The sequence below is a fragment of the Dasypus novemcinctus genome, chromosome 20 (genome assembly GCF_030445035.2).
Source record: "Dasypus novemcinctus isolate mDasNov1 chromosome 20, mDasNov1.1.hap2, whole genome shotgun sequence".
NCBI classification, from domain to species: domain Eukaryota; kingdom Metazoa; phylum Chordata; class Mammalia; order Cingulata; family Dasypodidae; genus Dasypus; species Dasypus novemcinctus.
This window is the reverse complement of record NC_080692.1, coordinates 31,213,179-31,285,267: the sequence shown is the minus strand read 5'-3', so window position 1 is coordinate 31,285,267 and position 72,089 is coordinate 31,213,179. Positions and strand designations below refer to the sequence as shown.

The following is a 72,089-nucleotide window of genomic DNA, read 5'->3' as shown; positions in this document are numbered from 1 at the left end:
ATGAAGGATGCTTAGACTTTCCTCCCCAGAAACTCTAAGAATAATCTGATTTGTGAACTGCTTGACCACCTTTGTGTCACTATATCCTTTAGTAACTACTATAAAGATGTAACTTTGACCCTGGCAAACACTGTAAATGTTTTATGTAATTACTGTGGAAATGTTATTTTGCACTTCTGCCCCGCTGGGAAACACTGTGAATGTCCAGTCTTTGAGCACCACATTTTTTAATCGTACTCCCTTTCGCGTGTTCTCCCCACTGCACTTAGACATGTAGTATGACAACCCCTCTTGCTTTGGGGTAGTGCGGACTGGAGCCTCAGAAGAGCCACACTCTCCCTCTGCCATCAAGGATGAGGATTTAGGCCCCAACTAGCCTCAGACACTCCGAGAGAGAGAAGTCCCCTCTGGCCATCGAGGGTAAGACCCCACATAAGCCCCCTATTAAATGCTCTTTTGCTCACCAAGCTGGACTTGCCCGACTCCTTCTTTGGTCTGATATATCCCTGTCAGTTTGGTGGGAAGCTGTTTTATAATTCAAGGCTCCCTACTATACTCATAACATTGTGATATAAACAAAGAAAGAAAAGAAGTAAGGGAATTAGACAATCAAAAGGCAAAAGCATAAAACTGTAGGATATGTCCAAAAGTGAAGCAGAAAAACTTTTGGGATGACTTGGAACAATTAGTGAGGCCTAAGAAAGGGGTTCCATTTGACCTTTATGCTGGGAACCTTGTCCTTTGAGAGGCACCTTGGTGCTCAAGAGAAGGATTTCTATTCATGACCTTAGAGATAATCATTGTGCGATCATAAAATAATAAATAGGCAAACTTTTAAAATTCAAGCTCTTAATATAAATCAATTTCATGGTAAAATCATGAAATAATCATAGTTATGGAGCAATGCATACTTCAAATTTGACAATGCAAAAGTAGGTCAAATGATGGAGATTAAGAGAGAGTGAGATGGAGAGAACAGTGGAAGGAGAGTTTAGGGGAAGGAAGAGTGGTAGCAGTAATGTCCAAGTCCTGCAAAGTGAAGAACTTAGTCATGCACCTGTGGTTGTTTAAACAAGAAAGAGAGGTGCATAGGAAAGGACGAGGGAAGGGAAGTGACAGTGATCCTAAGCTAATTATCTCTCAAAGTAGGAAGTCAGTAGATAATTTCTGAGGCTAGTAAATATAGATGTTAATCTCATCTAGAAAATACACTGCATCATCTGGCATTAGAGCTATCATTTAGGGCTATTACTTGGTTGAGTTTTAGCTAATCCAGTATCCTTCTCCATGATCTTTCTGGTTTTATACATAGACCTAAATGCTGAAAATCAAATGGAGATAGATGAGGGATATTGTCCCAAAATGCAATGTTGTTTTTTGTTTGTTTTAGTTTTTTAAAGATTTATTTATTTATTTATTTATTTCTCTCTGCTCCCTCCTCCCACCCCCCCACCCCCCGTTGTCTGCTCTCTGTGTCTGTTCACTGGGTGTTCTTCTGTGTCTGCTTCTATTCTTGTCAGTGGCCTGGGAATCTGTCTCTTTTTGTTGCATCATCTTGCAGCATCAGCTCTCTGTGTGTGTGGTGCCACTCCTGGACAGGCTGGACTTTCTTTCATGCTGGGTGGCTCTCCTTACAGGGCACACTCCTTGCACGTGGGGCTCCCCGATGCAGGGGACACCCCTGCGTGGCACAGCACTCTTTGCGAGCATCAGCACTGCGCGTGGGCCAGCTCCACACGGGTCAAGGAGGCCCTGGGTTTGAACCACAAACCTCCCATGTGGTAGGCAGATGCTCTATCTATTGGGCCAAATCTGCTTCTCAATATTGCTTTTGATTTACTATCTTAGCTGGGTGGTGGGGAGAGGAGGAGTAGGAAGAGGATTGGGGTCAGAGACTATCGTATTGTCTTCTTTTCTGTGTTATTTCTTACCATACAGGCCAGGAAATGAATGTGGGGCTTATGCCAACTACAGAGCAAATGTATTCTAATTATACATCCAAGACTGAGGAAACAATTCCATGGGCATACACTGAGTTATAACTGGTCCAGCATTCTATTGAGTGCCTGCCTTATATGCTCCCCACTCTAACAGGAAAGCCATGATGATAAATTAGGATTCTGATTATCCATTTTAATTAGAATTATATGTCAAACAATTGTCAAAATGTTTAGTTAGTCTTCTTTACCCAGTGTATGATTACATGAATTCATGGCCAGAGGTCATTATGGGAAGAGACAGATGAATCATTTTGACTAGCTTTCTAGAGGTTCAGTGTACTATCATCAGCTTGGTTACCAGTTAACTCAGTTCTGTAATTGCTTCTGTTATTATCACTTCAATAGAGGTGACCATCTAACCAGCATTTGCATGATTGCTTTGGAAACTATTGCATTTGACTAAACTTCCCATGGAATATAGTCCTCTGCTGGGTTTAGAAAACATATCATCAATGACTATGCCCACTCCAATATTTCCATACTTTTCTTCCTTTATTCCCCCCCCCCCTTTTTTTTTGCCAAGGAAATTATGGTATTTTTTCTCATTTAGTATAGACCATTCATTTTTTCATGCTTCTAGAAGTAACCCTGTTAGTGTGTTTGCACCATATCTCAGATTCTTTGCCAGAATGTTACATACTCTACCCCAGAGGAATGCTTCAAAATCTGTAAACTCCCCCTTATCCAATGTCATGTTCCTGTCATTCTTGATCCAGCACCCAGAGAAGCTAGTGACATGTGTATTTTCTCAACTCCTGCTGGGACATATTACCCCCGTCCTGCTATTCCTTTCCTGCTTTATCAGGTCCAGCATATACCTGGCTAAGTTATCAGATACCTGTCTCATGGCCAGGAGAGGAGGGGAGAGTTGAGGTGAGAAGTTTCCACACTGTTTTAAGCAAGAATGCTAACCATTAATAAGGAGAAGCTGGTCACTTCTGCAGTCTTAGAGGGTTCAGAGTAATCTATGGACAAGTTTTGGGTAGGGGGGGAGAGTTCTGTGGGAAGATGAAGCAATAGGGAGCTCCTGGATTTAGCCCTTCCACCAGAACATCTTAGAAATAGGAAGAAACTCTCTGAAACAACTATTTTAAAATTCTGGAGGCCAGTAGAACTCTGTACAGAATCCAGAGAAGAGTGGGAGGAAATATGGTAAAGACCAATAAATTGCTCTCTTTGTGCAGCAGCTACTTGCACCCATCCCCCAGGCTGCCATGGGGTGAAAAAGCAATAATACACATGCTCTGACTAGCTTGCTGGTGAAAGGACATAAAAATCCTCTTTCCCAAGATGAGAGGTGGGCACGGGCATGGCTGATCACTGATCGCTTTTGATTAGTGACTTCAGACTGCTGGGGGCCCAGCTCTGAGTGTGGCCATTGTTCCAGCCTACCCCAGGCAGGGGTGGTGGCAGAGAAGACTAAAAGATAGTGAGCTTCCTCAGGAGTGCAAGGAAACAAGTTCAAAGGCTGCATTTGCTCTCAGGTCAAAAGGGCTGGCCTTTGGGAAACTCCCTCCCTGGTCCCAATCCCAGGGCACACTGGCGACCCACTATGACCATTTCAGGTTTCCTGGCCCTGTTTCAACCAGGAAAGACTAAATTGAGAAACTCTTCTTCAGCATGCCCCCCACTCTGAGAATTTGCCCTCCTGGAAAAAACAGCTTGAGGCCATGAGAGGAGTATAAGAAACTATAGAGGCAGACTACCTGGGGCAAAGACTTGCAGGCTTTAACACCCTCAAGAAGGAGGTCTGTGGCCTGGGAAATTAAGGGGGTATTCAAACTCCTGTATACAGGCACAAGTCCCAGACAAGCCCAGAAAAGACTGGAAGGATTCTGCATACTGCTTTTGCCTTGGGCAGACCTTCTGGATGGGAGAGCTGAAGTTCCCCAAAATCTCTGTCTTATCACCAACAGGTTAAAAAAAACAAGAAACAGACACCCCAGGGTATAAATATCAGAGTTAACACTCTAAAATAGTAAAATGTATAGTGTGGTATAAGAGTATGAGGAAAACGAAGGTACATGAGATGCTGGACCATCTAAAGGAAGAGTATAAAAATCCAGAAAACACCAAAGAAGAAGACCAGAAGCTGCACATACCAAAAATTTTATTTTAAATGATCTTAAAAATGTTAAATGAGATGAAGGAAAATATAGAGAAAGAATTAAAGGATATCAGGAAAACAATGTATAAGCCAAATGAGAAACTAAGTAAAGAGATAGAAATGTTAAAAAGGAACCAAATGGAACTACTATAGTTGGAGACCACAATAACTAAAATGAAAATTCCCAGAAGAATTTCAAAAGTTGATTGAAGCTAGCAGAAGAAAGAATCAATGAAGACAAGGCAACTGAAATGAGTCAGCCTGAGGAACAGAAAGTAAAAACAATTTAAAAAGCAAAAATAGCCTGAGACACCTCTGGGACACAATCAAACATACCAATATATATGTCCCAGGAGTCCTAGAAGGAAAAGAAAGAATGAAAGGTGCAAAGGAATATTCAAAGAAGTAATGACAGAGGACTTCTCAAACTTAGCAAAAGAAACAAATACGTATATCCAAGAAGCCCAGAGAAAACCAAGCAGAAAAAAATTGAAGAAAAATATACCCATCACACAGTGATCACACTATCGAGTGCAACAGACAATGTGAGAGTTCAGAAACCTGCAAGAGAAAAGAAATATGTTATGTACAAGGGAGTCCTAATAAGACTGAGTGCCAATTTCTCATCAGAAACCATGGAGGCAAGAAAGCAGGGGATTGAAATACTTAAAGTGCTGAAAGAAAAATTGCCAACTGTATTAGTCAGCCAAAGGGTTGCCAATGCAAAGTACCAGTACTGTAGGCTTTTATAAAGAATATTCATTTGGGGAAAAGCTTACAGTTAGAAGACCCTGAAGATATCAAATCAAGGTTGCCTTCTCACCAGTCAGTTGCCACAATGTTGAAGCAAGATGGTCACTGATCTCTGCCTGGTCTCTACTTTCCCTCTGGGTGTCCAGATCTCTCTCTCTCTCCTGGTTAGGGTCATCTCTCAGGGCTTCCTAAATTAGTGTCAGCTCTCTTCTCAAGGTCAGCTGTAGGCCATCAGGTAAATGGTCCATCTTTCCCCAGGGCCCCAGGATCAAACATGACAGAGCTCTCTCTCTTCCAGTGTGTCTTCCTGAGTGTTTGTCCATTTATATCAACCCACCAAGAAGGCGGGCACTCAACCTGAGTCACACCCTACTGATATGGTTGAATCAAAAGCTCTAAATTGATTTTATTAAGTAAACTTAAATGCTCTGTATTAAATACAAAAGGGTATCATATGCAAAATAATAGATTAGTTTACAAACATAAATTTTCTCTTTATGGGATTCATAAATAATCTCAAACTGACATACCAACTAAGATCAATTGCCAGCCAGGAATTTTATATACAGTGAAACTTCCTTTCAAAAATGAGGGAGGGATTATGACATTCCCAGATAAACAAAAGCTGAGGAAGTTCATCACCACTAGACCTGTCCTACAAGCAATGTCAAAGGGAGTTCTTTAGACTGAAAGGAAAGCATACTAGACAGTAGTTCAAAGCAGCATAAAGCAATGAATACCTACGGTAAAGTAACCATTTGGGTTATTATAAATGCCATTATTATTGTAATACATCGTTTGGTATGTACCTTCATTCTTACTTCCTACAAGTACTAAAATACAAAAGCATAAAATTATTGATAAATCTAGGTTTTAAACAAACAATGTACAAAGATATAAGTGGTAACAAGTATAAAGAAAGGTGGGGTGATGAAGTGTTATGGTAAAATCACATGTATGCTATTGAAGTGAAGCTGGTAGCAAACCAAATATGATTGTTAAATTTTAACCCCATGGAAAACACAAATAAAATACATGAAAAATACATCCAGATATAAAGAGAAAGCTCTCTTTATAGTACAATATAAAAAGTTGAATAAATGTAAAATGAGGCATTAACAAGAAAACTGAGGTACAAAAAAGGTATAAGATTTACAAAGCCTAAACGGAAAAATGGCAGAAGAAATCCTGACCCAAATGTAAATGAATTAAACTCTCCAGTTAAAAGTCACAGAATTGGCAGAATAGACTTAAAAAAGCATGCCCAAATATTTGCTGTCTGCAAGAGAATATATGGAAAAAAGTATACCATGCATGTAGTTACCAAAAGAGAGCTAGGATAGCTATACTAATCTAAGATAAAGTAGATTTTAAGTCAGTAACAGTTATGAGGGGCAAAGACAGTCATTATATACTGATAAAGGGTCAGTTCAACAAGAAAATGTAACAACTACAAATATATGTGTACCTAACAACAGAACCTTGAAATATAAGAAGCAAATACTGACAAATTTGAAGATCAAAACTGACAGTTCTGCATTAATAGTAGAAGACTTTAATAACCACTTTCAATCATGGAGGGAACATCTAGTTAGAAGATCAGTAAGGAAACACAAGGTTTTAGTGATACTCTAAACCAACTAGACCTATCAGACCTATATAGAACACTTCACCCAATAACAACCAAATACACATTCTTCTCAAATTCACATGGATCATTCTCCAGGAGAGACTATATCTTAGGTCACAAAACAAGTCTCAATAAATGTAAAATACTGAAATCAAACAAAGTATCACACAAGGTAATGAAGCTAGAAATTAATAACAGGAAGAAATGGAAAATTCACAAGTATTTGGAAAATAAACAGCAGTGAGTTTAAAGAGAAAATCACAAAGGAAATAAGGAAATATCTTGAGGCAAATAAAAATAAAAATACAACCTACCAAAACTTATGGGATATGGTAAAAGCCAGTGTTGAAAGGCAAATTTATATCTCTAAATGCTCACATTAGGAAAGAAGAAAGACTTAGAATCAGAGTTCTAACATTTAAATAGAAAGAACTAGGAAAAGAAGAGCAAGCTGAACCCAAAGCAAACAGAAAGATGGAAAAACAATGGTTAGAGTGGAGACAAATGAAAGAGAAAGAAAAAACAAAACAAAACAAAACAAAACTGTAGAATAAACCAAAAGTTAGTGCTTTGAAAAGATCAATAAATTTGACCATGCTTAGCTAGAATGACAAAGACAAAAAGAGAGAGGATACAAATAACAAAGATCAGAAATGAAAGAGTGGACATTACTACTGATCCTGCTGAAATAAAAAGACTATAAGAGGATATTAGGAAAAACTTGATGAAATGGACAAGTTCTTAGAAACACTTGATTAGATAAACTTGATGAAATGAACAAGTTCTTAGAAACACAAAACTACCTACAATGGCTCAAGAAGAAATAGAAGATATCAGCAAGCCAATTACTAGTAAAGAGATTGAATCAGTAATCAAAAACCTCCCAATAAAGAGAAGCACATGCCCAGATGGTTTCATAGGGAAATTTTACAAAGCAGTCTAAGAAGACTTAACTCCAATTCTGCTCAAACTCTTCTGAAAAACTGAAGAATAGGAAACCCTCTAATTCATTCTATGACACCAACATCACCCTCAAAGATATCACAAGAAAAGAAACTTACAGACCAATATGTCTTATGAATAAATATGTAAAAATTTTCAAAAAATTATTAGCAAACTGAATTCAAGAATTATACACCATGATCAAGCAGGATTTATCACTGTTATAGAAGGGTAGTACAACATAAGAAGATCAATGAATGTAATACATCACGTTAACATAATGAAGGTAAAACCCATGTAATCATCTCAATAGAGGCAGAAAAGGCATTTGACAAAATTCAACACCCATCCTTAATAAAAATGGCTAGACACTAGGAAGAGAAGGAAACTTCCTCAACATTATAAAGGGCATTTTTTTAAAAAGCTCACAGCTAACATCCTACTTAAAGCTGAAGACTAAAAACTACCTCTCTAAGATCAGAAACAAGACAAGGATGTCCACTGTCAACATTGTTATTCAACATTGTATTAGAAGTTCTTGCCGTATCAATTAGGAATAAAAAGAAATAAAGGGCATCCAAGTTGGAAAGAAAAGTAAAACATTCCCTATTTGCAGATGATATGATCCTATATACAAAAAATCTTAAAAACTCCACAACAAATTACTGAGTTTATAAATGAATTCAACAAAGTGGTGGGGCACAAGTTTTCTAAGGAAACAGAACATACAGGGGATATCTGTATATAACATGAAATTTTACAAAATTATCTCATGTAACCATGGGGATGCACGAGTCCAAATTCTGTAGGATAGGTTGCAAGCCAGGAACTCTATGAAGGTCCTTGAAGAGTTCTCCAGGATAGGCTGGCTGTCTGAAACAGAAATGGGAATTCTCTCTCTGAATGCTGAAATCACTGCTGTTCATGTCTCAAATGATTAGATGAGATGTAACTCCTTGCTGAAGACAATCTCCTCAGTTGATTGCAAATGTAACCAGACATAGACATAATCAACTCACTGATGATTAAAGTCTAGGAAACACCCTGGCATTGCATTTAGCTCTGTGCTTGTTTAACCAAATAGCTAGGCACATTACCCAGCCAATCTGACACATTAGCCGAAGCATCACAAAAATCAACACCAAAATATCTGTCGTGTTTCTATACATAAGTAATGAACATTTGGAAGAAGAAAGCTAGAAAAAAAATTCCATTCACAAAAGCAACTAACAGAAACAAATATCTGGAAATAAACCTAACCAAGGGTATAAAAATATTATACAGAGAAAACTACAAAACATTGCAAAAAGAAATAAAAAAGATCTAAATAAATGGAAGGACATTCCATGTTCTTGGATTGGGAAATTAAATATTGTTAAGGTATCAATCCTTCCTGAAGCAATTTATAGATTTGTGATCCCAATCTAAATGGCAACAACCTTTGCAAAAAGGAAAAGCCAATCATCATATTTATAGGGAATAGGAGGGGTACTGAAGAGCTAAAGCCATTTTGAAAAAGAAGAATGATCTTGGAGGGCTCACTCTTCCCAATCTTAAAATTTATTACAAAGCCACAGTAATCAAAACAGCACGGTACAGGCACAAGGACAGACAGGGACCAATGGGATTGAATTGAAAGCTCAGAAATCAACCTTCTCACTTACGGCCAACTGATTTTTGGCAACGTGGCAAAGACCACAAATTTGGCACAAGGTGGCAAATTGGGAAAGAATAGTCTCTTCAACAAATGGTGCTGGGAAAACTGGATCTCCATTTGCGCGCGCGCACACACACACACACACAAAGAATGAGCACCCCTATCTCATGCCACATACAGAAATTAACTCAAAGTGGACCAAAAACCTATATATCAGACTATCAAACTCCTAGAAAAAAACATAGAGAAACAGCTTCAGGGCATTCTGTTAGGGAATAATTTCTTAGACTTCATGCCCAAAGCATGAACAACCAAAGGAAAAACAAATAAGTAGGAAATTATCAGACTTAAAACATTTGCTCTTCAATAAACTTTGTCATGAAAGTAAAATGGCAATCTACACAGTTGAAGAAAATATTTGGCAACCACATATTTTATAAAAGTTTAATATCCAGAACATATAAAAAAAATCCTTCAAATTAAGAACAAAAATCAAACAACCCAATTTAAAAATGGCAAAAGACTTGAATAGACATCTCCCCAAAGAAGCTATAAAAAATGGTCAGAAAGCACATGAAAAGATGCTCTGCATCATTAGCCAAGAAGGAAATGCAAATCAAAGCCACAATGAGATACCACTTTACTATTAGATTGACTGTTATTAGAAACAAAACAAAACAAAACAGAAAATAAGAAGTGCTGTAGAAGATGTGGAGAAATAGGAACACTCACTCATTGCTGGTGGGAATTTAACATAGTGCATCCTCTGTGAAAGACAGTTTGGCAGTTCCTCAGAAAGCTAATGATTAAACTCTTACATGACAACGCAATTCCACTACTCGGTATATACTGAAAAGAATTGAAAGCAAAGTCTCAAACAGATATTTGCACACAGACATTCATAGCAGCATTGTTCACAATTATGAAAAGATGGAAGAAACCCAACTGTCCATCAACCAATGACTGGATACACAAAATGTGTGTACATGTAATGGAATAGTATTCAGCCATAAAAAAGAATGAAGTCCTGATACATGGAATAACATGTATGAACCTTGAAGACATCATGATGAGTGAAATCAGCTGACAGAAAAGGACAAATGTGGCGTGATCTCAGTGATTTAAAGCAATTTAATATGCAAACTCAGAGAGTCAGAATTTAGAATGCAGGTTACTGGGGGGTGGCGTAGAATAGGCTTTGATACTCTACAGAGTTCCTACTGGAAATGATGGAAAAGTTTTGGTAATAGATGGTGGTGACGGTAGCACAACATTATGAACTCTATTAACAGCATGGAAATATATACCTGAATTTAAATAAAAGGGGAAATGTTAGATTATATATATGGTAACAGAAAAAAAATTTTTAAATCAATATTGCAAAAATTCAGTATTATTCAACTGTAAAAGGGAATGAATTTTTGATATGTGAGACAACATGTTTGAACCTTGAAGACATCATGTTGAATGAAATAAGCCAGACACAAAAAGACAAATATTGTATGATCTCACAGACATGAAATAATTAGAATAAACAAATTCATAGGGTCAAAATCTAGAATATAGGTTACCATGGGATGGGATGGGAATAGAGAATGGGAAGTTGGTTTTTAAATGTACAGGGTTCCTAACTGGAACTATTAGAATGCTTTGCTAATGGATGGTGATGATGATAGCACAATATTGTGAACATAATTCATAGCATTGAAATATGTATCTGAATGTGACTAAATGGGGAAATGTTAGGTTGTGTATATTATAATAGAATAAAAATCTTTTTAAAAATCCATGGAGGGGGCTGATGTGGATCAAGCTATTGAATGCTTGCCTCTGACAACTCCTAAATAAAACAAACAACAAGCAATGAGCAAAAACAACAAGCAAACACTGAGCAAAAACAGTGACCAGACAAGCAAAAACAATATGCAAAATCAACAAGCAGACAATGAGCAAAAAAAACCCCAAGCAAACAAGTTTTAAAAAATGAGGAAAGGGAAACGGACTTTGGCCCAGTGGTTAGGGCGTCCGTCTACCATATGGGAGGTCCGCGGTTCAAACCCCGGGCCTCCTTGACCCATGTGGAGCTGGCCATGCGCAGTGCTGATGCGCGCAAGGAGTGCCGTGCCACACAAGGGTGTCCCCTGCGTAGGGGAGCCCCACTCGCAAGGAGTGCGCCCGTGAGGAGAGCCGCCCAGCGTGAAAAGAAAGAGCAGCCTGCCCAGGAATGGCGCCGCCCACACATCCCGTGCCGCTGACAACAGAAGCGGACAAAAGAAACAAGACGCAGCAAATAGACACCAAGAACAGACAACCAGGGGAGGGGGGGAAATTAAATAAATAAATAAATCTTTAAAAAAAAAAATGAGGAAAAACAACAAGCCAACAATGAGCAAAAACAACAAGAGAAAAAAAAAAGTCCATGAAACTAAACACATAAATAGTGAGGTCTAAGTTAAACCATGAGCTATAGTTCATAGTAGAATTATAAAAATGTGCTCTCATCAATTGTAACAAATATTCCACACCAATGTAATGTATTAATAATAGGTTGGTATGTGCAAATCTTCTACTTTATCTCTATACCAACGAGTTTTTAAATAAAAATATACATGCAAAGTAAAAAAAATAACAAAAATTACTTTGTGGGGCATCAACCAAGATGTCTCCATTTCATGCTTTCCCTACCATGGCCCTAATTTTGGCAGATTCTAGGCCTACATTAAATCTTTAACATTCGTTCAATCTCTGCTACTTTTATTATGTTATTAAGTATTTAACCTGGATCTCAGCTTTCTCTGCCATCTAAATGCATAAAATCTAAGTCCCTTTTATGGTACTGTGGCCACATTTACCCTTAGCTTATTCTCCCCCCTGGTTCCTCACTTTCAGTTTTCCTTTATGCTTTGCCAAAGTGTCAATTAAGTTTAACTATCACCCAATCTGCTACCTATCAGTTTCTACCTATCTCACATAATCCCCAAATACCTGATATATATCACTATCTAATGCACTCCCCTCTACTGGTTGACCATGCTAGTTAACAACTTATGAAAATTTATACAATTACTGTGCAACTTTTTGCCTGAGCAATCTTTTCTCCACTATCTCCAGTGATGGGGTCCTCATTGTGAGCTGGGCAGTGTGTGATGCAGACCACAAACCATGTCTTAGCATCAACTTTGTGGTACCATTCTTGTTACCCACTTTTGCTGGTTTGGTTACCTTGAAATATATAATAACCTATCTCCCCCAGTGTATCAGAGTTAGACTCACTTCTTATATTCCTATACCTGGTTCTGTCTCATTTATTTGAACCTATAATTAGCCCTATACCCATTAACTATAGGTCCCTGAGATTTAATCTTCCAGCTGTTCATTTGTTAGGTGAGCCCTGAATCTCAGCAGAGTTGCAGCCAATACCTACACTCCAGTTCATCAGACCAACCCAGGACAACTAACAAAAGGATGATGATGGGCAATGTCCATCAAGCTGCAGCAGAGAGTATTTGCAACTGCAAGCAAAACAGGTTCATCCATCTGCCCCGAAGTCCCCTCTCAATAGGAAGCAATTGTGGACATCAGCATCCCTGAATTCTCAAGATAGAGAAATAAACAAACATGAGGGAGTAATGAAACTACAGACAAAAGTGGACTTATCATTATTGTAGTAATGGAAAAACTAGTAACGTCAATATAAAGACAGTGGTCTTCAGAGGTTCTGAAAGGAGGGGGAGGAAAGAAGAGATGTAACATGGGGCATTTCTGAGATATTGGAATCGTTCTGCATGACATTGTAATGATGGATGCATCCCATTATACATTTTGTCAAAACCCATAAAATTGTGCAGTGCAAAGTGTAAAACATAAACTACAGACCAAGGTTACTAGCAATGCTTCAAAATATATTCAGCAATTGTAAAAAAAATGTACCATATTAATGAAAGATGTTGTTAATGGGGAAAATGTAGGGGATGGGGTGGGGTATGTGGGAATTCCCTATATTGTTGACGTAAAATTTATGTAATCTAAAGCTCCTTTTAAAATAAAGGGGAAAAGTGTTCATGTATTCTCACTGAGTCTCTGTCTCTGTCCCTTTCTCCAAAATATTAAATCAACTTTGTGTTACTGGAATAAAGCTCAGTTGGTCCTGATGTTTTAACCTTTCTATAGACCCTGGATTTAATTTTCTAGAAGGTTGGTATTTATCTTGATTATTTCTGGAAAAGCAGAGAAAATATAAGCTTCAAGTTACTGTCTTCTCTACGGAAGACACTGTGTTTATGATCAACATTATCTGAACTGTATCTGCATGATAAGATATGACTTTAGGTTCCCTTCACTCAACAAATGCATAGAAAAGGAGAAAATTAAGACATAAATTTTAAGAAAGAGGCAGAAATTATGTCTCATAGTATCTTTATTCCTTTTGTATGTCCAGGATGCATGCTTCCTAAAGTCGCCTTCAATTATAGGATATTGGCTGAGGCAAAATAACTAACTATACACTTTCCTCTGGAACTTTAATCATTAGGGTACTTTCAATCTTCACTGGATTGGCAGACTTCTCACATATAAATTTTTTCTGACCAGCACAGGTAGTAAAATAAAGATACACATTGTCTAAATATCCACAATATATCCCATTGCTTATGTAGTCTGTGTTTCTCATATCCCTGAAAAAAAAAAAGCAATTTGTCATCAGATATTTGAAATGCATCCACAGAAAAATTATTTTTCTAACATGACATTATTGCTTCTAGGTTCTGCATTGTCTAAAGTAAATTTGACTGAATGTTCAGAGTATCAAGGTTGGTGGCCACATTATTCATTATCAACAAATATGCAGTGTCAAACATTGCCTTATTTCTCTCTGCTGTCTTCACTTTCTTGCTGCCCTATACTTCTAGACCTAGCCACCATGCCCCCTCTACGCACATGTCTAATGTGATTTGCATCAGTAGTGCCATTTCATTAGATTCACTAGTCTAACCAGCCCAGTAGTATATCTTTGCCATTATTTCTTTGAATTTTCCTTCTACCTCTTTTCTCTTTCTCTCTCCCTCCCTCCCTCCCTCCCTCCCTCCCTCTCTCTCTCTCTCTTTCCCCCACCCCCCTCTTATTGTTACTGGTACCCTACAGATACATTAGCCTCTGTTCATATTTCCTTATTATTTTTTCTTTCTATTCTCAGCCTAAATGATTTCAATTGCCTTATCTTTAAGATCACTGATTCTTTCTTCTGTCAGCTCCAATCTGCTGTTGAAACTCTCCCGGTGATTTCTCATTTCAGTTACTGTGTTCTTCCACTCTGGTATTTCTGTTCTCTTCCTTTTTATAATTTCTATCTCTTTATTGAGATTCTCATATTGTTCATTCATTGTTTTCCTGATATCTATTAGTTCTTTCTCTCCTTTATCTCCTTGAGCATATTTAAGATTTTTTTTTTTTTAATCTTTGCCCCATATGGCCAAAGTCTGGCCCTATTCATTGACAGTTTCTGGATTTTTATCCTGGTGTGCTTGGATGGGCCATCATTTCCTGATTCTTCATTTACCTTGTAATTTTTTGTTGCCCTGTGCACAGTTTAATATTTTAAAGTGGCAATTCTGAGATTTAGTCCCTTAGCTATCTGTTCCTTAAAATTGCACCCAGCTAGTGATATGACAGATATTTCCTTCAGTGTCAGGAGCTAACACAAGCAAACAAACCTACACACCAAAAAACCACCTTTTATTGTCTTTGTAAATTGACTCTGCATTAGCTAGTGCTCTCCTTTAGAGTTTAGCCTTCCTATCAAGAAGATCAGTAAATGTCAGATCTATCTCTTCTGAACCTGTGTCCTGCACTGGGCATATGCTATGGCTTGATAAATTTCCCTGATTTCAGGAATTCAAATGCCCCCACTACTCCCTATTAAATAGACTCCCTCCTTCCTCCTGGGTGCTCTGTTGTACATCTTAAAGCAGGTACTCCTCTGCACCTGGTTGATTAGAGTTAATTGTTTCTTATGCTACTTTAGCGGTATGCAAGTTCTGGGAGGGCAAGTCAGTGATGAATTTCCTGGTTCAGTGTTTCAGGCTCCCACATGGTAGATTAGTACCCACATAAAGGCACCCCAATATGCACATAGGGGTTACTCTTTTCTCTCTGGAACAAGGCGAGGGACCCACAATGGGAATGTATTCTGGCTGCACATTTGCTAGGAAAGGTTAGCAGAGGGGTCAGCAAAGGTGCCTAGAGCTTTGCCTACCCCTTTCCTAGCTGCATTTTCTTGATTTGGCACCCTCCCAATGCTTTAACTTTTTTCTGAAGTTTTGAGGAAATTGACTGCCTGTTATTGCTAGTTGTTCAAACATTCTTTGGGGGAAACTAAGATGATTCTTACACCACCACCTTGGTTTACCAGACACTGGCAATATTAAATCTTTAACACTGTCCTCCTCAAGATTTTCACACAATCAAACCAGGAATTAACCTAATGTATGGCACCTTAAACTTAATGTAATCTCCAAGCAATGTTTTTTCCTAGCCATTTTTTTTTCAAAGATTTTACTCTGAAGTTCTGAATAATTACTAGCCCTTCATACTAAATTGGCTATCAGGAACTATGCATCAAATTTGTAAATTGAAAGTATTACCATTTGGAGAAATGTAGCATAAATACTTGGGTAAATAATAACGATTAAGACACAAGTGCATTAATTAAATATTTAAGCATAGATTTGCTAATTGTGGTGAAATACTACAGATGTCGCTGACCTTCCAGAAACAAGTCTAAAAATGACACTGAAACAAACAAGACAAAGAAATTCTATATATAAATGCATCTAACTCAGTAGCATAAAACAAGTGCCATGAAAACTGGAAAGCTGAGATAGAAGAAGATGCCTTTATTTACAGATCACAGATATGTCTTTAAGAAAAAAATTGCTAAAAAAGTTGCATGCTCTGGGAGATAAACAAATAACACAGCTGTTCTGATATAAGTAGAGTTGTTTCAGCAGCTTCCTATGATCCCTACCTGAGAACTAGAACTCAATGAAGAAAAATTGTTTTGAAATTAGCCAACTATCCATGTGGTAAGAAGGAGAAAAATATAGATAGCAAGTAGCCATAGCACTGGTAATCTGTATTAGTTGAAGTGAAGTGGATGCTAACTTATTCTCTCCGAAATACAAACAAAACAACAGATCAGATATTATATATATGGAGCTTTACAGAGTACTAGGAAGATGTTTTGAAATTCCTGAGCAGGCTAATAATGCTCAGGGGGAAAATATCCAGAAGAGATAAATCTAAAGTATAAGGACACAGAAAGGATAAATATAAACAGTTGAAATAAGCTATCATGCAAATAATGACCAAAAGATATCAGTATAGCTATATTAATATCAGAAAAAATAGACATTAAAATATAAATATATTAAGTTGAGAAATACAAAATAAAGTTCAAGTAAATAAGAAAAATTTTCAATGTAAATGTGTAAGTACTTAATAAAATAGTCTCAAAATAGATGAGATTTTATATACAATAAAACTAGAGAGAGAATAAAACTAAAACCACCATAATGGAAGAGTTCCATACAGTTCTCTGTTATTAATAAAGTAGCAGAAAATGAAAATACAGAAATGTAGAAAATATAAACCACATAATTAATAGTAGGATCAACATATATAATTACCCCATTCACTAATTAAAAAGTACATAATTTCCAAAACAATATATTTTTAAAAAATTATCCCATGGGAAGCGGCTGAGGCTCAATCAGCTGGGCTCCCGTCTGCATGCTGCAGAGAGCCACTGGCCTTGGCACCACTGAGTGCTGCTGGCCCACAAGTGCAGCGGATCTACCCAGCCCAAAAGTGCCCTGGAGAGCTGACAGAGCAAGGAGACGCAATAAAAAGGGAGACAAGTGGAAAAAAAAAAAACAAATGAAGAAGAAGAGCAAGCAGTGAATGGACACAGAGAACAGACAGCAAGCAAGCCACGGGGGGAGGAGATAAATAAAAGCAATAAAATACAGACACAGAAGAGCGCACAGCGAATAGAAACAGAGAGCAGAGAGCAAGCAAACAAACAAACAAAAAGCCTCAAGGGGGGAATAACAAAAAAAACTGAGCCTGTATTGGGCAATAAATCAATTCTCAACAATTTTAAAATAATATATGGGAAATGGAATGCTAGTTATCCACAGCATGTGGATACATCACCATTACTCAAGTTATCACTTGTAGTTAATTATGAAGAAATGACAAAGGAAACAAATGAATTCCCTTGAGCCCAAATAACTGTTGCATTTCTTATGGCAGTAATGCTGCCTCGAAGGACTATGGGATGGCATAGATTTTCCTGAGTGCACAGGAGCACTTACAGAGAGAAAATGATGAGCTCAGAATTTTTAGCTGTCAGCTCACATCATGGCACGAGAAGCAGTGAGCTTCCAAGTAAACTTAAAAAGCTTATAGTCACACCACTTTTACTCATGATAATCAAATGGAAAATTTAGCAGTGTGGGTTGCTGAATTATAATGTCAGTTGAATTCACTGCCTCACTAACTTCCTTGTATGACAGAATATTCATTTGGTAGCAATGTGATTATGAAACTTGGAATAATTTTCTAATTGCACGTAGATGATTAATATTGTTAAATTAATATTATAATATTAATTTATAATATTATAAATTTAATATTGTTTAACAATATTAAACTCCCTCATCGCGCTGAACTTCCTGTTTTAGTGGAAATAGCTTACTCTACTTTGTCCAAGGAGCCTAGTCTGCCTTTGCTTTAACAAACTAGCAATAATATCACCAAGGCTGGATTCCTTGCAAGAAAATGTTGTATGGAGCCTCTGGCAAGCAATAGGAGAATCACGGTGCAGACCATATTTTGGAAAAAATAACATATATTTTTATGTGAAAATAACTAATAACTTTTTGAGAAACAACTCTGATTTTGTAGTCACTGAATGCCTGAACATGTAGTATCAGGTGATTAAGTGGCCTGAGCTTTCCATGATGAACTGAATGTCATCTGACCCACCCAGCAATATGGTTGGTTGTGCCCATCAGTGATGTATGATCAAGTGGAAATTGTATATAATAGACTGAGGTCAGCCAGGTATGAAAAATAGGAGTAAGCTGAATGAAAAGGTAACAGACTCCTTCAAGATCAATGTCTTTTTCATCACCTTCTCTCTATCAGTCTGTTCTCATGGCCTTGGGAAGTTCCTTATGATCAAAATCTAATGAAGACAAACTCAAACTCATTATGCTGTATCACCTGAAACTGGCAGATACAGCATTATAGACCCACTTAGGGTTGAACTTGAAGAATAGTCATGAAGTAAATCTTCTGAGTAAGTAGAACTTCAAGCATAATATTTTGTTGTTCATTTTGCCTATAGTGAAATAGGGCAGAAATGTGGATCTAGATTCACAGGAAGTTATGAATGGTTTGTTGCTGGGTGGTTTAGAATGTTGAAAGTACTAGAAAATTTGTGACAAGGAAGCATGTGAAAGAGGTGTGTTGATGGACTTCTTTGAGTTGACACAGAGTTCACAAAAGAAAACCCATAACAAAAAATATTCCTTAGTGATTAGGTAGACAAAAAGACACTCAAAGATGTCAGTCAACCTCTTTCAGGGCTTGCTCAAGTTCCCATGAACAAGGTTCCATAGTGGTAGGATAGCAGGGATGTAGGGGAGCGGGTGGGCAATTTCAGGAATTTTTCTTTACCAAGACTAATTTGGCTACTGCTATGGCTGAGGGCCAGATTATCACAAGCGGAAACCAACATGAGTCCCTGATACGATAGCATTTACTAAGGAGATGATTGCAGGTTCACTACATTGATGATTCTCTTCCATAACTGAGTGGGCAGAGATTTATCCTCAACTGAATGGACAATATCTAAAATATGGATCCATTTTCCCTATGTGTAATGTTTTTGCTTGAACTACTATTGGAGATTTCACAGGATATTTTATTCACCATCACAGTATTCCATATATCCTTGCTTCTGCCCAGGAAACTAATTTCACAGAAAATAAAGTACAATAATGTGCCCATGAAATTAATTTATCTTATAATCTACCCCATCACTTAGAATAGGCTGGTCTACCTTTAAGATGAAATGGCTTACTAGATACTGAAACAGTGTTAATTAGGAAATAATAACCTAAAAGGATGGCATTCTATCCTTTATCATGCAATACATATTGTGATTCAGGCACTGTTATATGGTGACTATTATGTGGTGCTGCTTCCCAGAAACGTCAGCCAGAATATATGAACCAAAAATCAAGGGGTATAATTTGAAGTGGATTTTCTTACTATTATATTTAGTAACCCTCTTGCAGAATTTTTGCTTCCTGTCCCAAAAACTTAACTTTCGGTTGTTTGGATGTCTTATTCTCAAGGGTGGAATGGTTTTACCAGGTTAAATACAGTAGATAGTTCTTAGTGAATCTCACTGGCACCGCAGTGGGAAATCTTTCCAGCACCCCTGAAAATAGTTTCCTAGGGAGTTTCAGTGACACACCAGTGGGAAGTTTCCCGCTCATGAGTCCCAGCCTGTGTGACCTTAGTAAAAGTCTCTGCCATCCAGGGAACCACCGAAATACCCTTTCCAGTGGGGTTGGAATTGCAGCCTTGGATAGGGACCTTCTTCCAAGTTTGTTACTTCACTGGGTACTCTCCACTGGCCCACAGTAGTGGGTGCTCCATAAATATGTTATTCTTGTATTCTTTTGAGTTATCTTCACCTTTCTCTGTAGTCAGTCTCCATATTCCCTAAGTTATTTGTTTCCTTTCAAAATTCTGTAATGACCTCCTGACTTGACCATGACTCTTAAACATTATATAAAATAAAATGAGATGCAGCAAAAGTGGAGCTTTAGGAGAAACATAAAGTTCATTTTCATATTTAGAAGGAACACTGAATATTAATGAATACAATGTTTGCCTTTAGAAGTTAAAAAAGAAACCAAGATGAATCATGATAAAAGGAGGGAGATACTAAGCGCATAAACAGTAATCAATGAAATAGAAAACAGAAAAACTAAAGAGGGTATCAAGAAGCCTGAAGTCCTTATATTAAAAAAACAAACTTATTTTGAATGTGAACAAGAAAAGAAGAGAAAATCACAAATATATGATGGTATGTCTACAGAGGAGATCCAGCTCTAAATACGCCAGATTTTAAAATATAACAAGGGAACTCCATGATACTATTTATGCCCTGTAGTTTAGAATCTTTGACAAATATGAAAAGAAACTGTTTTAGTTTCCTAGGCTGCTCAAGCAAATACCCTAAAGTTGTTAGACTTAAACAATGGGAATTTATTTCCTCATGACTTTGAGGCTGAGAAAAGGTGCAATTCAAGGCACATCAAAGCGATGCTTTCTCCCTGAAGACTGCATTGCTCTGGGGCTGGCTGCCAGCAATCCTTGGCTCCTCCATCACACTGCAAGGCACATGGCAGCATCTTCTGGTCTCTCCGTTTTATTCCTGGATTCGTTGACTTCACCTTCTTACATCTTGTAACTTTCTATCTCTGTCTGAATTTCCTTCTCTTATAATGGACTCCAGTAATGGAATTAAGAGTCATCCTGATTGAAGAGGGTCACACCTTAACTGAAGTAACCTCATCAAAAGATTCTACTTACAACAGGAATGGATGAAATTTAAGAACATGTTTTTCTGGTTATGTAAAGCTTTCAAACTACCACATTCCACCCTCTGCACCCCAAAAGACATGTTCTTTCTATATACAAAATACACTCATTCTATCAAAATGTCACAAAAGCCTTAAGTCATTTCAGAAACAATGCTAAGTACAAAGTCTCACCATAATCATTTATTGGTGTGGTCTGTCCTGGGGTACAGAGCCTCTCTGCTTATGGACTTGGGAAACCTAGAGAATAAGTCACTTGCTTCCAATATACAGTGGAGGGATAGGCATAGGATAAACATTCTCATTCCCATAAGGAGAAATTGGAATGAAAACAGGCATCATGAGTCCAAACAATTGTGAAACCCAGCAGGGCATTCTCCATTAGATTTCAAGGTCTGAGACTTGCATCTATGGGATGATGTTTTGTCCTCTGGGCCTGATGAAGTGGCAGCTCCACCCCTTCCAAGTACTTGCTCAGCAGCCATGTACTCCTCAAACACTGCAGTAAACATTCTACCCTCTCCAAATTAGGATAGCAACCAGGCTCTCTGAGAAAGTCAGGCATGGGCTCCACTCACTCAGAACACTGGGCTAATGGCCAGGTTCGCCACAATCCCCAGGGCACAGGTTTTACCCTTTCTGAGCACTGGAATGGCAGCACTCTTCCTGAACAATGGGCTGGAAGACCCACCCTCTCCAAGCATAGGGGTAGACTTACCCTTTCCACACAAATGGGTGGGTCTGCTTCCTTGCTGAGAAGATGTCCTCAGTCTAGGCCTCAGCTTCAATGGTTCTGCCCTTGAAGTGACTTTTCCCTCAACCTGTCCAATTCTGTCCTTTTAGTCCAGGCTGGAAGGATTATGTTGATAGTTCTTTTGTCTGATGGTTAGGACCACTGTGTACTACAGGCAAAACTGACAAGTTTTTTGTGCAATTTTTATGAAAGAAGCCACTGCCAGCCTGAACTAGAAGGGACCTTTCTAGATAACTGCATTTCCAATTTTGACTTTCCCTGAAATAGCTAATTTGTTCCATGTTCAAGTCAACCCTCACATGGAGCACTATTCTCTGGGGACTAATTTTCTGGAGACCTCAAATTTTCCAAACCATCAATTTCTAGTTTCTTTATGCCCAGGAGTTAGTTCTCATCTCATTCATTTCCTCCTTCATTTTACTATAACCTGCAAGCACAAATTAGGTTGCACTTTTCACACTTAGCTTGGAAATCTCCTTAGCTAAATATCCAAGCTCATTTCTTTCAAGTTTAGCCTTCCATCCAACATCAGAACTCACTTTTGCCAAGTTCTCTGACATTTTCAAACAAGGATCGCCTTTCCTCCAGTTTCCAATAGCACATTTATCATTTCCTTTTAAGACTTCATTGGAAGTAACTTTAGCATCTATATTTCTGCCAACAGACTCTTCAAAGCAATTTAGGCCTTTTCTATGAATCCCCTCACTATTCATGCACCCTCTACCCATTACCCAATTCCACGGCTGTTTCCCCATTTTTGGTATTTACAATTTACAATAGTCTTGTAGGCTGCTCAAGCAAATACCATGGAATGGTTAATATTAAACAATGAGAGTTTATTTGCTCACAGTTTTGAGGCTGGCATAACGTCCAAATCAAGGCGCCATCAAGGCAATGCTTTCTCCCTGAAGACTGGCATTCTGAGGCTGGCTACCAGCAATCCTCCGCAATTCTGTCCCATAGCAAGGCACATGGCAACTTCAGCTTCTTACTTCCTGTGGCTTTCTCTGTCTAAATTTTATTCTCTTATAAAGGACTCCAGTGATAGGATTTAAAGATTCATCCTGATTTATATGGGACACATTTAACTGAAGTAACCTCATCAAAACATCCTCCTTACAATGGGTTTACAAGCACAGGAATGGACTAAATTTAAGAACATGTTTTTCCAGGCTGCCTACAGCTTGAAACACGCACAGAAATTATAAAAATTTTTATCAAAATGGAGACAAGAAAAAAACAGAAAGCCAAATGGTCATGTAATGATAAACAAAGGGAAGCATTAACTGATTGTTATCAAAAGTAAATACCACTCAAAATAAATTGACATCTTAGATGAAAGAGTCAATGAGTTTTGTTTGCAAATATTTTTAAGGTTATCATCATTTGTTTTGGGGATTAAATTGTGCTCCCCACAAAAGTCATGTTCAGGTCCCAATCCCTGGTCCTGTGAGTGTAAACTCACTTGCAAATAGGACCTTACAAGATGTTATTCACTAACATGCATGCATGTCTGTACATCCATGTAAGTGTATGTGAGTGTGTGCATGTGCTTGTTGCTTTCCTATCACCAGCTGCTTAAGGTCTAAGAAGCAATGCCAGTCCAGGAGCAAACAACACCTACATCTTGGTTTAGAAATATTTTTTGTCCACAGTCATACCATCCTAAAGGCAGCAGATCTCGTCTGATCTTGGAAAATAAGCAGGGTCGGGTGTGGTTAGCATTTGAATGGGAGAAAAATCATTTTTTACTAAAAGGCTTGACTCTTTGGACAAGTGGTTGAATGCAGGTTTGGAAATGGGAAAGTATAAGAAGACACTAAAAGATTTTGTTTCAGAAAGTAAGGAATCAGAATTATACAGACCTATCAAAGAGACACAAACATTTTGACTAGGCTTCCATTGAAGAATGGTCAATTTGAACATCATGAAAAGTAATGCTGGTAGCATATTAGAGTGCATTAAGAATCTGTAACTCCATTCTGATTTAGATGGATGGATGGATAGATAGGTAGGTAGGCAGATAGATAGATAGATAGATAGACAATTGATAGATAAGATAGAAAAACTTTTCCTCTCAGTTGTATGTCAGCTAATATAGTTAGAAGAAATCTAGAATTAAAAATAACCATTTGATAAGTAGTAGGTAAGGATAATCCGTGAATGGTAAAACTTGCAGGTAAGTGTTTGATGAAAAACAAGATGCCTTGTTGTCTCAATCTATCGCTGCACAAGATATTTAGTATTTAGAAAGTAAAAAATTCTTTACAGTGGAGAATTCTAGCAAACAATACCTTAATCAGGACATCAAAATTAACATCACTAGTAATTAGGCAAATTGATTTTGTATGACTCTTGACATGATATATTGAGAATACATTGCTTCTTGTTATATGTGTCCCAAAATGCATAACCTGAATCTAAATATTAAAGATGATCAGACAACTCAAAGGTGTGAGGGATATTCTACAAAATAAATGGTTTGTTTTCTTCAAAAATGCCAAGTTTATAAAAATGAAAACTAAGGGACTGTTTCAGATGAAGAGAAACTAATGAGAATCACAACTAAATGGATTGGTGATCCCAAATTATTTTGCTATAAAGGATATTAGTGAAACAATCGATAATATTTGAATGATATCTGTAGATTAGATAACAATAGTTTATCACTTTTAATTTCCTGATTTGATCATTGTATTTTTTAACTACTTAAGCATATGACTTTGTTTTTTAGGAAATACCAAAGAAATATTTAGGGTTAAAAAAGTGTGGAGGGACGGGGGGAAGGGCGGGGAGATGGAGAAAAAGAGAGAGAATGAGAATGACAAAGTAACTCAACATTTACAAAATCTGGGTGAAGGCATGAAATTATTTGACAAATCTCATTTTACTTTTATTTATAATCAGATGGAGGAAAACGTGAGAAATCATTTGCAATGTCTTTTTATTTTATGTCCTGTTTTTGAAGATTTTTCCATTCCAAGTTGTTATGTAATTCATATTTTCTCATAAAAATTCTAAACTTTTAACTTTTAGGGATATTAATATATCTGCGATATTGCCATTGTGTGTGATAGTGTGTGGTAGCCATATACCTTTTCCCCATAGACATAACTGATTGGTTTAATGATTTTTAAACCAGTCTGAAAGATTTTGTTTTAGAAAGTAAGGAATCAGTCTTACTTTCTGAATATCTCTGTCATTTGCTCACCAATATAAAATGCATATGGTTTCCCTTCAAATGTTTCTGTTCTCTTCCGCATCTCTAACAACTCTAATTTCTTATTTATAATTTTGTATGTTTTTAATCTATTATTTCTTAATCAGACTAAGGAGAAATTTGTCATTTTCACTGATCTTTTCAAATAACCAGCTTTTAGACAAACACATTCTTTCTCTTCCTTTTTATTTTTATTATTTTCAACTTTTATCTTAATTAAACTATTAATGTCCTCTTCTTACTTTTTTGCTTTATTTTGTTTTTCTCCTAACCTTTAAAGATATTTTCCTTTAGATTAGTCTTTCATTTTTAATAATGAACACATTTCAGGCTGTTCCTTTTCCTCTGAGAATTATTTCAGCTCTCTTCCAAAGTTTTGTTATGAAACACTTTCTAATAATTTTAAATTTCAGTTTAGATTTATTTTTTACCTAGAATTTATTTTGGTGAGCAATGTTTTAAAATAAAGCCCTGATTGCCTCTTTTTATTTATTTTTTAAATGTTATGCTATGATCATAAAGGATCTTATTATTTGGAATTTATTAAAGTTTCTTTTCTGGACAATTTTATGACTGATTTTTGACCATAAAAATATGGAGACTAGAAACATATTTATATGTACATAGCCATCTACCTATTAACTCATAGGATGAAAAGTTCCATTTATATTTAAGTAAGCAAGTATTTTCACAATATTACTAATCTCCAATTTTTAATCTGTGAAGTATGTCCTATTCTAAAAGAGGAATTAAAATGTTTTTTCTACACTTGCCTTTATATTAAGTTTCTGATTTTCTAATTAGTTTCATCCATGTAGAAGGTAGGCTGTTTGGTACATATGTGGAAAGACTACATTATTCCTTTCTCATAAATCAAGCCTTTTATCCTCACTTATCTTTGTCTTATTCTTAGCTTTTAACCTTAAATTCCTGCTACTGATATTAATATTACAACTCTTGATTCCTATTTGTTTGCATTTGTCTGATATGCATTTGCTGTTCTTTGTGTACTTTTTTGGACCTCTCTTTTTGATGTTATTTTATAACAGTTTAAGAAATGACTTACAAATTAATTTATTTATAAGAGGACTTGAAAGTCTTAGTATTTTTGCTAGAGGATCTAGCCCTTCACCTTCAGTTATATTGTCATATTGTAATTTTTCCTTTCATATTACTCCATTATTACTATTTATTTAACTTTGTATTTTCTTCATTTCATTTTTCTTATTTTTAGTGTTATAGTCAACTTTCTCTTTCAGTAAAACTGCTGGATAATCTGAAATATTTACTGTGCTTTCCATTCCTTTACAGATTACCTTTCCATAATTATGAATAAATACATATATATTCGACTTTCTTCAAACAATAGTCCATCTAAAATCTCCCCTGGGTACACACACTAGCTTTATGTGTAAGTCTTTCACTCTTAATGAGACTTTTAAAACATATCTCCCCCATCTATTTTTATTATTTTATTTCCCTTTCTGACCTGCCATTGCCAACCAACAAAGAAAGATGGGCCCACCTTGTCTTTCTGACCCACACTCCTGCAACCACTGTTTTTGTCTGAAGGAAAATCAAAACAAATAGCAACCAAAATTTCTATTTGCTGCCTTGTCCAACATGGGGAGTATACAGGAAAGGACTCTCAGTGCTCAGATTCAGTGTGTTTGCACTTCAAAACAGTTGTCCCTGAGCTCCCTTGTGTTTGATATGTCCTCACCAACTAGCAGGTATATGCTAACTGCTGGGTTTCCAAAAGTCTCCAGAAGTTTGGGGCACCAGTATCTTTTCCAAGTTTGATACTGTCTGCTTGCCTCCCAAATTTCATGGATTATAAAATACAAATTTTGGCATATTTTTATGTAAAGCCTTGGTTTTTATCCCCATCACAAGCAGGACAAATATAAGTCCATTTATAGTTTTATATATAAACATATTCCTCAACATAAAACACAACAGAATATTTTATATATACTATAAATACTATAAATATATACTATATATTATATATACTATAAATATATACTATATATTATATACTATAAATACATACTATATATTATATATACAATAAATGCTATAATACATACCTAAGTTCATTTTATTCTCTTGAATTGACCTAAAATGTTTTCTAGTCTACCTCTATTTTTTTTCATTCAAAAACACCTTCTTCAAATGTCAGTTATAGCACAAATTCCAAAGCTAAAATTTATTTTTCATTATTCTGTCTATTCTCATTGAAGAATTTATCATATTATATTCTGCTTATTTCTGATTCATCTGTTATATTGTGTTTAATCAGTCTATACATACAATGCTAATTTAAGAAAAGAATCAATCTTTCATTCATCTTTATATCTCTAGCACTTAATGCAATTTTTTTTTCAATTTTTGATGTATATTAGAATCCAGTAAATTTTGTTGACTTCTATAATTTCCTTAGATAAAAGCTCACTTACTGAGATTACCACTTATGTGGCTATTAAAACTTAGTGCCTTGTCAAAATAATGACAAGACATTTGTAGCCACTTTTTGCATTATTAAAAATATTGAAGAAGTCTGATGGGAAAGGATGCTTTTAGCATATAGTTTTAATTGAAGCTGGTTTTAATTGGAATCTACAATTCTCCAGAAAAAAAAAAAAAGCGCCTTTACTAAAACCCATCTAGAAAAAAATTCAAAGTGAAAACGAGACTTACCTCTTAGAGGGGACAAATATCTCATCCAATGCCTGATATGATGGTGAATCATTTCTGGGAGATAATCCCAGCCAATAACCACGTAATCTTTTGCGTTTTAAAAATTCCTATTGAAAATAGAGATTATCTGTCAAAATAAATTCCCATATCTTACTTCATTACAAATTACTGTTTAGATAACATTTTTGACCCATTGCTACTACTTTTCAATGCCATTAAAATAAATGGAAAGAAAGTGTTTATTTTGATCACCTCTTCTCTCTTGGTGAGGGAAGGATTCCTGCCTAGGATTATGGGAATGGCCCGACCAGCACTGGACAGATGAGGTCAACAGCAGTTTATTAGTCACATATACTCCCAGCCGAGGAAGCTAGGACAACACATGCCATGCAGGGACACACAGGGATTGCACTTGGAAACAGAGTGAACAAAGAAGGGATAGGGAGGCAGGCTTTGTAGTAGCAAAAGTAAGAGGTGACTCCCAGTCCCCATGGGAGGATGTGATTGACTTGTTTGAGTAATTCTACAGTCTGACAAAGAACTCAATCCTGCTACACAGGGATGAGCAGAAACTGTACTTGGTACACTGGATAAGGAGGGCTGTTTGGCTAGGAGCCCTCATCCGCACAAGCAAAGTAGGGGGACTCATTTGTGGTTATGGTACTCAAGGCCTTCCCCCTTCCTTTTCAGATGTCGAGGCAGCACATAGAACTGTCCTTTAATTTTAGTTCTCACACTCTAGTACTCCTTACTGTAAAACTATCTCCAGCATTTGCACAACTTCAACTACTGTCTTGTATGGAGGAAGGATCTTCCAATCGATACAAGAAAGTTCACAAGGGTCAGGATTCAAATATTCGAGTAGAACACATTCAGTCTAGGGACAAAGGCTGTGATAAAGGACTGTAAACACGAGTTAACAGAAACACAAAAAGAATAAGAGAAAAATGCAGCAAAGGCAGGTAAGAGTGGTTAAAATAATAGAATTCATAATCAGATCAGAATTTTGTAGTTGAAGTAACAATTTCTTTCTTATTCCAGACTTAAAAAAATAAATAAATAACTATAAAAGACTCATTTTGGATCTTAGTAGAGGAAAAGACTGTGGGTTGATTTTCTCCTCCTTTTTGAAGGATAGCAAAGATTCTTATAGTAGAGAAGCAGAGACACTCAGATAAATGTACTTTTGTGTAAAGAATAAATATATGATTACTAGCTGAGAGACCAGAAACACTGAGTAATAAGGAAAATTTAGAGTTATTATTGAGATATTAGGGAAAAAAGGAGGAAATAAATAAATCTATGAGAGAACTCACTTTTTCTGGGACCCAGTGACAGTGAAATATATCTGCTTGGCTCTTGCCTCTGCCAGCATATCCTAATTCTATTTATTTATACATATTGTATCCAAACCATTCTGCTCTCCTTATATATATATTTTTAATCTTAGTTTAAAAAGACCTGAAGTGGCAAAATGCAGAATCTCCTTCTTTATAGATTTTCTGGACTTGGTAACCCTCAAGAATAACTTCCAGGTCCTTTGTTTTTAGGTGAATGGTCAGAAACCATGCTCTAAGACTTGATCCCAGAGTACCAATTTGGAAATGCTCATAGACCTGAAGATTCTGGCTTCCATTTATCTACCCATCTACCAATAGGTTTCTAAGATTCCTTTGATTCAAAGGTCATAAGCTAGGGTTTTATTCGACTCAGGGTATGATACCCAGAGACCCAAAGTTTTGGTTTCCTCATACCCCATCTAAAATAAACCAAAATCAAGTGTGAGTTAGCATAGCTTTTCTCCCACCTAACCTACATAACTCATTCCTCCCTATTCTATGATAAGAAAAGGGAATTCCTCCCTCACTGGCAGAGAGCCATGCTGTCTTACCAAGATACTTTTGTTCTTAATCATCAACAGACTGGCTTTCTCAGCAGAACACAGCTCTTTACTTTCTTGCCATGTCACAGAATCATCAGATAGGAGATAACAATTGTTCTCATGCCACAGCCATTTCTTTGGACAAGGGTTACATTTGTGCTCTGGAAGAAGAACATAGCATTTCTGATTTTTGTTTGTTTGTTTGGGTATGTATTGCTGATCCCCATTGTTATTATTTCTTTGCCCTCAGGGTAAGTTGACCAAATTTACTTGTGTTTCTTCTTTTTACATTCAAGGGGAAGAAAATGAATTCTGTATCCAGACCCCTCTTTACCACCACAATGTTTCCAACACATCACTGCACAACACATTTCAAGTACAGCACTTTTGACTTCTGGTTTCCAGTCCATATAGCTTGAAGTCATCACTCTTCTCCTCACAAAAAGTAAAAAGCTGAACAAACTGAAAATCAGAAACTCTTTTTAACGCATTGAAGAATCACAGGCATAGGACAAATCACAACCCTGAAAACTGAAGACAGGAAAATACAGAAAATCATGTCATACCGAGAGCAGAAGCCTCTGCCAAAACCTGGTAGGAATGCCTAAAGTGTACTTACCTAATGGCCAGAGATAGAGTTTGGACTAGTTTGAGAGACAAAAAACTACTGACACCCAGCCTTGGGTTGGGGGATCCCCACACTCTAATGAGTTTTACCTCCAGAAGCCCCACCAGATTCTCTGGGAGAAGATTGGGGAGAAATCTCCTCATGCTTCTGGCACGGGGAGGGGAAACATAACCATTTTGAAATAAGACGAGAAGCGTGTTCTCCTTATAAATGCTTTCTTTCAAGGGAACTCTATTTTACCAGAGCCTAACAAACCTAAGAAAAGGGAAATACCTAACTTCAGCCCCCTCTAATTTTCCCCTCCCACATAAGAGGAGGTGGGGGCTGAGAAGCACTTGTGAGGGTCAGAGTCCAGAGATACAGACCGACAAAAGGCTTAGACCTGATCATAGGATTCTAAAACATTTCCCCTCTCCCCTCACTTAACCATCACATCAGTGAGACTCCTGTGTAATGACAGGGGATTACAGTTTGAAAAACTGCAAGGTGCAGACCCTATTTTAAAAAGTGTGTAGGGAAACTTAAATACAGCAAACATTAATTCTAACTCCTAGCTGGATAAACAAGAAACCTCAATAGTTAAGGTCTAGTGATCTCAAATTAAGCATTCAGATTCCAATGATTCTTCCTACCTCAGAAACCCTAAATATTGATTGTTTTTCTTCCTTTCTTTGTGTGTTTTGTATCCCTCCTTGGCAATGAAATGTAATCACAGGAAACATTCCGTGTAGGGAGAGTTGACCCCACAAAACTATATTAACCCTGTCTTCTCCATTTAGAGCATCTTTAACTCCCTGACTTGCTGGATATTTCAAGAAATTCTTAGGAGCACATTTTAGTTACAGTATCTATAGAAACTCTTAGAAATATTATAAAACCAAATTCCCCCAATTCCAAAGTTAATGCCTGTCTTTACTGTCTTTCTAATGTCTTTCTCATCAATCATTGACTAAAATTTAATAATGAGAGCACCTATACAGTAATGTCCTTTCATCCCTATCTTCTATTGACCTTGGCACCTCAGAGTAACAGCAGTAAATGTCAGGTTAGGGAAGCTATATCCCATCGAAGGAATGGGGTTGGTTTCACCCATAATGTCTAATATTTAATTGAGTAGTCGTCATCCTCTTTATTTGGTGGTTGACAGTATTCCTTTTTCTGTTTTTTCTTATAATTGCATTTAAATACCAATGAGCTATCTGCCAACCATATTTAATTGCCCCTCCCAAATAAAGACACCATAGGGAAGGGTTCTTAGTTATGGATGAAAAATAATTCTCAAGTGAATGAAAAGTTTTATTCATTTTCTGTTATAACTCAGGGGGGACTATAGGACTACCTGCTTGTCTTCTGTATAGTTCATAGCATAACTTGGTAGCTATTTCTTGCATTGTGCTGGAAAGATTCATGATCTTCTGGGAGATATTTAGGTTGCTCACTAGTTGTAAAGAAACATTTCTCTCAAGTTCTTCTTTTATATTTTGCAGTTTATTCACTTTTTCCATTTCTGTCTTCAAGGCTATATAAACTACAAATCAAAATAAGAGATGATCGAAATTTAATTTCTCAGTAGTTCAACGAGCTCCTTTTTTTACAGAAATATATTAAGAATATTAAAGGGGGATAAAGAAGCAGTTACTCTACAGGAGTTAGGGAAGGAAGCTAAGTGTCAAGTTTAAGTCCCATTGTGGGCATATCACTTATGATCATTTCGAGGCCTCAATTCAAAGAGAAAGCTTTGACTATAAAACTCATTCAATATAGGTACTTTACCTTTCAATAAAAATGGGGGTAATACATACACATGCTTCCTAAGACTCCCAATCCAATCAGCAGTAGAAGGCAGAGAAGAGTCAAAGCCAAGGCTATTTGACGCCATACTCGGGAAGGAGCAGGGGTTGCTGTGGAAAGCAAAATTAGCACAGAGGCCCAGAAATGGTTTACATCATAATGTGACTGACTAATTGATTGATTTCACCTTTCTATCTTTGCTATCATTTCCCTTGTAAAAGAATGCAATTTGCTAGGAACTCAATGGCATTAACTTTTTTTTTGAAGAATAAGTAAAAAACTTTAGTTTGTTATTTTGCATGGAAATTGGTTCTCAAAGGAGGGAACCAATTGGATTGGTAGACTAATTTAAGAAGCAAAGGAGCAAAAACAGGATTTATAAAAGAAAGGGGAGAAAACCAGACAATCTGGGTAGAGTGTATCTTGTTTGTACAGATTGGGCAAACTGAATAGCTGGAAGCTAATAGAATGGTCAATCTGAGTATTCTTTCTTTGAGTAGATCAATGTGTGGCCTCAAAAAAAAACACAAAAAACAATTTCAATATTTTATGAATTCTCCAGAATATCCTGACAGTTAGGCTGTATATGCCCATTGTGGGCATATCACTTATGATCATTTCGAGGCCTCAATTCAAAGAGAAAGCTTTGACTATAAAACTCATTCAATATAGATACTTTACCTTTTGATAAAAATGGGGGTAATACATACACATGCTTCCTAAGACTCCCAATCCAATCAGCAGTAGAAGGCAAAGAAGAGTCAAAGTCAAGGCTGTTTGACGCCATACTCAGGAAGGAGCACATGATAAGTTGTCCTTTTATAATGTCTATGGGTGTCCTTTAATAACCACTTGATCTTAGATAGGCCAGACCTAAACTATTTCATCATTAGAATTTCACAGAATTTTTTTTAGCAACAAACTTCTGTTAAACCCAAAACAGGTAATTTCTCTATTATAAAATAGGAATTGTGAATTTTATGTTATCAATGAGTTATTATTAAATCACTATATGTTTTAAACTCTGATCATGTGTATTTGTGAAGACTAGATATTTCAAGAAAATATAATTCAGGGATAAGAGGATAATCTTACTGTACTCCCGATAATATGCCCTACAATTCAATATATTGTGAAATACAGAAAGGATTGGAAATAAATATGAAACTAATCTTCTTTAGAATTTGAAAAAGGGTTAATGGTGAAAGAACGACAGGGTTCAGATTGCATCTAGGTTAGAATTATGATTTCAAGTGCCACCTTTGTTAAGAATTATTTGCTCATTTGTGCATGCGTTCGGTTATTCAAAGGTTGCCTATTGAGTACCTTTTATACACTTGCCATTATTCTGGGTCTAAATAATGCAGGAGTGAGTAAAACACACACACAAGTACTTGTTCTTATGGAAGTTAAATTTTAATTGTGAGAGAAAATAAATTTATAAATTGATACATAAAATAGAGTAAAAAGTTTTAAGTTGTATTATGCTGTGCAGAGATTTTAAACTGAGTAATGCAGAGCGTGGGTAGTTGGGATCTTATGCCAACGGGGCACACCAAGCAAAGTCAGTGGGAAGTACATTATAGGAAACAAGAACATCTAGTTCAAAGGTCTTAATTTGGGGAAAAGTTTAGCCTATTGGGAAAAAAAAAAAAAAAGAAGCCTAGAGGGCTAAGGAATTAGGGCCAATATGAGAAATGATTATGGAGTGCTAGGGAATGTGATGACTTGTGCATGGATTAAGGATATAATTTAAGGTCAGAATCTGTAGCACAAATATATGCATTGATTACAAGGGATCTTTCATTTGAGAAATCTGATGGACAATAAAGATGTACACATCTATTGATAGTATAGCATAGTGATAGAGAGCACAGCACAATCTCTAGGGCTAGAGTGCCTGGGCTTGAATCCTGGTTCTGCAGCTTCTCACTTGTGGAACCTTAAGCAAATTATTTAACTATGTCTCAGTTTCTACATTGGTAAAGAAAAGAAAGCCTATAAAATCATGGCAACTAAATGATTTAATATTTGTTAAGTCGTGCAGAACAGTACTGGCACATAGTAAACACTTGATGATTATTAGATATTTAATGACATAATTAGAGGAGGATCAGTGGGGTGTGAGAACAGGGTTAAGAAAAAAATAAATATATTTTTTTCCATAGGCTGAATGACATAACTTGGAAGAGTATAATGAGTGACACAAGCAAACAGAATCTAGAATAGAATCCTAGAGTTTGCCAGCAAAGAGTTTGATCCAGAAAGAAATGTTTAAAAAGGGTCCATCATTGCCATTGTAGAAAGCCAGATTGTGTGTATCCTTGAGAATATGCATAGAAAGTGTCTAAGAAGAAAGGACCATGCAAATTTGTTAATTCTACTGGGAATTCAAGTAATCAAAGTAGAGATGTGACCCTTGGGATGGGACAAGGAGGTCAATGAAGGTGACATACACAAAAGCCACGTCCATGGAATTATCAGGACAAAAGCCTAATTGAGTCAGTTAAAAGAATGAGTAGTGAAGAATTGAGAGTAGTGACTGCAGGTAATGCTTTCAAGAGGCTACATTATGAAAGGGACCAAAGAAATGTAACAACAGATGGAGAAGTTCAGTGGTCAATGGAGGTTTGGGTTTTATTAAGCTAGGAGTGGTAGAGTACATCAGTGCACTCAGGGGGGAAATTAGCTAGAGAAGGAGGCAAGATTAAGGAAGTTGGAGAGAAAGGAGACCAATGCAGAAGAAATTTCATTGGGAAGGACAGATAGATTGCAATTCAGAAAAAAATGAGGACCAGTTTTTTATAGAATTAAGTATTGGTTAATTATATCTGGTAAGAAGGCAGAGAATGTGAATAGAGTTAAGATAGGATGGACATATGGGTAGTAAAACATAAAGGTTAAAATAAGGTAGGAGGAAACGTCATCAGAGGAGGCTCAACAGGGCTTGAAAATTTGTTTATTTCCTACAACAATATCCAGCTGCTCAGGTCAGCACAGAGTGGATGGATATTTGGGATTAATCAGAAGTAGGGTTTTTCAAGAGAAAAACTATTGCACACAGGGAAGTATGAAAGATAAGAGTAAATGTTATGGAATATAAAGTTTATATTGCATAATATAGACTTCAAGGTGAATAATGAGGAAATTAGACAGGAATGAGAAAGTGAATAGACATAGATTCAAGATTTTCATAGAGTCAAAGAATTTCTGAATTGGAAATTTAGAATAAGGTGGGTTAGTAGAAAAGGAGGTGGGAAAGGATGTTATGAAACACTTAAAGTCATAATTTCCACCATGCTGAAATTGTTGGCAGTGCTAACTTCAGGGTATGCCCATTCTCATGTATTATTTTTTAAAAAAGGAGAAATACAGAAAAGGAAATTAAGTAAAAAAAATTGTGAAATCTTTATACTCCTCTTTTCAACAAAAACATAATCTGTTTAAGAAGGAAAGCACAGAATCGATCTGTTATCCTTTCTCAAAATTTAGATGCCAATGACAAATGGATGTATGCTATAACAATCTGTGAAAGGAAATTTCTGTCCTTAGTAAGAAGTTTAAAAATGTTAAATTTTGTGGGTGAAAAACTTAAGACATTAGAAAACTTCTGTCATTCACTGCCCTTTCCATTGTTTCTATTACATCAACCCTCTGTGTTCTCCACACTTACTGTTTAAGTTACATTTTACTCAAATGATTTCAAATATGCACATGGTAGTGCAGCTTGTATTGCAACAGTCAAGGATGGAAGAGGTAGTCACTATATGTAATAACAGAGAGATGGTATTATGAGTAAAAAGGCTATTAAGGTTTATCGAAATATGGACTGTAAGTCAACATAGTCCGTTCATTTATATTACAATTTAAAATTTAATTGATTTCACACTGACTAGAATGGGTATAATTGAAAAATGGAGGGGAGTGGTTATGGTTCAAGTGGTTGAGTGCCTGCTTACCACATGGTAAATCCCAGGTTCATTTCCTGATACCTCCTAACAACAACAACAACAACAAAAACGAACAGCAAGCAAACAATGAAAAAACAACTGAGGGGAGTCAATGTGGCTCAGTGGTTGAGTGCTGGCTTCCCACATATGAGGTCCTGGGTTCAGCTCTCAGCCCCAGTACCTCAAAAACAACAACCAGAACAACAACAACAAACGGAAAAGTTTAAGTCTTAGGGAGGATGGGTTGAAATCGGAACACTCATTGCTGGTGGGAATGTAAAATAACGCAGCTGCTGTGGAAGACAGTTTGGCAGTTCCTCAGAAAGTTAAGTATAGAATTACCATATGACCTCACAATCCCACTTGGAGGTATACACACCAAAGACTTGAAGGCAGGTATTCAAACAGATAATTTGCATACCGACATTCATAGTGTAATTATTCACAATTGCCAAAAGATGCAAGCAACCCAAGTGTCCGTCAATGGATGAATGGATAAACAAAATGTGTTGTATACACACAATGAAATATTATTCAGTTGTAAAAAGGATTAACGTTCTGATATGTGCAACGACATGAATGAACCTTGAAGATATTATGATGAGCGATATAAGCCAGACATAAAGGACAAATATTGTGTGATCTCACTTATATGAAATAATTAGAATAATCAAACTCATCAAGTAAGAATCTGTAATGTAGGTTACCAGGAGATGCGTGAGGACAGGGAATAGGGAGTTAATGGTTAAAATGTACAGAGTTTTTATTTGGGACAAAGAAAAGTTTTGGTAAAGAATGGTGTTGATGGTAGCACAACACTGTGAACATAATTAACAGCACTGAATTATATCTTTGAATATGGTTAAAAGGAGAAATGGTAGGTTGTATACCTAGCACTAGAGCAATAATTAAAAAAAAAACTCAGTGGAACTGCACAACACTGAACCATAGGTAAAACCACATACTTGCATCAAATGTAACAAATGTACCACACCCAATACAAGGTGTTAATAATTGGGTGGTAAATGGGAATCCTGATTTTAAGTGTGACTGTTCCGAAAATTTAATTCTCTAAAAAAAAAAAAAAAAAATTGAAGTGAAAAATACAAAGCTTTCAAATACAGTGTGGTTTTGAATATTTTCTCTTCCAATATTTCTTAGCCTTCCACAACCCACCCCCCCCCCCCTTTATCTCATTGAGTCCTTCCATTTAATTTAACTTCTTGTTTTTTACTGTTTGGAAAATACCTCCAAAAGAAGTAGGAGAAATTTTAGAATAATATAAGTCTGATTTGGTAGATAATAAAATAAAGTCCTGTATGAGCTCCCAGTCTCTCTCCCTCCACCATCCCCCCACCCTCACCCCCCCATTTCTCTCACATCCAACCCCTGGAATTTGCCTATATAAAAGAAAAGCATGCACAACAATTCCTTTCCTAGACAATGTATTTTTGCTCTTCCATGGTTTCATCTCATGAAAAAACTTTTCATAGCCTAAACATTTGAAAACAGTGTCCTATCATAATTTTTATTTTGAGTGTGATATTTAAAAACATAGGAAATTTTTAAAAGAGTGAGAGTGTTAGAGGCATTTAACAGTGCTTTTTTAAAAAAATCCTTTATAATCATTTTGTATTGTCCCTTTTGGGAGCTTCTATAAAAATGAAAGGCTTAATTGAAAATTCAACTTGAAGAATATCAATATCATTGTCAATTCACTAATACCTAAGGTACAGGGCTATAACCACTTCTACCATTAAACATATCCATAACTCAAAATCTTACCTTTTTCCCCCAATGTGTCAAACCTCTGGATATCTTCTGTCTGACCAGAGTCCTGGAATTTTAGATCAGCATAAGTAACTTCCTCAGACATTGATGGATATCCAAAGAAAGCTTGACAAAATAAAATTTTAAAAAAGGTAATAATAAACTAAAATTGAGGGTGAACTATTTAAATACCCAGATACTTTATCTACATGCTTCTGTTTTAAAACTCACTATAGCAATCAGAGTATCTGCAGTCTCAGACAAGAGCAGAACTGTTGCAAAAGGCAACGTCTTCCTTCCTCTTGTGTCTTCCTCTTTCTCCTTTTTGCTGTATCTACCAACCACAGAAAAGACTTTTTGAAATTGTGCATGTTGAAATAATAGTATCAGCATTGTGCAAGGGGCCATGGATCTTTGCTTAGTGGAATATTGGTCCTTTGCTTCATTATTGCATGTTATTGCATGCAGAATGGGGAGTACACAATGATTTGTTGGGCAAATAATAAAGAAATGCAGGAGTCCTTTTCACAGTGTGTAAAAATATTTTCATTTGATGAAAATATTTGAGTAACCAAATCTCCACAAAAAGCCTTTGGTTTAGAGCAGCACCTTAGCAATCTAACTAAAATATTTATTTCACATGAGTAAGCCTAAATCTTGGATTTAATGGTTTGCTCTCTACAATCTATATCAGTCATGATTCCAGCACGAAACTGAGACATAATTTTCAAATTTAACTGCCAAATGTCTTCTAAGATCAACATAAAGGATAATTAAATCATCTGATACTAGAATCACCTATTTTTTTGTGGGTTATTTTAATGGAAACAAAGAAACAAAGTAGAGATAGGTGAAGGGAGGTGCACAGTGACAAAAGTTCTAAGGCACATACCTTCGGCCACATTGCAAAACTGTTCATAGACAGCAATGTCAGTGAAACACTTTGGTACAAAAAAAGAGCTCCACAACGGATCAGTCAGGGTCCAAAAAGAAATACACATGGACACATTACCAGGGGAGTTTGAAAAGGATAAAACAATAAAAGTAAGGGACAATTTGCAAAATGCAGAGAGGAGCACAAGAGACCAACAAGGGACTGGTGATATATCCTGAGGCTAGCTGCTATGGGAGGCCATTGCCACCACTGGGCCTGAGGGCACAAGGGTGGGAGCAGTTCACTGGAGAAAGCTGTAGGTACAGAAGGCTGACATCCAGAGGTATAGCCTTGGGTAGAAAAACAGCACTGTCATATCCTAGCCCTGAAGGGAAACATTCTCCACCTTTGAAGCACTGCCCAGTCTCCCTATTAGCCCAGACTTTCTTAGAACTTCAGGACAAGAGTGCTCAAAATATTGTACACAGAAGTCAGCATTCTAGGGCACTGGGTTGGAGGTAGAATGGTGGCGAGTGGATCTGGAAGGTCAACCAAAATACACACTATAGCTCATCTCTTTTGCTCTTAGCATTCACTCTTGTTCTGGTCCAGATGAAAACCAAGTACAGGAGGCATATAAAATCCCGTCAACTAATATCATTATGGGTTAATATAAATCCAGTCTAACTCTGACATGAAACATAAACTATTAGCTAAGACCACTGCAATTCAATCATAGCAGAAGTTGGGTAGGAGGAAAGGGGAAGTTTTCAATTGCCATTTAACATTGCTGTTATAGTCTGTCTGTGTATGCTGTTCATGAGATCTAAATTGGGATCATAGCTTTCTTTTCCTACTACCTGTTTCATGTTCCCTTTACCCTCTTCTAGCACATTCGTTACCATAATTTGACCCACATTTCTATTTTTATAGGATTTATAGTATATAGTCCTGTTTACATGCAGCTTCTGCAGCTTTAAACTAACATATTCTCTTGTGCAGGGAGCACAAGCAATACATTTGTTATTTCTTGGGCTCCAGATACAGTCCTATTTGCCCGATTGCATAGCCACAACCCAAATCTTACTTAGTATTTGACTTAGTTACTTTGAACATGACTGTCCATTGTTTTAGAGATTGAGGAGCATGTAATTGCTAGGAGCCTGCCTCAGTTTCCAATTTAACAGAACCATGACTATGTGCTCTGGGAAATATCACAACCTACAGCACTGGCATCTCCAGACAGAACGAGATTTTGTTTGGTAAACAAGAAACAAAACTAATTATGTGGGCTTCCACATATACTGTACAGAGCAGCTATTCTTTCACCTTCAGTTCCCAGGCAACTGCATCCTGGATACAGAGGAGTTATACTCTATTTGGCAGCTGCTTTAAGGCATATACAATAAGTTGTAAGGCAGCATTCTAATTTTCTAAGGTTCTGTTTCCCAGATTATACCAAAATAAAATCTTAACTCAGCCGCTTAAGGCATTCTTTAGCTCTAAAAAACTAGCTGCTTTTGTGAGATAGAGCATGTGTTAAATCCATTGCCCCATTTCATTTGCTTTAAAAGGAGCTGCTTTCAGAGAGGATACTGAAAGTAATGCCATGGAAACTAATGAACTATGGAGTTGGCTTCCTCTTTTTTCCCTAACTTCATGAAATCCTCTGTTTATTACCTACTATTTTGGGCTGATCCTGGGGAGAGGGAACTAGAAGAAAAGAAGCACAGATGTGAGCTGTTGGTGGACTCTTCCTCTCACAGAGGCTTCTGTGGGTTTTTCAGAAATCACTTCACCTGACTGAAGCTCATTCCTGTCAGATATTTCTCTTGAGCTGGCTCCTCAGCATTTCAGGTCCTACTGACTTCACTATTGGGGTCTCATTGTCTGACTGTCCTCTAAGATAGGTTGCTTTCTGTAATCACCTAATTCAATATCCCAAAATGGAATACACATCTGGGTCCTGAAAGCTGGCACTTTTGTTGTTTTTGGTGGAAGTAGATTCATTCCCTTGCATTCCTCTCTAGTTTGATCCACTTCAGGCTACTCCATCCACAGTCTTGAGTCTTTAGACTTTCCCAGTCAGAGCCAGACAAAAGTTACTACCCCATTCAAAACCTGCAAAACATACTTATTCCTTCTGTGTGGTCACTTGGATGTTCCTCTCACTTGGTTCAAGTTGAATGGGAAACACCTTCCCTATATCATTTAGGATCATTGAGATTTGTTTACAGTGTTTTTTGTGTCTTGTAACTAGTAAATAATCCTCTCTCCAACTTTTGTTTTCTTGAGTTTTTGGTGTTAAGCTCTGTATTCGACATTACTGGTTACATGTCCAAATCTCCCTTCTGCAATTTATGTAGTCTTACTTATTGGGGGTGGGGTTTGGGAGGGATTAGTAGGGTTAGTGCTATATATTCCCATCGATAAAAGAGAGGTTGCTCTAATCTCATATTATTTGATTGGGCTTAATCTAAACTAATTATAGTATTTCTACAAGTTACTGGCTTAAGAAGGAAATTATGGCTCAATCAAGGCAAATGAAACCTGGAGGAAGTCTGCTGGTTAGATTCTAGGAACTGTGTTCTACTCACTAACACATACTCATAGAAGGAAATGGTTGTGTCTACATGTGATGCTAGGAACTGCAGCAAACATCTTGATATATAACGGAGAGCTAAATTAAGATAATGATTGCAGAGCAAAAGAGCAAAAACAAACCAACCCAGCAAGGGAAACAAACCTTTTTTTGTTGATATGTATTATTTAGCTGCTATGTTATCAAGTTAAGGACCTTGGAATTTCCTTTTTAAAGGAAGACTGTGAGTGGATGTGGCTAAAGCAATTGAGCACCAGCTTCCCATATGGGAGGTCCCAGGTTGGATTCCCCATGCTTCTTAGAGAAAAAGCAGACAGAGAGCAGACAATAAGCAAAAACAATGAACAAAAAAACAAGGAGCAGACAATGACTGCAAACAATGAGCAAAAACAATGAGAAAAAACAACAACAACAATGAGCAAACAGATGAGGAAGCCATCTTGAGGAGGTGAAGGAATATATTAAAGGAAGACTGTTGTACCAGTTTAATTAGCCTAAGACCACCAGGAATAAACCTAGAGTCCAATAAAATCAGGTTTCTTGATGCATGGTGATGGGAGAGACAAAACATCAGAGAAACCATGGGCATTCCACCAATCAGGGAATGATAATCATCATTGGATTTGGGGGAAGGGTGAAGTTTGGATAAACTTTAAATAATGCAATGTTTTGATAATCTCAAAGTGAAGTAGGACTATGGAGGAATTAATTAATATCATGTCTTGACTAAAAAGTGAGCCGAAAGTTCTGTTTCTTTGCAAACAATAAATTTGAGAAAGATGTAGAATGTCGTATCTAGAAATACCTTATCTATAGTTTAGCATATAAGCTATAAATTGAGACTGCTTCTCTGAGTCAAAATGACTTATATTCCCCAAGCAAGAGTGGGATGATCATTCTTTTAGACATAATCTCAAACATAAAAGTTTCTGACGGTCTCTAATTATAGAAAACCAAGTTATCAGGAACTAAGAAAGCAGTAGGCACTTAAAGAAGAGAGTTACAATGATTATTTACAACTGCAGCGCATCCTTGGGCAAAAAAATTATTTTGGGTCAGTTTTGCAGTTTGGCTTTAATTCTGTCTTTTATTTATCAAACATATCTGTTGGGTTGGGACTGAGGGATTTCCGAATGTGGGAATTTTGGTACTAACACTGGGAAAGTCCTAGGCAAACCAGAATAACCTATCCTACCTCTTGTGATGAACTCGTTCTCCTTCTCTGGTTTCTACTAACTGACTGACTGACTATGTCCAAATTTCCATAACTTATAAGGACTCCATCATCCATCATCAGATGGATGAATCCATACCCTGATTCAGTCTGGCCTTATCTAAACAGGATCTTCGAAGATTCTTTTCACAAATGAGTCCACAGCCCCAAGACTGGGGGGATAAGATTCGAACATGTCTTTGTAAAGGACATGATTTAATCTACCACTGACAGAGAAGAAATTGCCTAATGTGGGAAGCCTCTCCAAACCTAGACAGGAGCACGGAAAAACATTTTTTTCCAATTTTTTAAATTATTATTTGTTTGTTTGGGGGGTGTGAAAATTTGACCAGGCATAGAAAAGATACCAGCACCATATTGTAAGATAGACAACAACAACAAGAAGGCAAGCACTGTTCAAATTAATCTTGATAATTTTTTTAACAAGCAAAAAAAAAAAACCACGAATTTTAAATGTTTTTAATATTTTAAAATTACTGCATACTAAACAATTGTTAGGTTTAATTTCTTTAAAAATTTCCCTGTATATTCATGAGTAAGTGAGTTTTTTTTGTTTCTTTTTTTGTTTTTATTTTGAGATACCAGGGTCGGGGGTTGAAGCCCAGACCTCATACATGGGAAGCCCGCACTCAACCACTGAGCCACATTGACTTTCCTGAATTGTTTTGTTGTTTTTTTTTCTCATTTGTTTTGCATGTTGTTTTTCTTTTTTCAGGAAGCACCGGAACCAATCCCAGGACCTCTCATGTAGGAGGCAGAAGCTTAACTGCTTGAGCCAGATCTGCTCCCAAGGGTTTATGATATTTTGGCAAAAATGTTTAAATGTCAGGGGATAATCATTTTCTCCATTGATTATTAAGATAGCTTGGCATGATTTCAGTTTGCATGGTCATTTTTACTCTTCCGCAATAACTGTGCAAAGTGAGAGCTGCCTGTTTGTAGCAAACTTCGTTCAAGTACTTGGGGGGTAGGGGGGCGGGATGGCTTTTTTCCCCAAATTTCTTTAAGAAGGTCATAAGTAAACTTATAATTCAGAGGTTAAAAAGATAGAGCCAGTTTTTAAAGGGGTGGTGTGGGGACCCACCCTGTGATACTGGAGAGCATGCACAGTTTACAGGACAGGCAACCCAACCATCCCATATGTGGTAAAACTGTCTCAGATATGGATTTCAGGGAGAATATGTATATAAAAGGGCCTAAAGTGGAGGATATGGAACTCAGGTTCTTTGCTTCGACTTGTTAGCAGGTAAGGGGTGAGGAGCCAATCAGAGTCTGACTTGTCAGTCGTCGCTGTGCTTCAGCCAATCGCGGCCGCGGAGCCGTCACCACTGGGTAGGATAAAGCTTGGTGCACGCCTGGCTGCCGTTGCTGTCCCAGCTACACTAAAGGTCAGAGGACCAGGAAGTGACATGCCCTGAGGGCTTCTGGCGGAAGTCCAGTCTGCGGGTCTGAGCAGAGGATGCTAGGTTGCTGCTGAGACTCAGGTCCTTGTTTTCAGTTCTGTCTTGCTGCTGTGTGCCCTGGCAGAGAAATGGTGCCTCGGGTTACCGTAGCGTGCGATCGACAAATATAATAAGGAATTCAATCTCCAGGCTTATCCCAGCTGGTGTGACTGCGGAAGAGCCTTCTCCGTGAGGGTCCGAGATGGAAGGAAGAGGGGTTGAGAACAGGGAAGGGATGCAGTCTGCGGAGATGCCCGTCAGGAGAACAGGTAAGGGAGAAGACAAGGACTTGCGGCCAGGGCAGAAACTGGCCTTTTGCTATTATCCTAGGTTTTCTTCCTGATTTCAGGTTGCACTTTAAGTTTTTTGGGGAATGGGGGTAGAGGTGGGGGTGGAGGGTATTTTCCATAATGTGGTCTTCATTAATAAAACACAAACTTCAAAGAAATCGTGAACCACCCCTTCTCCATCAGATTTTCCTAAGAACTCCAAAAATGTGGAAAAGGGGTTCATGCGTCCCCCTTCCCCAAATGGGAAAAGGCAGCATTTCCAGGAGGAAAATAATGATTTACTGTTATGGGAACAGGACCAATGAATGAATAATATAGGTATAAATATAGTTTCTAGAAATAGCTCTGAAAAATGAAGCCAAAGCATTTTTGAGGCTTCGATGGAAAAGTCAGACTTCACTATCCTTTCTTACATTCCCAGTATATTTATTACTGGGATATGAATAGCAGAATACAGAAGATCAAGAAATGAGATGAAAACGACTCAGAGTTTTTGTTCTTTTGTTGTTTGTTTTCTGTAGAAGATAAACATTGACATGTTTTCTACAGGTACAAGAAATAAAATGATGGTCGTTGCAAGTCTGATATGTGGAAGCATCATTCTGCTTCTTTGGGGAATTCTAGGGTTTCCTAGAAATTGTAAGTAACCCATTTGTTCAAAAAATTAATCGTATTATTATTGATCCAGTTAGATATTAGCAACAAGCCTTTCCTCTCCTAACATTGAACAATCAGAATCAGAGAGAATTTTCCCAGCCAGTGCATCCAACTGCTCTTCAAACACCACCATCTTAAAAAAATAAAAAAGAAATAAAACAAAACACCACCATCTGCTTTGCCATCTAGAATGAGCATGCTTTCAATAAATATCTGTTGAGTTCCAGGCATAATGCTAGGTGCTGATAAAACAAAAATGAAAAAAAATTTATGGGACTTCTGTCCTGAAAGGAATTTATCTTTAACTAAAGAAGCAAGTATAAAAGCAAAACAATTTTGTAACACAATAAAGTAATTGCTAAATAGAAGTATGCTCCATTTGAAGTAGAAGAGATGGAGAGTTCAAGTCTGCCTCTGGTAGAAAAAGTAAGTCTTTATGAAGGAAGAGGTATTTGTGCAGAAACTTAAGGTCAAGTAAAGCATTTAACAGAGAGCATGTTAGATGAGAGGAAGGACATGTGTGTCAGAGAACCACACCAGGTAGAGTTGTGCTGGAATTAAAAAGGAACGGAGAGGGAAGCTGGCAAGTATATTACATTTACCTAGTTCATTACTCTCACACCCGTAGATGAATATTTTATACTTTCTTCATCTCCAAACCTTCAACACCTCTTCCCTCATCCTCTCTGAAATTGATATCCTTGCTTCCAACTTTACTTCAAAAATTTATTTTTAGGGAACTTCCCCAAACAGCCATCGCCACACCTACTTACCTCCGTCTCTACTCACATACTGACTCCTGCAGTATTCATGTTCTCCGCTAGATCCTATCTCCTCTGACCTGATCCATAATATGACTTTAGTAAGTCTCCCCTCTCTTTCCTACGTTATCATTTTTTTACACAATTAGTCAAAACATCCTAACCAAAATCAAAGAGAAGACATGGTGGCATGCTCCTACTTAAAAAAAAAATTATCCCCCACTCCTCCTTAAGCAACCAACTTATTTTTTTTTATCTCCTGTTCAGGATCCACCCTTGAAAAATTTTCTATACTAATTGTTTTTAATTTCTATTTTCCCATTTTGATTAAGTCTGCTCCAGTAGAGTTATCACTTGCCTTTCTCCACCAAACTGGCCTTTAAGTTCACTATTCTCTTCCACATTGCTAAATTCATTCTCAGGTTTCATCTTACTTTACTTAGCCTTAGCATTTGACACTCCTTAGAAGTGTGGCATTTTCTTCATTTGGCTTCCAAGACACCATACTCCCATGATTTTGATTCTGAACTAACCTGTTGTTCCTTCTAGGTTTCTTTTGTTATTCCTTTTTTTCTCCCTCACCTTTTAATTTTGATATGTCTAGTCCTTGAACAAGTCCCTTTTTAAATCTATCCTTGTTCCCTTGATGAACTCAACCACTGATACAACTTTAAATATCACGTAGATACTGATGCCTCTCAAATATGTATCTCTAGTCTGGGTTTCTTCTTTGAATTCCAAATTTTTAAATCTAACTGCCTATTTGACTACCCAAACTTAATGTTGTAAAGCCGATATCTTGATCTTTCATTTTTTCGCCAGGGTTCTGTTTTTGGTCTTTCTCACCATATTTAAGAACAGCTTTATCCTTCCAATTTTTAAGTCAAAGAACTTGTGGTTATTTTGACTCTTCTTTTTCCTCTTGTACTCCAAATACAATCAGCAATTTCTGCCTGGTCTTTCAAAATATACTCAGTCTGGCCATTTTTCACTACCTGTACCACTACCATCCCATTCTCAGCCATCATTCTCTCTTCTAAATGTTCTTCTCTCCTCCATTTTTGACCTCCTAATGTGAGCCATGTACATGATTTTATCATTTTTACAAGGCACATTTAAAAAAATTAAAAGCTACAGATGAAAATAATGTTAACTATATTTTTATTTAGCCAAAATAACCAATATATTGCCATTTCAACATGTAAACAATATACAAATTGTTATTGAGCATTTGAAATTTAGTGTGTATTTTATATTTACAGGGCAACTCAGTTTGGACTAACCAAATTCATGTACTCAATCACCACATGTGGCTAGTGGCTATAGTGCCAGACTGTATAGTTGTAGTCTATGTTTTTAAGTAGATAAGTTGTGAGTTTACAGAACAATCATGCATAACATACAGAATTCCCATATACCACTCTATTATTAAAATCTTGCATTGATGTGAAACATAAGTTACAATTGAAAGAATATTTTTATAATTGTGTTAACTATAATCCATGGTTTAATTTAGGGTTCACAGTTTGTGTTGTACAGTTCCATGCATTAAAAAATATATATTCTAGTACCATATATACAATCTAATATTTTCCTTTTTAACCACATTCAAATATATCAGTCAGCTGTTAATTGCACTCACAATGTTGTGCTATCATCTCCACCATCCATTACCAGACCTTTCCTGTTGTCCCAAATAGAAACTTTGTACATTTTAAGCCTTAACTCCTTTTTCTATTTCCCCATCCCCTGGCAATTTATATTATAGATTCTCACTCTGAGTTTGCTTATTTATTTCATATCTGTGAGCACATACAATATTTGTCCTTTTGTGTCTAGCCCTTCATTCGACATGATGTGTATATATCGGATTTTATTTATCCATTCATCTGTTGATGGACACGTTGGTTTCTTTCATCTTTTGGCAATTTGTGAATAATGCCACTGTGAAAATTGGTGTGTAAATATCTGTTTGAGTACTTGCTTTTAACTCTTTTCATATACCTTTAAGTGGGATTGCCAGTTCATAAGATAGTTCGATATTTAATTTTCTGTGGAAATGCCAAACTGACTTTCACAGCAGTTATACCATTTTACATCTCCACTAGCAATGAATGAGTGTTGCTATTTCTCTGCATCCTCTCCAACATTTGTAATTTTCCATTTTTTAATAGCAACCATTCTAGTGGGTGTGAAATGGTATCTCATTTTGGTTTTGATTTCAATTTCCCTGATGGCTAATTACGTTGATGATCTTTCCATATGCTTTCTGGATGTTGGTATATCTTCTTCCAATAAATGTCTATTCAAATCTTTTTGCTCAATATTTTAATTCGGTTGTTTGTCTTTTTGGTGTTGAGTTGTAGGAATTTAAAAAACTGTACTCTGTATATTTAACCTTTGTTGGATATGTGATTTCCAAATATTTTCTCCCAATATATAGGTTGTTTTACTTTCATGGTAAAGTCCTTTGAGACACAAAAATGATCTTGTTATTTATTTATTCATTTGTTTGTTTGTTTGTTTATTATGAGGTCCCATTTATCTGTTTTAAACTTTCGTTGTTTGTGCTTTGGGTGTGAAGTCTAAGAAACCACTGCCTAACGCAAACTCCTGAAGGTGCTTTCCTATGTTTTCTTCTAGGAGTTTGATAGTTCTGGCTCTTAAATATAGGACGTTGTTCCATTTTGAGTTAATTTTTGTATATGGTGTGAGATGGGGGCTGACTTTCATTTTTTTTGTAAATATGGTTTTCCCACCATACTTGTTGAATAGTCTATTCTTTCCCAGTTGAGTGGTTTTTGCCCCCTTGTCAAAAATCAGTTGGTCTTAAATATGACAGGTGATTTCTGAGGTTTCAATTTTATTCCATTTGTCTGTAACAGGGGTTCTTAACAAGGGGTCCATGAGCTTGAATTGAAATTCAAAAAAACATTGTTCTTGTGGGGAAGTGATGGTGTGGGTATGCTATATCTATTAAATAACAGTATAATGTGGACTTAGTAAGGGATCCATGGTTTTTACCTGACTGGCAAAGAGGTCTGTGAAGAAAAAAGGTTAAGAACTCCTGGTTTATAAGTTTGTCCTGTGACAGTACCATGGTTTTTTGATTACTGTGGCTTTGTAATAGGTTTTAGGATTGGGAAGTGTGAGTCCTCCAACTTCATTCTGCTTTTTCAAGATCGATTTTGCTATTCAGGTCCTCTTACTCTTCCATATTTGATGATTGCAGTGTACATTTCTGCAAAGAAGGTAGTTGAAATTTTATTGGGATTACATTGAATCCATAAATGGCTTTGGGTATAATTGACATTTTAACAATATTTTGCCTTCTAATCCATGAACATGAGCATCTTTCTATTTTTTAGGTTTTCTTGATTTCTTTCTGCCATGATTTATAGATTTCTGTACACAGTCCTTTACATCTTTGGCTAGATTTATTCCTAGATAATTAATTCTTTTAGTTGCTATTGTAAATGGGATTCTTTTTATTAATTTTTCCTTCCAATTGTTCATTGCTTGTCTATAGAAACTCCACTAACTTTTGGGTAAAGATCTTGTACCCTACCACTTTGCTGACTTCATTTATTAGTTCTAGGAGATTTGTTGTAGATTTTTCAGTATTTTCTTCATATAGGATGATGTCATCTGCCGATAGAGAAAGTTTTACTTCTTCCTTTCCAGTTTCGATGCCTTTTATTTCTTTGTTTCCTTAACGCTCTGGCAAGAACTTCCTTTACAAAATTGAAGAACAGTAGTAACAGTGTGCATCCTTGTCTTGTTCCTTGTCTTAGAGGGAATGATTTTAGACTTTCACCATTAAGTATGATATGAGCTGTGGGGTTTTCATATATGCCCTTTATCATGTTGAGGAAATTTCCTTCTCGTTCTAGTTTTTAAATTATTCCTATCAAGAAGTGGTGCTGGAATTTGCCAAAAGCCTTTTCTACATTCATTGAGATGGTCATGCATTTCCCCCCCCCCCCCCAATTTGGTTAACGTAGTGTATTACATTAATTTGTTATGTTGAAACACGCTAGCATACATGGGATAAATCCCACTTGATCATTTTGTATAATTCTTGAAATGTGCTGTTGGAATCAGGTTGCTAATATTTTATAGAGGACTTTTCCATCTATATTCACAAGAGGTATTGGGTTTGTAATTTTCGTTTCTTGTGATATTTTTATCTGGATTTGGTATGAGGGTCATGTTGTCCTCATAGAATGAATTAGGAAGTACTAACTCCTGTTCTGTTTTTGGCAGAGTTTGAGCAGGATTGGCATCAAGTCTTCTTGGAAAGTTTGAGAAAATTCTCCTGTGAAGTCATTGGTTTCTGGGCTCCTCTTTATTGGAAAGTTTTTAATTATTGATTCAGTCTCTTTACTAGTTTTGCTTTGTTAAGATCTTTAATTTCTTCTTGAGTCAGTGTAGAAAGTTTGTGTGTCTTTAAGAATTTTTCTATTTCATCTATTTGTTTACATAGGGTTGGTCATAAAATCCTGTTCTAGTCCTTTTCATTTCAGTGAGGTCAGTAGTAATGTCCTATTTCATTTTTAATTTTAGTCATTTGTGTCCTCTATTTTTCTTCTTCAGCCTAGCTAAAGGATTTTTAATTTTACTGAACTTTTGAAAGAACCAACTTTTGGTTTGGTTTATTCTCTCTATTGTATTTTTATTCACTCCTTCATTTATATCCACTCTAATCTTTATTATTGCCTTCCTTCTGCTTGCTTTGGGTTTGGTTTGCTCTTCTTTTGCTATTTCTCCTAGTTTTGAAGTTAGGTCTCTAATTTGAATTTTTCTTCTTTTTTAATATAGAAATTTAAAGCTATAAATTTATCTCTCAGCATCCCTTAAGTTTTTGGTATGTGGTATTTTCATTTTCATTCACCTCAAGATATTTCTAATTTCTCTGATGATTTCTCCTTTATGCCATTGCTTGTTTAAGAATATATTGTTTAATATTGAATTAAACAATAATAAATAGAATTTCACAATTATGTTTAAGAAATATTAAACAATGTCACTCCAAAACCGGCAGCAATCCCGAGAACAACATGGGCCTTATCACACTGGCCAATGACTGTGAAGTACTGACCACACTGACCCCTGACACCGGCCACATCCTCTCCAAGCTCCACACTGTCCAACCCAAGGGCAAGATCACCTTTTTCACTGGCATCTGGCTCTGAAGCACTAACAAGGCAAAAATCATAAGATGTGCATTATTGCCTTTGTAGGAAGCCCTGTGGAGGACAATGAGAAGAATCTGGTGAAACTGTCCAAATGCCTCAAGAAGGAGAAAGTAAATGTTGACATTATCAATTTTGGGGAAGAGGAGGTGAACAAAGAGAAGATGACGGCCTTTGTAAACATACTGAATGGCAAAGTTGGAACTGGGTCTCATCTGATGACAGTGCCTCCTGGGCCTAGCTTGGCGGATGCCCTCATCAGTTCTCCAATTCTGGCTGGTGAAAGTGGTGTCTTGCTGGGGCTTGGTGCCACTGACTTTGAATTCGGAGTGGATCCCAGTGCTGATCCCAAGCTGGCTTTGGCCCTTTGTGTTTCCATGGAAGAGCAGCAGCAGCGGCAGGAAGAGAGGCACGGAGTGCAGCTGTAGCCTCTGCTGCTGAGGGTGGGATTGCTACAACTGGGACTGAAGGTGCAAGAGATTCAGATGATGCCCTGCTGAAGATGACCATCAGCCAGCAGGAGTTTGGTCGCACCAGGCTCCCTTACCTGAGCAGTATGACTGAAGAAGAGCAGATTGCTTATGCCACGCAGAAGTCCCTGCAGGGAGCAGAGTTTGGCCAGGCAGAATCAGCGGATATTGACGCCAACTCAGCCATGGACACATCTGAGCCAGGCAAGGAGGAGGAGGATTTTGATGTGATGCAGGATCCTGGGTTCCTTAAGAGTGTCTTAGAGAACCTTCCAGATGTGGATCGCAACCATGAGGCCATTCGAAATGCCATGGGCTCCCTGGCCACCCAGGTCACAAAGGAGAGCAAAAAGGACAAGAAGGAGGAGGACAGGGTGGGGCAGGTGCAGGGTTAGATATGTTATCTGTAACCATTACAACCTAAATAAAGCTTGGCAACTTTAAAAAAAACAAAAAAATAAATTAATCAATTCCATTTCTCCCTCTCTTATTGATTTCTAGCTTCATTTCATTGTGGTCAGAGAAGATAATTGTATGATTTCAATATTTTTTTAATTTTTTGAGACTTGTTTTGTGATCTAATAAATGGCCTAGCCTGGAGAATGGAGAAAAATCTATATATTCTGTTGCTGCTGGGTGAAATGTTCTATACATGTCTGTTAGGTCTAGTTGGTTTAGAGTCTCATTCAAGTCTTATATTTCATTATTGATCTTCTAATTACATGTTCTATTCATTATTAAAGTCTCCTACATTAATGTAGAATTGTCCATTTCTTCCTTCAAATCTATCAGTATTGCTTCGTATATTTTAGAGCTCTACTCTTAAATGTATATATATTCATAATTGTTACATCTTCTTATTGAATTGACCACTTTATCAGTATATAATGACTTCTTTGTCCCTCATAACTGCTTTTGACTTAAAACTTATTTATCTGATATAAGTATAGTTCCCCTAGCTATCTTTTGGTTACTTCTTGCATGGTATACATTTTTTCCATTCTTTCATTTTCAACCTACTTGTGTCTTTGAATTTAATGTTAATCTGTTGCATGGAGTTGGGTTGGGTCAAATATTTTTTTATCCATTCTGCCAACCTCTGACTTTTGCCTGGAGCCTTTAAACCGTTTACACTTAAAGTCCCTACTGATGATGCAGGACTATCTACTGCCATGTTGCTAGTTAACCTTTGTAAATCTTATATCTTTTTGTTCCTCACTTTGGTTAATGCCAACTTTAATTTTTTAAGTACTTTTTATTGACATATATCATTCATACATGAACATGCATAAACAATAAAAATATAGTAAAGATTATGAATTTACAAAATAAACATGCATAACATCATACAGGGATCTCATACATCACCTCTCCACCAGCATTTTGCATTGTTGTGAAACATATGTTACAAACTATGCAAGAGCATTGTAAATTATTACTACTAACTATAGTCCCCATCTTACATTTGGTATATTTTTTCCCAACCCACCTTATTTTTTAATATATTTTTATTACAGAGGTTGTGAACTTCCAAAACAATCATACACATGTGTGGAATTCCCATACAGCACCCCTTCACCAACACACCACACCGTGGTGGATTTGTTACAGATTATAAAATAATATCATCAGATTATTACCATCAACCATGGTCCATAGCATACATTTGGCACACTTTTTCCATTCACCTCCATTATCAACACAGTACACCTTTGGCATTGATGCAAGAATATCATAGTGTTATTATTAATCACAGTCTATAAGTCACACCAATTTTAGTTTTCCCATGCTTCTCCACATTCCCACCATGCTGCAATAGTGATGTACATCTGCACTAGTTTACAGAAGGACACTCATGCATTTGTACCCTCAGCAACAATCCTCATCCTTCTCTGGTTTCACTGTGTTATTCAGTCCCTAGAATATTCTTTAGTTTTCTTTCTATTGACATTCACTTCTCCAGACTACCCATTCTAGCCACAATCCCCTTTATAGACTTGTTGCTACTTACTAGAATGTGTTACCATCAACTCTACCCATTTCCACACTTTTACAGTCAAGTTAATTAAAACTTTTACATACATTAGGCATCAGTAGTTCTTCTCAACCTCCTCTTATCTCCTAATAACCTATACTCTAGGTTGTCCATGTGTTTATTCTTCATATTTAGTTCATATTAGTGAGACCATGCAGTATTTGTCCTTCTGTGTCTGGCTTACTTCACTTAGTATAATGTCTTCAAGATTCATCCATGTTATCACATGTCGCAATTTCATTTATTCTTACTGCAGCATTGTATTTCATCATATGTATATACCACATTTTGTTTATCCATTCATTGGTTGATGGACAACTGGGTTGCAACCATCTTTTGGCAATTGTGAATAATGCCACTATGAAAACAGTATGCAGATATCAGTTTGTGTCATAGTTTTTAGTTCTTTTGGATATATGCCTAGTAGAGGAATTGCTGGATCATATGGCAGTTGTATATTTAGCTTTCTGAGGAACCACCAAACTGTCTTCCACAGAGGCAACATCATTTTACAAACCCACCAACAGTGAAGGAGTCTTCCTATTTCTCTATATTCTCTCCAGAAATTATTGTCTGTTTTTAAAATAAAGGCCATTCTATGAAGTGTTAGATGATATTTCCTTGTTGTTTAAATTTTCATTTCCCAAATAGCAAATGATACAGAACATTTTTTCATGTACTTTTTGGCCATTTGTATTTCCACTTTGGAGAAATGTCTATTTCAATTTTTGCCCATTTTTTAATTGGATTGATAGCTCTTTTATCATTGAGTTGTATGATCTCTTTATATAGAATGGAAATCAAATCTTTATCAGATAAGTGGTTTCCAAATATTTTCTCCCACTGAGTGAACTACCTTTTCATCTTCTTGATGAAGTCCTTGGAATCACAGAAGTGTTTAAATTTGAGGAAGTCCCATTTATCCATGCTTTCTTTTGTTGCTCTTGCTTTTGGTGTAAGGTTTAAGAATCCATTACCTGCTACCAGGTCTCGAAGATGCTTCCCTACATTTTCTTCTAGGAGCTTTATTGTACTTGCTTTTATATTTAGGTGTTTGATCCATTTTGAGTTAATTTTTGTATAAGGTGTGAGATAGGAGTCTTCTTTCTTTCTTTTGGCTATGGATATCCAGTTCTCCCAGCACCATTTGTTGAATAAACTCTTCTGTCCCAGCTGGGTGGAGTTAACAGGCTTGTCAAAAATCACTTGGTCATAAATGTGAGGGTCTGTTAATGAACCATCAATTCAGTTCCATTGGTCTATGTGTCTATCTTTATGCCAATACCATGCTGTTTTTACCACCATAGTGAGGAAATATGATTTAATGTCTGGAAGTAAGAGTCCTCCAACTTCACTTTTCCTTTTTAAGATGGTTCTGGCTCTTTGGGGATTCTTACCCTTCCAGATAAATCTGACAATTGTGTTTTGCATTTGCTTAAAAAATGCTGGTGGAAATTTTATTGGGATTGCATTGAATCTGTATACCAATTTGAGAAGAATTGACATCTTAATGATATTTAGTCTTCCAGTCCATAAGCATGGAATGTTCTTCCAGTTATTTAGGTCTTTTCTGATTTCTTTTAGCAATGCATTTCTGAATTCAAGTGGTTTTCATCCTTGGTTAAGTTTGTTTCTAAATATTTGATTCTTTTATTTGCTATTGTAAATGGATTTTTTTCCTGACTTCCTCCTGAGATTGTGCATTATTAGTGTATAGAGACACCACTGATTTTTATATATTGAATTTGTATTCTGACACTACTGAGATAATTTCTTAGCTCTAGCAGCTTTGTTGTAGATTTTTTGGGTCTTTCTAAATATACAATCATATCATCTGTGAATAGTGAAAGTTTTAATTCTTCCTTTCCAATTTGGATGCCTTTTATTTCTTTTTCTTGCCTGATTTCTCTAGCTAGAACCTCTAGCACTATATTGAACAACAGTGGTGACAGTGGGCATCCTTGTCTTGTCCCTGATCTCAACAGGAAAGCTTTTAGTCTTTCATCACTGAGTACAATGTTAGCTGCGGGTTTTTCATATATGACCTTTATCATATTTAGAAAGTTTCCTTCAATTCCTATTTTTTGTAGTATTTTTATGAAGAAAGGGTGCTGTATTTTGGTTAAATGCATTTCCTGCATCAATCGATAAGATCATGTGATTTTTCTTCTTTGATTTATTAATGTGGTGTATTATGCTGATTGATTTTCTTGTGTTGAACCAGCCTTGCATGCCTGGTATAAAACCCACTTGATCATGATAAATAATTCCTTTAATGTGTTGTTGGATGCAATTAGCAAGTATTTTATTGAAGATTTTTGCATCTGTATTCATTAGAGAAATGAGTATGTAATTTTCTTTTTTGTAATATCTTTATCTGGCTTTGGTATTGGGGTAATACTGGCTTCATAGAATGAGCTTGGTTGCATTCTACCTTGTTCACTTTTTTGGAAAAGCTTGAGTAAGATTGGTATTAAATCTTCTTTGAATGCTTGGTAGAACTCACCTGTGAAACCATTAGGTCCTGGGATTTTCATTTTGGGGACCTGTTCAATGACTTTCAATCTCTTTACTTATAATTGGTTTGTTGAAGTCTTCTATTTCTTTTAGGGTCAGTGTAGGTTGTTTGTATGTTCCTAGAAATTTTTACATTTCATCTACATTGTGTAGTTTTTTGGCATAAAGTTGTTTATTGTATCTTCTTATGATCTCTCTTATTTCTGTGGGGTCAGTAGTTGTATTAGCCAAAGGGGTGCTGATGCAAAATACCAGAAATCTGCTGGTGTTATAAAGGGTACTTATTTGGGGCAGGAGCTTACAGTTACCAGGCCATAAAGCATAAGTTACTTCCCTCACCAAAGTCTATTTCCACATGTTGGAGCAAGATGGTTGCTGATGTCTGTGAGGGTTCAGGCTTTCTGCGTCCCTCTGGGCTCAGCTCCTCTGTTTCCTCCACAAGGTCAGCTGTAGACTATCAGGCTCCAACTTAAGACTTCGGCATCAAACTCCAACAACAAAACTCCAACATTGGAAACCCTCAACTCTGTTCTTTGCCATGGCTAATCATAACTCAATCATGCCCAGGTACAGATCAGATTACAAACATAAACCAATATCTATTTTTGGAATTCATAACCATATCAAACTGCTACAGTAGTAATATTCCTCTTTTCACTATTTAGTTCATTTATTTGTATCTTCTATCTTTTTTTCTTAGTCAGCCTAGCTAATTGTTTGTTGATTTCATTAATCTTCTCAAAGAACCAACTTTTGGTTTTGTTGATTCTCTATTGTTTTTTTGTTCTCAATTTCATTTATTTCTGCTCTGATCTTTGTTATTCATTCCTTCTACTTGTATTGGGATCAGTCTGCTCTTTTTCTAGTTCCTCCAGCTGTGTATTTAGATAATTGATTTTAGCTCTTTCTTCCTTTTTAATGTCAGCTTTGAGGGTTATAAATTTTCCTCTCAACACTGCCTTTGCAGCATCCCATAGGTAATGATATTTTGTGTTCTTGTTGTCATTTGCCTTGAGATATTTATTGATTTTGCTTGAAATTTCTTCTTTGATCCACTGATTATTTAAGAGTGTTTGATCTCCATATACATGTGATCTCCATATACATGTGAATTTTCCCTTTTCCTGCCACTTGTTGATTTCCAACTTTATTCCATTATGATCAGAGAAAGTGCTTTGTAAAATTTCAATTTTGTTGAATTTATTGAGATCCACTTTGTGATACAGCATATTGTGTTCCTGGAGAAAGATCCATGAGCACTTGAAAAGAATGTATATCCTGCTGTTCTGGGGTGCATTGGTCTGTATATGTCTATTAGGCTTAGCCCATGTATCATATTTTTCAAGCTCTGTTTCTTTATTGATCCTCTGCCCAGATGTTCTATCCAATGCTGAGAGTGGTGTATTGAAGTCTCCATTTTTGTAGAGATGTCTTTTTCTCCCTTCAGTTTTGCCAGTGGTTTGCCTCATGTTTCTTGGGGCATCCTGGTTAGGTACATACATATTTATGATTTATTAATATTTAATGTGCTTTCTTGTTTCTAATAACAGTTTTGCTTTTAAAGTCTATATCATCTGATATAAATATAGCTACCATAACTTTTTTTTTTTTTTTTTTTTGGTTACTGCAAGCATGGAATATCTTTTTCCAATCTTTCACTTTCAGTCTATTGGTATCCTTGGATCTAAAGTGAGTCTCTTGCAGAAAACATATAGATGGCTTATATTTTCTTATCCATTCTGCCAGTCTGTGTCTTTTGATTGGGGAGTTTAATCCTTTAATATTCAATGTTATTACTGTAAAGGCAGTTCTTATTTCATCTATTTTGATACTTGCATTTTATCTGTCATTTTATTTTTGACACTTTGAGTTACTGTTACTGATAGAGTCATCATTTTTGGACTCTCTTCCAAGCCACTCTCTCCTGTCTTTCCTTTTCAGGCTATAATAGTCCCTTTAGTATTTCCTACAAAGCTGGTCTTTTTGTTATAAACTCTCTCAGTTTTTGTTTATCTGAAAATTTTCTAATCTTGTCCTCATTTTTGAAAGATAATCCTCCTGGGTGTAACATTCTTGGCTGGCAGTTTTTCTCTTGCAATATCTTAAATATATCATGCCACTGCCTTCTTACCTCTATGGGTTCTGATGAGAAATTGCAACTTAATCATATTGGGTATCCTTTGTATATTATGCATTGTTTTTCTCTCACTGAATTCATTTGTCTTTGGCATTTGACATTCTGATTAGTATGCATCTCAGAGTTGGTTTATTCAGATTTATTCGGATGGGAGTACATTGTGTTTCTTGGACAGGGATATCTATGTCCTTCAATAGAGTTGGGAAATTTTCCACCATTATTTCTTCAAATATTCTTTCTGTCCCTTTTCCCTTCTCTTCTCCTTTTGGGACACCCATGGCATATATGTTTGCTTGTCTCCTGCTGTCTTTTAGTTCCCTGAGACCTTGTTCAATTTTTTCCAGTCTTTTCTTCATCTATTCTTTTGTTTGTTCACTTTTGGAGGCTATGTCTTTGAGCTCACCGATCCTTTCTTCTGCTTCCTCAAATCTGCTATTCTATGTCTCCATTGTATTTTTTATTTCATTTATTGCACCTTTCATTCCCACAAGGTCTGCTATTTTTCCATGTATGCTTTCAAATTCTTCTTTGTTTTCATCCAGTGTCTTCTTAATATCCTTAATCTCTTTAACCATCTCATTGAATTTATTAAGGAGATTTATTTAAACATTTAAGATTAGTTGTCTCAACTCCTTTATGTCTTCTGCAGGCTTATCTTGTTCCTTTAACTGGGCTATATCTTCCTCTTTCTTGGTATGGATTGTAATTTTTTTATACCCCCTGCCCCTTGTGGCTTTTGGTGTGCTGTCTGCTCTCTGCATCCATTCACTGTGCATTCTTCTGTGTCTATATTTATTATTTATTTTATTTCCCCTCCCCCCTTGTGGCTTGCTTGCTGTCTGCTCTCTGTAACTATTCACTGTGTTTTTCTGTGTTTTTGCTTGTCTCACATTTTTGTTTTGTAAACTTGCTAAGTTGGCTCTCTGCAGCAGCTTGCAGGCTGGGCAGCACTCCATGGTGCTTGTGGACCAGATGACACTCCATGGCGCTTGAGGGCCAATGGCACTTCATGGCATCTGCAGGTCAGGCGGTGCTCCACAGTGCTTGTGGGCCAGGTGGCTCTCCATGGCATGTGGGTGAGCCTGCTTTCAGAAGGAGGCCCTGGGATGCAAACCCAGGGCCGCCCATATGGTAGACGGGAGCCCAACTGATTGAGTCACAGCTGCTTCCCTGGATTGTTGTTGTTGTTGTTTTTTTTTGGTGTTTTCACATCTGGCTTGCTAGGTGTATTTAATTTGGGTGCCATTTCTCCCTTTAGTTTAGGACTTTCTTGTCTTTTCTTCCTTGTTGGTTGTGTAGTAGTAGCCAAGGATGTAAATGGTGCTGTATGCTATGGAGGCTGAAGCTGCCCACATTGTCCCAGGAATTAATAAAGCTTCTCCCACCTTTCTCTTCTGCAGGGGTAGGGACAGAGCTGTAGCTATGTATAATAATACAAGTTGGGCAGGAAAGACTGTTTGTAGTTGCCCAGAGAGACTGATGAAGCTTCACACCCCTTCCTCCCCTACCTTAGGTGAGGATGGAGCTATATTTGTGGGCAGCAATCTATGCCATGTGGGTCCAAAATGACTATGGTTGCTCATGGAAACTGAAGTAACACCAGACCCCCTTCCTGCCAGGAGTGGGAATGGACCATCTGGAGTGCCCAACAATCTAATCTGTGTGAGCCAAATATGCCTGCATTTGCCCTGAGAAGCTGAGGAAATACTGTCCCTTCTGCCCTTTAAGAGTAGAAGCAGAATTACCAACACCCAACAGCTCAGTCCCTATTGGCTGAAAGTACCCTCCACTGCCCAGAGTGGCTGAGGAAATACCAGCCCCCTTCTATCCTTTTCAGTGGTGGGAGTGGTTCCATGGGCATCCAACATTCAGTTCCTTTATGCCAAGAATACCTGCTCTTGCCTGGAGAGCCTGAGAAAATGTCAGTCCCCTCCTATCTTGTTAAGGCATGGGTTTGGAAACACAGGGACCCAACTGTTCAGTTTCTGTAGGCTGAAAGTACCTGCCATTGTCTGGAGATACTGTGGAGACACCAGACCTCTCCTATCCTGTTGGGGAGGGGGATCCATAGGCATCCAACAGTCCAGTCCATGCAGGCCAAATGTCTGCCATTGCCTGGAAAGGCTGTGGAAGCACCAGCCCCCTCCTTTCCTATTGGGGTTGAGGGTGGATCCACAGGTACCCACCCTTCCAGGCTGTGTGGGCCAAAAGCACCTACAGTTACCCAGAGAGGCTGGGCGAACACCGTCCATTGCTTGTCCTATTGAGGATGGAGGTGGAGCCACAGATGCCCGACAGTCAGGTTGTGCAGGCCAAAACTGCCTGAAGTTGCCCTGAGAGGCTGAGGGAACACCAGCCCCCTCCTATCCTATGAGGGGACAGAGGTGGAGATAGCCTCAAAGGTTCGTGTGGGCTGAAAACTCCTGCCATTGCCCAGAGAGGATATCCAGCACTTCTTCTATCCTATTGGGTTGCAGGCATGCAGCATCAGGTGACCAACTATACAGTCTGTGCCAGAGAGACCACTTGCAGTTGCCTGGAGAGCCTGGTGTTTGGTCACACCAGCTTCCTCTCTGCTGGAGGTGGGGCTGGAGCCTAGGCTAGGATGCAGTCAGATCTTGGTGGAAAGAAGTTAGTCCCTAACTTCACTGGATTTTCAGCCAACCAGGCTTCTCCTCATGCTGGGGGCAGAGTCAAAATGGCAGCTACTGGCATCTTTCCAATTTGGACAGGCTCAAACCCTGGCTCTTTCTAAGATTATTCTTTAGTCAGTCAAATCTACTAATCAGTAGCTAAGGTTGAACAACTGTCTCTTCCTCCACCATTTATTGGAAATGGAGCTTTTAACTCCAGCCATGGAATAGCTCCTGAGGCAGTTTGCACTGCTAGAATAGGATGGGCACTGGCCTCTGCAGCATGGCTTGCAGGTTCCCAGAGAGGTGGTGCAAGTTTCCCAGCTTCTCCCTGCTGGAGGTGGGACTGGAGTTTAGGCTAGATCTGCAATCCCACCTGGTTGGAAGAAGCCAGTCCTTACCAACACTGTTATTTTCAATCAGCCCCACTTCCCTTCATGCCAGGCACAGAATCAAAATTGTGGCCATTGGCCTCACTCTGACCTGGACAGTCTCAAAGTGTAGTTGTTCCTAGAATTATTCTTCAGTCCACCAAATAGGTACCACACTGTGACTACACCCTCATTTTTGGGGAGAAATTGAGCTTCCAACTCCAGCCATGGAATAGCTCCCAAGGGGCTTGTACCAGGCACTGACCTCTGCAGCATGGAGTGCTCTACTCACAAATCCTCTCTGCAGATGGGCAGTCTCCTCTTTCCATACTTTCGAGAATGTTGTAAGATGCTCTTCTGGTCTTTTGGGGCCCCAAACATGTTCTTTAGGTGCTTTACTGCCCTGTAGCAGGAACTGAATCTAGGAGCTTCTTACTCTGCTGCCATCTTGGTTTCCCCCACCAACTTTAATTTTAACTGATTTTTTTGTTTTGTACCATAACGGGTCCCTATTTGGATTTATTTTTCATATATTTTTGTTGTGGTTACCATGGAGATAAAATTTAACATCCTAAATATATAAAAGTCATATTTAGTTTGATAACAAGTTGACTTCAATAGCACATACAGTGTACCTATACCCCTTGTCCCCCACCCTTTTTGTACTTGTCAAAAATTATATGCTTGTACAGTATATGTCTAAAAACATAGATTTACCATAATGTGTTTTTTTTTTTTAAGATTTATTTATTTATTTAATTCCTCCCCCCTCCCCTTGTTGTCTGTTCTTGGTGTCTATTTGCTGCGTCTTGTTTCTTTGTCCGCTTCTGTTGTCGTCAGCGGCACGGGAAGTGTGGGCGGCGCCATTCCTGGGCAGGCTGCACTTTCTTTTCACGCTGGGCGGCTTTCCTCACGGGCGCACTCCTTGCGCGTGGGGCTTCCCCACGCGGGGGACACCCTTGCGTGGCATGGGACTCCTTGCGTGCATCAGCACTGCGCATGGGCCAGCTCCACACGGGTCATTGTATTTTAGCATCTGTGGAAAGTAAGATGTAGAGTTACATACCAACAAAAATAAAATAAAAGTACCACTATTTATAAATTGCCTAAATGGTTAAATGATTACCTATAATAGATATCTTTCTTTCTTTATACCACTTTAAACCACTTTCTCATGCCCTTTCCTTTCAGTCTTAAGATTTCCCTTTAACATTACTTATAGGGCAGGTCTAGTGGTGATAAACTTCCTCAGCTTTTATTTATCTGGGAATGTCTTAATCTCTCCCTCATATTTGAAGGAAAGTCTTGCTAGATATATGATCCTTTGTTAACAGCTGTGTTATTTCAGTACTTTAAGTATTTCAATGTACTGCCTTCTTACCTTTATGGTTTCTGATGAGAAATCACCAATTAATCTAGTAGGGACTCCCTTGTACATAACATGTTGATTTTCTCTTGCTGCTATTAGAGCTCTCTCCTTGTCCTTTTCATTTGACACTCTGATCAGTATATTATGGGGGTATATTTTTTCTTCAAGTTTATCCTGTTTGATTTTCTATGGGCTTTTTGGATGTGCATATTCATGTCTTTCGCTGAGTTTGGGAAGTTTTCTATCATTATTTCTTTGAATATTTTTTCAGCCCTTTTCTCTCTTTCTTCTATTTTTGGGACTGCCATAATGCATATCTTGATACATTTGATGGTATCCCATAGGCCTTTGAAGCTGTTTTTGTTTTATATAATTTTTTTTTCTGGTCCTCAGCCTGACTTATTTCAAGTGTCTTGTCTTCAAGTTCACTGATTCTTCTACCAGCTCCAATCTGTTGTTGAAACCCTTCTGGGAATTTTTCACTTCATTTATTGTGGTCCTATTCTGCCATTCACCCCCATCACCTTTCTGATCTCATCTCCTATTACCTGTCACTATATTTGGTCTTCTCCAGCCACACAGGCACCTTCACTATTAGGTAAACAAGCCAGGCACATTTACCTCAGGGCCTTTGCAATATCTTTTCCTTTTGTATGGGAAGATCTCCCTATATATGTGCATGTGTCTCACTAGCTCATACCTTCAAGCCATTACTGTTATATCACCTTCTCATTGAACACTCTTTATCTACTCTATTAAAATTTCAACTATCTCCAACAACTATCCTGATCTTTGTTGTTTTGTTCCATTTTATGACAAACTGTATAATTGGATATAAGTCCCATGACAGCAAGGATTTTTGTGTACTATTTATATTATTGAGTTCTAGAGGCTACAGTAATGATTGGCAGTTGATGTGGTAGGTATTCAATTGGTAGAAGTTGAACAAATGAATTAATTACCTGGTGATGTGGTAGGTATTCAATTGGTAGAAGTTGAACAAATGAATTAATTACCTGGTGATTAATTTGAAAACTAAGCTTTCTGATGACCCAGGTTCTGGACTCTTTGATATTTGTTCTGTTTATTTAAACTTGACACTTTTAAATCATTTTGAATTTGACACTTTCAAGTAATTTTGTGACCTGATTTTTCCACTTGTCTTTCAGACCAGGGCTCATTTGTACTGACCCACACTGCTGGCTTATCCTCCCTCAAACCTGTGAGCCAGTCATTTATTTTATCTGTGGGGTAGAGGTGTCCTTTTGGTAAACCTTGTTTTTCTCAGGGCTATACCTGAAAAAGTAAATTCATCTATCTATTCACCAGAAATTGAAAAAGTTAATAGTCAGTAGTAAATATCTAGGAAAATTTCAACAGTTCTTTTCCTTCCATTGTTTTTGGTTTAAGGGCAAAGTTTAAGAGAATAACTTCAATTTCTGGAAAAATGCTGTCTTTGAAAGAAAATTTAGTTTCAGCTGTCAATATTAGAGAGTCTGCTCTCTGAGGTTTTAGATGTAGATGAGTTTGTTTTTTTTACAATGAACCTTGTCTCAGATGGCATAGTAAACTACAGAAAAGGAAATGGATGAAGAAAATACCAGTAGTATGAAAAATGAGAATGAAAATGGCCAGAGGATATTGATTGATTTTCTGAAAGTATATTTATTAGTTTGTTATTGCTATTTTAAATTATGCATATTTCTTTGTTCTTCTCTGATTTCTTTTACCTTCTATTCTTTATCTTCAATTTTTCTGTTGATGTTTAAAGTTAATCATTTGAGCTGAATATGGAAATAAAATACATTTTCTTAGCCTGAAATATATGAGAACCTTTTACTCTGAAGTTCAACCATTCCTTTCTTCATTTTTTCCCTATTTTTTTCTATCATTATGTTAATTTTAGTTGGAAAACCAAAGGTCCTTAATGACCAGCCACGCTCAGAGGATGCAACTGTATGTCCACAAGGCTGGATGAGAATTAAAAAACAATGCTTCTTTCCATCTGAACAGGAAACAACCTGGGCCAATGGCCAGACAGACTGCATGACGCATCATGGGACTCTGGCCACACTCCACTCCAAGAATGATTTGGTTAGGTTTCTCCTTTGCAATATAAATCCTATTTAATTTTGTTGTGTAGTCTTACTTCTAGGGTGTGATACATTAGTCAACAAAGCCACAATATCCTTGCCCTTGTGAAGCTTGTATCTTAGTGGAAGAGACAGGAAATGCAAAATAATCATAATAAATATGTAAATTATGTGTTTGTTAGGCGTTAGTAGTTCTGTTTTTAAAAGGCACAGATTAAGGGGATTGTGAATGATAGAATTGAATAGGTTTCAAGTAAATTAGTCAAATAAACCTCATTGAGATGATGACATTTGAGCAAAGTTGTGAAGCTTGTGAGGAAGTTAGTGAAAGAAATATCTGGGGGATGAGCTTTCCAGAAAGAGGAAATAGGTAGCGGCACCGCAGGTATTGAAGTAGCTGCATGCCTAGAATAGTCAAACAGCAAAGAGGAGGCCAGGCAAGGTGTGTAGAAAATGAACGTGAATAAGAGATATGGGTCGTTAAGTTCTTGGAGGCCATTGTAAAGTCGTTGGCTTTTGCTCCAAGTAAAACTGTGGAATTATGAGCAAAGCTGACATGATCTGACTTAAGTTGTAAAATAATATATATATTTTTTGCTGTGGTGATAATGACTAGTGAGAGGAAAGCATAAAAGCATGGCATCATGTTACAAAGCTGTTGCAATTAATGCAAGAACTATGATGGGCTTAGACAAGAACAATCGCAGTGGAGTTAGTAAGAATGAGAAAACAAGGAGATGTATCACAGCAGTCTTTATTTTGTAAAAGGAATCCTTGATGGAATATGTGGGTCCTACTTCATATTGGATTGGACTGAACAAACACAATAAAAAAAAACTCTGGATGTGGACAAATGGAACTTTATTTGCCAACTGGTGAGTCTTAATATCACATATTTATCATTAAATGTCTTAAGGATGGTCAGAATTCTGAGTCCAAAATCAGCTACTTCCTTAGTTTCTTCCACACCATCCCTCAAAAGGCTGCCAAAGAGAACTATCAGACAAATTCATGCTCTTTAATGGGGCTTTGACATCAAATACCAAAATTTACATCTATAGGTAATTCATCTTTATGGTAAATTACACTATAACACATGTGAGTCATAAGGTATAGACGAGATGCAAGACTTGTCTCTTTCCACTTGGGGCTTTGCCTTCTTTCTGCATGTTTGTTATTGTTGTTTCAGTCTTTCATTGTCAGGGAAGTCTTAGAAAGTATCCTTGAACCTATACTTACCACACAGGTAACTTGACATGGAAAAGAGTGAGAGAGTGAAAGTATTTGCCCTAATCAACCTTTGTTTAAAATTTCATGACTTCACAATGTTCCTTAGCTTAAAGAACTAAATGTACCCTAGGATTCCAGTTTCGTTCTTGAAACATTTAAGATTTTCCCCAATTTGTGGGGAAAAAAAGAATTAGGAGGAACATTGAGTTCCCCCATAGAGATGCCATTAGCTACCATTTAGTGAGCACCTGTTATGGTGGTAGGTGCTCTACTAGTTCTGTGGCACTCTGTGTCCAGCATTGGATGATGTATATGGTAATGTAAAGTGAGTAGCAGGAGTTTCTAGATTTAGAGAAATTTCTCCTGTCATCATTGTATTTACAATCATGTTGGAGTGACAACAGAGACATAATGATTTGAGAGCATTGACATAGCCAGAAATTATGGCTTCAGTTTTGAGAAATGAAAGAAAAATGATACTTACATGGTATTTTCTTGCAAGAAAATATTATGTACTTGACAGGTTAATATGATATACAGATAGCATTATTTTTTAATAAAAAGAAAAATATAAGGGAAAATGAATAGAGTCATAAGTTGGCTATAGTTGGTGAGCCCTAAGTTGCACTATGAAACCAAAAAGCACAGAAATACACATATATTTTAGGAAAGGGCTGGATTAAAAGTTTAAGGTACCCTAGAAGTTCGAAAAGTGTACATCACTGCAGCAAAGTTCCCAGAAGTGCCAAAAGAATTTTAATTACAATAGAATAAAAATTCATTGTAACTCAATATTCTTTTTTTTCCTCATTTTCAATTTTCAGTTCAAAATATTTATATATGACCTAAAATAAGAATATAGCAAATCCTTTCTAGATGTTTTATGATCATTTGCCTGTATGTATCATGTTCTATCCAGTAAAGAATATTTTTTTCATTATGATGATTGTAAAGAGTGGCTTAGAGCTCACCTCTTTCAGCATCAGGGTTGACTAATTTTAAAATGTGTGAAAGGCATTCAATGAAATGTCAGTTATACTCCTCTATATAATCTCTAAATGCCCATAGAAGTTGGTGTGCTAGTTTTTAGGCTGAAGTATAAAAGGAAAGATTCAATCTCATAAAATAACTGCTGTGCTTATGTTATCTATAGTTTAAAGTTCCCAGACCTCTTTGGTATTAAGGCAGAGGCTGTCCCCAGTGTCCCTTTCTTCCTACCACTACGGTCCTGAGGTAAAAATGGAGACCAATTAAAGCAGAGGAGCAGCTTTACTTCACTTCACCCATTTCTCCCACATTGTACATTTGGAAACGTGGTGGCCAAAGTTTATACCATGAATCTGAGACTGTGCTCAGTTATCTTTCATGAGGTCCAGTGAGCAAAGAATTAATCTCTGTGCTTTGTTCTAGGTACAATATTGAAAGAGGAGGAGATTGTGCCTTCATATTTAAGAAAGGCATAAGTAGTGCCAATTGTGGTGATGCAAGAAAATATATTTGCAGCATAAATGTCCTTTGTTATTACAGAAAATAAAGTAATTAAATAAAAATTCTTTTATTTTTGTGCATTGTGAACTCATCTAGATATATTTGCTTCCCATCAAATATGTTTAAAGTTGATGAAATTTTATGTGATTTGTAAACTTCATTTAAATTATTTTCTAAGGATACTAAAAACTGAACTGAGGTTTTACATAGTGTTGCTAGACCACATAAATTAGTGTATCTAAACCCATAACACTAGTGGCCTTTGTCAGAGCAGATGCATCATCAGTGCCTCAGTGGAACAGATTGAAAGATTAAGGGAAGGCAGTGAAAGGTACCACTACCTACAGGAAAGAAAAGACTCAGCATTAGGTGAGTATTAAGTGTGATTCACTGAACACTGAGGGGTATGTAACTCACTTAGAATTTGGAAAGAAGATCTAAGGGAGAAATATACAGAAATCAATTAAAGTCTTCTACCATGCATCACCATTGGAGACTGAATCCCCTGGAAATAAAGTTCATGCTGAGCCATCTACAACTTTCCATGATTCCCTAGGTTTTTGGTCAAGTTACTGATCTAAAGAATTACTTATATTAAATTGATTTGTTTTTGCTGTTGCTGCTAAAACCAGAGATGGAATCAGGCTTTCTGATTTAAGTCATGGTGAGCCGAACATAAGTGTTTAGAGGTGGAGAGGAACATGAGGAAGGCAGTCTTGATGACTTGTAGAAATCATGGAGATTTCTCTGGACTCTTACAAAGCTATGGGATTTAGATTCAGAAAATGTTTAGATATGTCACTGAGTAAAAGAGTGGACTGGTTATCATCTGGTTTTCATATATGCTTTGCTTATTTTACTCAGCACAATGTTTTCAAGGTTCATCCATGTTACAACCTGTCCCAGAACTTCATTTTTTTTAATGGCTGAATAATGTTCCATTGTATGCATGTCCCTCATTTCATTTATTCATTCATCTGTTTTTGGACACTTGGGTTGTTTCTATCTTTTGTCTATTATGAATAAAAATGCTGCTACAAACATTTGGTATATAAGTATTTCTTTAATTTTCTGTTTTCAATTACTTTGGTTATGTATCTAGGACTAGAACTTCCAGGTCGTATAGCAATTCTGTATTTAACTTTTTGAAGAGCAGCCATACTGGTTTCCCCTGTAGCTGCATATTTTTATATTCCATGAGCAATGCAAATGGTTTCCAATTCCTCTGAATCCTCTCCAACACTTGCTATTTTCTGTTTTTTGTTTGTTTGTTTTTGATTTTTGATAATAGTCATCCTTGTGGGTGTGAAGTGGTATCTCATGGTGGTTTTGATTTATATTTTCCCAACATCATTAGATGTTTATAGAGTTTTTATTGAGGTTTCATTATGTAGGCATGATTGAATGAGCTCAAGCTCAATTTTCTTCCTCCCCAGAGGTTGGGCTGATATCATGTGGCTCAAAGCTCCAACCCTCTAATCATATGGTTGATATTTCTGGCATGGACAGCTCCCATCTGCAGGTGTGATCTGTTGTACCCTGAGTCACCTTGTTAGTATAAACTATCAAGTGTGGTCTAGGAGGTCCACCACAAATAGCAAAGACACTCATCACTCTGGAGATTCAAACTTTAGAGGTTACCCCCAGGCACCAGGACAAAGGCAATGTCTCTCTTTGGGTTACATTAATTCTCTTCTACACATCTATTAATCACTTAATTCAACTGATATTTTATAAAATACTCTATCCTATGATAGCAGAGTATGCATTTTCTTTTTTCAAGTTAATACAAAAATTTTTTAAGACAGAATATATATGGGTTAAAAATAAAACTAAATATATTTCTGAGAATTGAAATCAATCAAAATACTTATCTGATCAAACGGAATTAAACTAGAAGTCAATAACCACACAATAGCTGGAAAATCTCCACATATTTGGAAAATAAAAGTACATTCCAAATTAATACATGAGAAAAATAAATAAATCACAAGGAAATCTGAAAGCATGTGAACTGAATGAAAATGAAATTGCAACATATATAATGGGATGTAACTAAATTAATGCAAAAAAAGTATCATATAGCAATGAAATGCTAATTTTAGGAAAATATATAAGCCTCAAATTAATTATGTAGGTTTCCACATTAAGAAAGTAAGAAAATAAGAAAAATAAGTAGAGAAATAAGGAAGGTAGAATCCTTTTTTAAAAAACAAAAATCAATTAAATGAAAAATAATAGAGAAAATAAAAGGAAATAAAACTGATGTTTGGGAAGGATCAATAAAATAGATAAACTTCTAGTGGATTGATCAGCAGACTAGAAAGAGAAGGGAACTTTCGCAAATTGATAAACAACATCTACAGAACACCTACAGCTAACATACTTTACGGTGGAAGGTGACATTTTCCTCTTAAGATTGAAGACATTATAAGAATAAGCAATCCCCCTCTTCCATTCAACATATTACAATAGGTGCTAGCCAGTGCAATAAGGCAAGAAAAAGAAATAAAAGGAATACTATTTAGAAAAGCAAATGAATCTTCATTCACAGATAGCATAACCCTCATTTTAGAAAATCTTAAGGGATCTACAAAATAGATAATAGAATTAGTAAGTGAATTCTTTGGCAAAGCCTCAGGATGTGAAGTCAATATAAACAAATCAATTGACATTTTATTTCCTACCAACAGAAAATTGGAAATTAAAATTAAATACTTTTTATTATTTATACTGATAACTAATATATGAAATGTTTAGGGATATACTTACCAACATATGTGCAAGACCTGTAGACTAAAAACTACAAACTGTTCTTAAGTAAACATTAAAAAAAGCCTAGTTAAAAGGAGGATAAACAATATTATAGATAACAATGTCCATAGATGAAGACCACATGTTATTAAGATGTTATTTCTCCCCAAATTGATCTACAAATCTGAATAAAAATTCTGACAGCCTTTTTTGAAATTGACAAGCATATTTTAAAATTTATAAAAAAGTGAAAACGGTGGTGGACTTGGCCCAGTGGTTAGGGCATCCGTCTACCACATGGGAGGTCCGCGGTTCAAACCCTGGGCCTCCTTGACCCATGTGGAGCAGGCCCATGTGCAGCACTGATGCACGCAAGAAGTGCCGTGCCACACAGGGGTGTCCCCCACGTAGGGAAGCCCCACATACAAGGAGTGCACCCCATAAGGAGAGCTGTCCAGTGCGAAAGAAAGTGCAGCCTGCCCAGGAATGGTGCCGCACACACAGAGGGCTGACACAACAAGATGACACAACAAAAAGAAACACGGATTCTCATGCTGCTGACAACAACAGAAGCGGATAAAGAAGACGACACAGCAAATAGACGCAGAGAACAGACAACCGGGACAGAGGTAGGAAGGAAGGAGAGAGAAATAAATAATTCTTAAAAAAAAAGAAAGAAAAGGTAATAATAAAGATGGAAGACTGATACTATTGATTTCAAGATTCAATAAGAAGTCACAGCAATCAAAATTATGTAATGTTGGTATAAGAACATAAAATGTATCAATAAATCCAGAGTCAAGAAATAGGTACAAACAAAAGTGGCCAATTGATATTCAACAAAGGTGGCAAGGCAATTAAAAATAAATGATAGACTTTTCAGCACATGGTTCTAAAACAATTGAGTATTCATACTTTTAAAATTTAACCTTGATACTTACTTCACAACACATGCGAACCTTTTATTCAGGTGGATTCAAAGCCTAAATGAAAATGCTAAAACTATAAAATGTCTAGCAAAAAATAAGGCATAAGGGAAAACCTTTATGATTTTGAATTAGGCAAAGATTTTATAGATAAGGCACAAAATTCATAAACCATAAATCAGTAAGTGTATCTTTGGAAAGGAAAGCTCATCCTAAATGCACTTATAATGAAAAGTTGTCCACCCACAGTATTTTTATGTCATAAATAGCTGGTATACTGCCATTCTAATCTGAGCCCATCAGAAATCACATGGCATAAGACTATTTCTTAACTAACAATAAAGTGCAGAGCAAAACTGATAAAATCTGCCAAAGGACCTACAAATAGGTTAAACAAAATGTATTTAAATTGTCTAGTAGATAGGGGCTAAAAATAAAAATAAGTGTGTAGGTTATTGAAGAAAATGGTATAGTTATAAAGAAGTTAGGATATATGTATCGAATCAATATTTACTTTTTCAGAGTTAAAACCTACTAAGAGAATCCAGAAGGCAGAAAATAACGTGGGTTATCTTTGCTTCTGGACCTTCTAAGACTATCCACTCAGAAGATCTAATTAGTGAATACCTTAAATGTAAAATTATTTTACCGTAATACAGCTTCGTACACAAAATTATCCACGAAAAGTATGTTGCTCTATTTCAGCTCTCATATATACTGTGATTCATAAGTAGATTTAAATGTGCCAGAAAAAATATGCAAATGATAGTTTAATAAATAAGATATTTGTTATCTTTGTATTTTAACACGTAAATGAATAAGTAATGCTTGGACTATGAACTTCTCCCTATACAGTATTGAGAAGAATGTAGAAAAGTAGCTATGAATACATATATTCTAGATGCAGTCTTTGTAGGTTCAAATCCATTTACTACCTGTTTGACCTAGGGAAAATTACTTAAATCTGTTGCTTAGTTTTTTCTTTTGACACCAGAACAGTACTTAACTTACAGGAATATTACAATAGTTAAATGAGATACTACATGGACAATGCTTAGAATATCCTCTGGCATTTCTGTCCAAGTTAAGTGATTTATTATTTAATAATTTATTATTATTATTAGTGGTCTGTGTATAGCTTTTTATAAATGAAAAAGGAGATAATTTTAAAAATAAATAGTGTTGGAGTGTTTAAAGTTGAAGTCTACTTTCCATGTGTTTCACTCTACATACCTTGTAAGATTTTTTTTCTTACTTGACTGCAAAATTGTTTTGCTGGCTTCATTATCTTCTCGCTTATGGATGAGTAAATTTTGTATTTTATTCTCTAAACTAACAAGGCTGCCTACTTTTCTCTTTGATCTGAATCAGGACTTCTTACTGATAATTTTTTCATACAGTTTTGTTTTTTTTTAAATATTTCATGTGCGTATTTCGGTGAAGGACTTACACTTTTTTTTTTTCACTTTATTCCATACCCCACACACACACTGAGTTGTCTCTCTCATCTGCTAGCTCATTGTTTCTCTTGCTTGTTGTCTGC

At 36.8% G+C, this 72,089-nt stretch overlaps 1 protein-coding gene, 1 long non-coding RNA gene and 1 pseudogene across 4 annotated transcripts; 2 read left to right on the top strand and 1 right to left on the bottom strand.

Moving 5' to 3' along the window:
• Positions 1-13,488: 13,488 nt before the first annotated feature.
• On the bottom strand, positions 13,489-37,742 carry CLEC12A (C-type lectin domain family 12 member A). 3 transcript variants are annotated; one of them, XM_004451189.4, is made up of 6 exons: positions 37,484-37,742; positions 31,760-31,858; positions 31,297-31,485; positions 29,339-29,490; positions 27,448-27,554; positions 13,489-13,762 (listed from the first exon to the last, which is right to left on the bottom strand). In XM_004451189.4, exons 1-6 carry the CDS (start codon positions 37,572-37,574, stop codon positions 13,588-13,590), a joined length of 813 nt encoding a protein of 270 aa, XP_004451246.2. In that variant the 5' UTR covers positions 37,575-37,742; the 3' UTR covers positions 13,489-13,587. The 3 variants fall into 3 exon arrangements, with proteins under 3 accessions (XP_004451246.2, XP_004451247.2, XP_004451248.2); XM_004451190.5 differs by having other exon boundaries at positions 31,731-31,858; positions 37,484-37,735; XM_004451191.4 differs by lacking the exon at positions 31,760-31,858 and having other exon boundaries at positions 37,484-37,735.
• Positions 37,743-43,822: 6,080 nt separating this feature from the next.
• LOC101431897 (26S proteasome non-ATPase regulatory subunit 4 pseudogene) lies at positions 43,823-51,388 on the top strand (annotated as a pseudogene).
• Positions 51,389-63,978: 12,590 nt separating this feature from the next.
• Positions 63,979-66,908, top strand: LOC131274736 (uncharacterized). The gene is made up of 3 exons (XR_009182012.1): positions 63,979-64,149; positions 64,917-65,023; positions 66,789-66,908. It is a non-coding gene; the product is annotated as an uncharacterized lncRNA (long non-coding RNA).
• Positions 66,909-72,089: the final 5,181 nt, after the last annotated feature.

What these genes read in the sequence shown, in the direction of transcription:
- CLEC12A (XM_004451189.4), bottom strand. Translation starts at nt 37,574, where the DNA reads ATGTCTGAGGAAGTTACTTATGCTGATCTAAAATTCCAGGACTCTGGT. An exon ending in GGGAGTCTTAGGAAGCATGT is followed by an intron (nt 31,486 to 31,759) that starts GTATGTATTACC and finishes TTTGATTTGTAG; the next exon opens with TTTATATAGCCTTGAAGACA. An exon ending in TTAAGAACAAAAGTATCTTG is followed by an intron (nt 27,555 to 29,338) that starts GTAAGACAGCAT and finishes TATTTTCAATAG; the next exon opens with GAATTTTTAAAACGCAAAAG.